This window comes from Dendrobates tinctorius, unplaced genomic scaffold (assembly GCF_039654945.1).
Source record: "Dendrobates tinctorius isolate UK_male_01 unplaced genomic scaffold, ASM3965494v1 ptg000189l, whole genome shotgun sequence".
Taxonomy (NCBI): Eukaryota; Metazoa; Chordata; class Amphibia; order Anura; family Dendrobatidae; genus Dendrobates; species Dendrobates tinctorius.
In genome coordinates, this window is record NW_027361856.1 from 11,114,694 (window position 1) to 11,186,782 (window position 72,089).

The window sequence follows — 72,089 nt, forward strand, 5'->3', positions numbered from 1 at the left end:
CAATTTTTTTTATTTTCCCAAGAGTAACAGGAGAAATTAGATTCCAAAAGTTATTGTGCAATTTGTCCTGAGTACGCTGGTATCATTTTTGGAGAGCCCCTGATGTGCCTAAACAGTGGAAAGCCCCCACAAGTGACCCCATTTTGGAAACTAGACCCCCCAATGAACTTATCTAGATGTGTGGTGAGAACTTTGAATCCCCAAGGGCTTCACAGAAGTTTATAAGCCGTAAAATTAAAAAATCATATTTTTTCCACAAAAATGATCTTTTCACCCCTAATTTTTATTTTCCCAAGGGTAACAAGACCCCAAAAGTCAGTGTGCGATTTTTCCTGAGTACGCTGATACCCCATATGGGGGGTGTTACAGAACCACTCAGCACCCAGAATATGTTGTGCAGTTATATGTATATATAATAGGTTCCATGTGAGATGCATGTCCCTAATGTATCAGCAGTGTCCGCCCTCCCCCCACCTTTCTAATTCCCACAGTAAACATCCGCAGGCTTCGGCCACCTGCGGCTTTTGTAATGCATGTCTGGCCTGACGCCTGTCTATTGGCCGGCCCTCTGTATCTGTGTGATATATTCTGTTTCCTGTGAGTAAAGTGTTGTCAGACTGGAAATACATGGAGAAGCAGTGATCTTTTATATGCGCCCATGTAACCCAGGGATTCCAGCCAGCATCCTTCATTCAGACTCCAGCCAACGCAGAGCGGACCTCCGAAAACACGGGGTGGTACTAAAAGAGGTACCCCAGCTTGGAAGACCCCGTTACACTGGTGGCAGCCAGCGGGATTTGATACCCCTTCCACAGGAGGAAAGGAATGAATGGAAAATAACTACCAGAAGTTAAAGAGGACTACATTAAAAGATCTGGTGGAAGCCCGAGGGTTGATCGCCAGCAACAAAACAAAAGCGGATTTGATAGCAACCATCATGGAACACGACAGTCAAGCGCCCCCCAATGTGAATGTGGAGACCGAATTCCAGAGAGAGATAAAGAGCAGACTGGCGTTCTATGGCCTAAACACTGCAGTAGAGATCATACGAGAGGTGATGGCGGATGTGCGTACTGATCTGAAGGTAAAGATGGCCGAGCGGACCAGGATAGAGCTAGCCAAGATGGAGATGGCAGAGCGGACCAAAGTGGAGCTGGCCAAGATGGAGATGGCAGAGCGGAGAGAGGAGAGCCAGCGAGCAGGGGGAGCTCTGGCCTTCGACCAGGTACCTTCAACAGTAAGCCACAAAAAGATCCAGTATAATGCCTTCCGACAGTTGGGGGAGGCAGAGGAAGACATTGATGGCTTTCTGCAGGACTTTGAGCGGCAGTGTGCCCTTCATCAAGTAAAGCCGGAGGAACGGGTTCAGATTCTGGCCAGCAAGCTGACAGGCCAGGCAGCGGATGCCTATCGCACGGTACCTGATGAGGACTGTATGGACTATGAGCGGATCAAAGAAGTGATCTTGGCCCGGTATGTGTTGACACCAGAGGCCTACCGCCAAAAGTTCAGCGGACTTATAAAACGCGTAACCGATACCCACGCTGAATGGGCCTGTAAATTACGGAGGTCACTGCTACAGTGGGTACAAGGGAGCCAAGCAACCACTAAGGAGGACATCCTCCAGCTCTTCCTGTTAGAACGATTCTTTAATGGACTAAACCCCGAGACACAGGAATGGCTTCGGGACAGGCGGCCAACGACTCTTGAGGAAGCCGCTCGTCTGGCCGATGAACATCATGATGCCAGGAGGCCGCAGTTGTCTGGATCAAAGGTGGTCACTAGGGGCCCGCCCATGGACCTGGAGGGCCCCAAACCACCGAAGATTGTAGGGGGACCAGCTAGAAACCCGGTCTACCACAGTCCCCCTGGGGCGCGATGCCACACCTGCCGTCAGCTGGGCCACCTGCAAAGACAATGTCCCAACCGGACTCAGCATACTCAGTGGCCAAAGGCGGGAACAGCTACCTTCAGCCGGGCTGCTGTACACTGCTACCAAGGCGAAGCTGACCCGGCATTGGGGGCTACAATTAACCAAGGGGTGGAAGAGATGGAGGAAGTGCTGCATGAAGTAGACCCCATGCAGGCAGACCGGGCAGATAATCGACAACAGCATCGACAGGTCGTGTGGGTTAATGGGAAACGTATGCAGGGACTAAGAGATTCCGGGGCAACTTTGACCCTTGTGAAGCCTCATCTCGTCCGGGACCAAGAGAAGACGGACCGGACAGTGGCCGTCCGTGTAGCAGGGGGAGCCATACATCGACTGCCCACTGCCAGGATTCACCTGAACTAGGGAGTCGGGGATGGCCTTGTTGAGGTCGGCTTGATGGAGGATTTGCCTGCAGACGTCTTGCTGGGAAATGACTTGGGGCCCATGTTGTCTGCATTCTCGGTGGCCCCTCTCGCTGAGACATATCCTGTGACCACCCGGAGACAAGCTCAAGCTGCGGAGGCGGAATCAAACTCAGGAGGCCCAGGTAAGACATCCCAGCCCTGCACGTATTCCCGTAGCCAGACACATTTCTTGGGCCACCCCAGATGAATTTAAGAGGGAGTTACTTGAGGATCCTTCATTAGAGGGATATCGTGGGAAGGCACAGGAGGGGAGAGGGGTGCTGGAAGGGGAACAGTTTGTATGGAAGCAGGGACTCCTCTACCGGATCACAGAGCAGCACCACACAGGGACGAGCCCCACTATAAAACGACAGCTGGTAGTTCCCAAGAAGTATAGGCAGGAGTTACTGCGAATCTCTCATGATATACCCTTGGCCGGGCACTTAGGCGTCAGTCGCACCAGGCATCGTCTGACACAAAACTTCTTTTGGCCGGGGGTAACCTATGATGTTCGTCAGTACTGCCAGACCTGTGACAGTTGTCAGCGCATTGGCAAGAGGGGGGATCGATGCAAGGCCAAATTATGCCCCCTCCCCATTGTGGAAGAACCATTTAGCCGAGTAGCGGTCGATCTGATAGGGCCGTTAGCCAAACCCAGTCCGTCCGGGAAAAAGTATATATTGACAGTGGTAGATTATGCCACACGGTATCCAGAGGCGGTTGCGTTACCTAACATACTGGCAGAGACAGTGGCGGCCGCCCTGCTCCAGGTTTTCTCACGGGTTGGATTTCCCCGGGAGATTATCTCGGACCAGGGTACCCAGTTTACAGCAGAGGTGACCAACCAACTGTGGAAGCTGTGCGGCGTAAAGTCCATTAGAAGCGCCCCATACCACCTGCAAACCAATGGGTTGTGTGAACGCTTTAACGGGACATTAAAACAGCTCATTGGGACTTTTACCAGGACCTACAGGGACTGGGAGAAATTCTTGCCACACATCCTGTTTGCCTATCGGGAGGTGCCCCAAGAATCCATGGGGTTCTCCCCGTTCGAGCTGGTATACGGGAGACGGGTAAGGGGACCCCTAGACTTAGTGCTGGAACACTGGGAAGGGGAGGGCCTCATAGAAGGGGTACCTATTGTACCCTATGTGCTGGAATTCAGGGACCGCCTACAGGAGCTGACCCAGGTTGTACGTGAGAACCTGCAGGCGACCCAGCGGTGCCAGCGCGTATGGTACGATCGGAGGGCCAGAGAGCACACCTTGGAAATAGGACAGAAGGTCCTGGTGTTAGAGCCCACTAAGCAGAACAAGTTCCAAGCTGCATGGCAGGGGCCCTACCAGGTAGTGGGGAAAATAGCCGCCACAACCTATAATGTCGCCGATTGTGACGAACCCAGGGTTATCCGCATGTTCCACGTGAATATGCTGAAGCCCTACCGGGAGCGCCCTGAAGAGGTAGTGGCCATCTGTGCACCTGAGGAAGAGGATTTAGCCGGACTTCCCTTGCCGGATGTCTTAGGGGAAAGGACTCAATCTAAAACATTGGACCAGGTACACTTGGGTGAAGACCTAGGCCCCCGGGAGAGACAGCAGGCGGAGGCATTGTTGAGGCTGCGACAGAGGATGTTTTCAGAGAGACCGGGGTACACTCGCCTGGCACAACACAAGGTTGAGATCCAGGATCAGACCCCCCTGCGACAAAACCCCTTCCGCGTCCCTGAGTCTGTACGAGAGGGGATGCGACAAGAGATACAAGAGATGTTGCGTTTAGGGGTCACTGAAGAGTGAGATAATCCCTGGGCATCCCCCGTAGTGTTAGTACCCAAAAAGGATGGGACTACCCGGTTTTGTGTAGACTATTGCAAGCTAAATGAGAAAACGGTGATGGATGCGTATCCCATGCTGCGTGTGGATGAGTTGTAAGACCGGCTGGCGGGTTCAAAGTATTTGACCATCATCAATCTATGCAAAGGCTATTGGCAGATCACCCTGACGCTATTTCCAATTCTGCATTTGTCACCCCGTTCGGCTTATTCCAGTTTTGAGTTATGCCATTCGGGATGAATGCCCCTGCGACCTTCCAGAGGCTGGCTGACCGGCTTCTGGATGGTCGCCAGGACTATGCTTGTGCCTACCTGGACGACATCGCCATCTACAGTGCGACATGGGAAGAGCATCTAAATCACCTAGAGACAGTATTGGACAGGATCCACCTAGCCGGAATCACCCTGAACCCAAACAAGTGTCACGTGGGCAAAGCAGAGGTTCAGTATTTAGGGCATTGGGTGGGAAGTGGGAAACAGCGACCAGAACCAGCCAAGATTGAGGCCATAGCCAAATGGCCCATCCCACGCACTAAAACCCAGGTCATGGCGTTTCTAGGGACAACGGGGTATTACAGGAAATTCGTTCCCAATTACAGCAGCGTAGCCAAGCCCCTCACTGATTTGACCCGTAAGAACCAACCCCGCCAGGTAACCTGGACTTCAGAGTGTGAGGAAGCCTTCCGCCAACTAAAGGACGCCCTCACCAATACCCCTGTATTGGCTGCACCCGATCCAACTAAACGTTTCCTGGTTCACACAGACGCTTCTATGTTTTGATTGGGGGCAGTACTGAGCCAAGTCGGGCCAGACGGCCAAGAACACCCGGTAGCTTACCTGAGTCGGAAACTACTGCCCTGTGAAGTAAGCTATGCGGCCATCGAGAAGGAGTGCCTGGCGGTAGTATGGGCACTCAAGAAGTTACAACCATATTTGTATAGATGACAGTTTTCCCTCCTAACGGACCATAATCCCCTAGTCTGGCTTAATCGGGTTTCCGGAGACAACGCCAGATTGCTGCGGTGGAGTTTAGCCCTACAACCTCTGGACTTCACCATCCACCACAGACCCGGCAAACAAAACGGTAATGCCGATGGACTAAGTCGACAAACGGAACTTGTACCAACCCCATAAACTTCGGTCATCCCCAAACCGATCCGTTGAGGATCAGACTGTGTATGCCGATCGCGTCGCTGAAAAGGGGGAGCCGTGTTACAGAACCACTCAGCACCCAGAATATGTTGTGCAGTTATATGTATATATAATAGGTTCCATGTGAGATGCATGTCCCTAATGTATCAGCAGTGTCTGCCCTCCCCCCACCTTTGTAATTCCCACAGTAAACATCCGCAGGCTCTGGCCACCTGCGGCTTTTGTAATGCATGTCTGGCCTGACGCCTGTCTATTGGCCGGCCCTCTGTATCTGTGTGATATATTCTGTGTCCTGTGAGTAAAGTATTGTCAGACTGGAAATACATGGAGAAGCAGTGATCTTTTATATGCGCCCATGCACTCAGAGGAATTCCAGCCAGCATCCTTCATTCAGACTCCAGCCAACGCAGAGCGGACCTCCGAAAACACGGGGTTGTACTGAAAGAGGTACCCCAGCTTGGAAGACCCCGTTACAGGGGGTAAACCACTGTTTGGGCGCATGGCAGAGCTCAGAAGGGAAGGAGCACCGTTTGACTTTTTCAATGTAAAATTGGCTGGAATTGAGATCGGACGCTTGTCGATTTGGAGAGCCCCTGATGTGCCTGAACAGTTGAAACCCCCCACATGTGACCCCAGTTATGGAAACTAGACCCCCAGGGAACTTGTCTGGATGCGTGGTGAGAACTTTGAACCCCCAGGTGTTTCACTAAAGATTATAACGCCTGAGCAAGAAAATAAAAGAATCATATTTTTTCACAAACATGATCTTTTAGTCCCCAATTTTTTATTTTCCCAAGGGTAACAGGAGAAATTGGACCCAAAAAGTTGTTGTCCAATTTGTCCTGAGTACGATGATACCCTATATGTGGGAGAAAACTACTGTATGGGCACACGTTGGGGCTCGGAAGGGAAGTAGTGATGTTTTGGATTGCAGACTTTGATGGGTCTGCGGACGTCATGTCACGTTTGGAGAGCCCCTGATGTGCCTAAACAGTGGAAACCCCCACAAGTGACCCCATTTTGGAAACTAGACCCCCCAAGGAACTTATCTAGATGTGTGGTGAGAACTTTAAACCCCCAAGTGCTTCACAGAAGTTTATAACGTAAAGCCATAAAAATAAAATATATTTTTTTCCACAAAAATGATATTTTCACCCCTAATTCCCTGGATCCCAAGAGTTATTGTGCCATTTGTCCTGAGTATGCTGATACCCCATATGTGGGGGGAAACCACTGTTTGGTGCAAGGCAGAGCTCAGAAGGGAAGGAGCACCATTGGACTTTTCCAACGCAGAATTGGCTGGAATTGAGATCAGACACCATTTCGCGTTTGTAAAGCCCCTGATCTGCCTAAATAGTGGAAACCTCCCAATTTTATCTCCAACCCTACCCACAACACACCCCTAACCCTAATCCCAACCCTAACGCTAACCACAAACCTAACCCTAACACACCCATAACCATAATCCCAACCCTAAATTTAACTCCAACCCTAACCCTAACTTTAGCCCTAACCATAACTTTAGCCCCAACCCTAACTCTAGCCCCAACCCTATCCCTAACTTTAGCCCCAACCCTAAGTTTAGCACTAAATCTAACCCTAACTTTAGCCCCCACCCTAAGGCTATGTGCACATGTGCGGAACTGCCACGGAAATTTCCACGGCAATTCCGCAACTCCCTGCCGCAGGAAATACGCATGCAGAATTCCCACAAAAAACTAGCGTTTTGCATGTGTAATTAGCTTGCAGAATGCTAGCGTTTTCCAAGTGATCTGTAGCATTGCTTGGAAAACTGATTCGACAGGTTGGTCACACTTGTCATACATAATGTTTGACAAGTGTGACCAACTTTTTATTATTGATGCTGCCTATGCGGCATCAATAGTAAAAAGATATGATGTTAAAAATATTTTTTTTTAAAAAATCGTGATATTCTCACCTTCCGGTGGCCCCCGCAGCCTTCCCAGGCCTCAGCGATGTTCCCAGCAAGTCCCGTTCCCAGCGATGGGCATAGCCACATGCGGAAAGTAATCGGATCAATGCATTCCTATGTGTGCGGAATTCCCGCGATTCCGCAAAAAGAATGAGCATGCTGCGTATTTTTCTGCGATGCGATTCCGACGCGGAAAAATACGCAGCATTAGCACAGCATGTGCGGAATGCCATTGAATTCAATGGGTTGCTTTTTGTATGCGTTTTTGCAGCATTTTCGCTGTGAAAAACGCTTACAATCCGCAACATGTGCACATAGCCTTACCCTAACTTTAGCCCTAACCCTAATGGGAAAATGGAAATACATTTTTTGATGTTATTATTTTTCCCTAACTAAGGGGTTGATAAAGGGGGGTATGATTTACTATTTATAGTGGGATTTTATGTTTGGCAGCTGTCACATGCTAAAAGACGCATTTTATTGCAAAAAAATAGTTTTTGCATCACCAAGTTTTGAGAGCTATAATTTTATCATATTTTGGCCCAGAGTCATGTGAGGTCTTATTTTTTGCAGGACGAATTGACGTTTTTATTGGTACCATTTTCGGGCACATGATGTTTTTGGTTGCTTTACATTAGGATTTTTGGGAGGCAGAATGAACAAAAACCAGCAATTAATGAATTTATTTTGGGGGGGCGTGTATACCGTTCCGCGTGTGGTAAAATTGATAAAGCAGTTTTATTCTTTGGGTTAGTACGATTACAGCGATACCTCATTTATATAATTTTTTTTATGTTTTGGCGCTTTTATACAATAAAAACAATTTTATATAAAAAATAATTATTTTTGCATCGCTTTATTCTGTGAGCTATAACTTTTTTATATTTTTGCTGATGATGCTGTATGGCAGCTCATTTTTTGCGAGACAGGCTGACGTTTTCAGCGGTACAAAGTTTATTTATATGTCTTTTAATCTTTTAATCAAGTGTGTTATTCCACTTTTTGTTCGGCGGTATAAAGCATTTTTTTGCCTTGTTTTTTAAGGGGTTCACTAAAGGGGTTAACTAGATGGACAGTTTTATAGGGCGGGTCGTTACAGACACGGCAATACTAAATATATGTACTTTTATTGTTTTTTATTTACATAAACAAATGTATTTTTGGAACAATATTTATTTTTTTTTCTTTATTTAGGAATTTTTAAAAAATATTTTTACACTTGTTAAATTTTTTTTTAAACTTTTTTACTTTGTCCCGGGGTGGGACAGCACTATATAGTGTCAGATCGCTGATCTGACACCTTGCAGAGCACTGTGTCAGATCAGCGATCTGACAGGCAGTGCAGGAGGCTGCCGGTGCCTGCTCTCAGCAGGCACTGACAAGCCACCTCCCTGCAGGACCCTGCGGCCATCTTGGATCGAGGGGCCTGCAGTAGTGATGGGAAGTTCGGCTCTTTTTGGCGATCCGGCTCATTCGGCTCCGCTCACCATAAAGAGCCGGCTCTTTTGGCTCTTTTAACGGCTCTTTTTTTAATATTAATCCGTTTTCCACAGTCCTCGTTCCAGGTCTTTGCCTGTAAAGTGAGGGCCTCATTCTCCACCTATATAACGATCTAGTGACGCAGTGTAGACTGTTATTCAGCATTGCTGTCTCCTCAGATTGTCAGCTCTTGTGGTCAGGCCCCGGCTCCTCGGTTGCAGACAGTCTTACCATGTATTCCTTTCTAATCTGTGGCGTTTCTTGTACATGTCCTGTCTGGATTAGTAAGTGCTGCAATCTGTGTTGGCGCTGTATAAGGCCGGGGTCACACTGGCGAGGAATACGGCTGAGTGAGAGGCGCAAAAAGCACGCATTAGACACGGACCAATGATTCTCTATGGGGTCCCTCGCACCAGCCGTATATTTCTCATCCGTATTCTACGCTCCGTGCCAATCGCAGCATGCTGGGACTGTCAGCGTACTACGGCCGTAATACGCCAATGCAAGTCTATGGGTGCGCAAAAAATACGGATTACACACGGACCACACATGTGACTTGCGAGAAATACGCACCAGGTGTATTTTAGCAAAGCCGGGAATTTAGTGCGCTATACAGTAAAATCACACTGACAGGTTTAATAAAAAAATGAAAGAATAGATATATACACATAGAATACACATATATATATATATATATGCATTCTATGTGTCTATATCTATTCTTTCGTTTCTGTTAGAAAACCTGTCATAGGGCTCCATTATATGTCCATTTTGCAAGCCTGTGAGAAAATCTCGCCATACGGATGCTTACATGCGCAAAATACGTGACCACACCTTGATTACAGATGACATACAGAGCACTGTTTAGGGGTAATTATTCCGTATTACGCCTGTAAACTACGGACCGTATTTTGCGCAGGTTAGTGTGACTCCGGCCTAACAGTATAATCCGTAAAAGCTATGTTGGAAGCACTGTGCCAACACACACACTCCAGAATATGTTAGCAAAGCCTACTGAATGGTAAAATCAGACACTAAGAGCAGCTGACTGGCCGGGGTGCTCGGTGTCGCACCCTCATTGATCAGACATTGCTGACCTAAGGTCAGCCAGCATTAAAGTCATGGACAACCTCGCAGGTGTACTTATTTGAAGCCTGCAAAATGATTTGGACTAGGGCCAGTTATGTTTCCATATTACACTGAGAAGATCCTTCATGTTCCCCCACTGGCACCTTCCTCCTGACCCCCCTATTACTGCAGTGTGATAAAGTCATGTGCAGTAAGAATAGTTTCATATCGGCCCTGGTGATCTGATAATGAACCAGCGGTAGCCCAGCGGGACCTCTACTCCCCCAGACTAGTCGTCCGCACCTTCATTGCTGCAGTCATTCCCTCTTGGACGCGATTTATTCGCATCCGTGTTTTTTCTGCAAATGGATGCAAACGCATGGAACTGCACCCTGATCAGGATCTGGTTAGAAATGTGAAATTCTGACTTCTGGGGCAGAGGACAGGGGAGAGAGACTGGTGAAAGAAAAAAGAAAATGAGGCTCGGAGCCTGCGCAGTATGAAATCCACATGCAGATTGGGCGCAGGCATCCTGATTCAGGTGCGTCTACATTGACTATCATATGTTTTTGATGACACATATCAGGATGTCTGCAGATTTTTTTTAACACCCAAAATTCGCAACAAGCTGCGTTTTGGGAGAACATGGAAAACCCTGATGCATCCTGATCCTGATGCAAACGCAGGTCCGTGCGTCCCTATGTTAAGTATAGAGATGTGATCTGGATCAGGATTGCTACGCTTCACAACGCACCGTACCACAACGCTAGTGTGAACACAGCCCCACTCGTGCAGCCCCTAACCAGGAGCCCCCATGTTATATACTGTACATGCTCCCAATACATTTTATTATCATTACCACAGTGTAACACAGGGCACAAGCCCTTCTAGTGAGGCAGGAAAGATCCCTGTATGACAGAGCAGCATGCGGACATAGTCTAGATTGTGCCTGCAGTCTGTTCCCATGCAGTGTCATCACTTTCCCATACAGCACATCCCTCGCTTCCGAGCATCAGTGCCGCAACACGGATCCCTGCACACGGACCCGTGTTGTCCTGGATCCGTGCTCCATAGAACTCCATGTTAATTCCAGACGTGTAGCTGCGGATCCGTGCGTCTCCCTGCGCCTGCGTGTTTTTTAGATGACACAAAACTGCAACAAGTTGCGTTTTTGTGCATCTGATAAAATATGCAGACACAGCAATCTGTGGGGAAACAGTGACAACTGGAAGCACACGCAAGTCCCATCCGTCACCACTGAAAATCAATGGAGACGAAAACGGATCCATGTGCAGCCAAAATATGCAAGTGTGAAACCAGCTTAACCCCATAAGGCCATGTGCACATGGTGCGGATTCTGCTGCGGATCAGCAGCGTTTCAGGCTCTGCAGCAGCTTTAGGTGCATTGTACAGTGTCATTGTTTTCAATGGTAAACTGAAAAACGCTGTGCACATGCTGCAGATTTTTCCGCGCGGATTTGCTGCGGGTTCAAATCCACAGCATGTCAATTCTTTGTGCGGAATCAGCTGCGGTTTCAAACCTCCATTGTAGAGGTGTGAAACCGTAGGGCTAATCCGCAGATATTTTTTACCTGCGGATTTTTCTAAATCCGCAGCACCAAAAATTATGTGTGCACATGGCCTAATTATTGGGGCTGGACCTAGATCTCCGTACAGTCTTGCCTGAAATCACTTTATTATATTGCTTACCCTTACCCTACCCTCAGCAAAAACTGCCGCTTCTCCCGGTAGGGTTCCTGTCCTGTGTGACTGTCCTGAATCCTCCTCACTCAGGCTGGTTTCACATTTGCGCTTTATGGCGCAGCGACGACCTGCGCACGGCCGCTGCTAAGCCCCGCCCCCTGCCCGCCCCTTCCGGTCATGCCGCCTACTAGCGCACATGGACGCTTGCGATCTGCGCACCCTATCTTTAGCATAGGGTGCGCAGATTGTGCGCTGGCCGTGCGCTAGCAGGATTTTGCCGTGCGCTGTGCACTTTTGAAGGTGTGCCCGTGTGCGCCGAACGCAGCATGTTGCATTTCGGCGCACAGTGCACCTTCAAAAGTGCGCAGTGCACGGCAAAATCCTGCTAGCGCACGGCCAGCGCACGATCTGCGCACCCTATGCTAAATTTAGGGTGCGCAGATCGCAAGCGTCCATGTGCGCTAGTAGGCGGCAATGACCGAAAGGGGCGGGCAGGGAGCCGGCAGGGGGCGAGGCTTAGCGGCGGCCGTGTGCAGTCTGTCGCTGCACCATAAAGCGCAAATGTGAAACCGGCCTCACTCAGTGCTGCACTGCTGAGTCGGGGGACTTTAACTAATAGCATACATGAGACCAATTTGCTGAGTCACTTGAGTTTAACCCCTCTACAGTCACATGCCATATACTGTATGCCATGCATGCATGTCTTGTCTGAAGCTAGGAGAAGTATATGACTTTCAATATTTCCACTCACTCCAGCACAGACAGCACACATTTCTCTCTGTCTCCTGACAGCTCTCCCTCCTCCCAGATGAGTCACTGCCACTGCCTGGCGCCAGAAAAAGAAAAAAAAAAAAAAAAAAAAAAAGACCCGGCTCGTTCACAGTGCAGAGTCGGCTCATTTCGTTCTCAGTGGGGAGCCGGCTCTTTGAACCGGATCGTTCATGAACGACACATCACTAGCCTGCAGGGAGGAGGCCCTCGGAACAACCCGATCACATCACGTTGTTCTGAGGGTGTCAGGAAGCACGCAGGGAACCCTCTCCCTGTGCGATGCTTCCCTATGCCACTGGAATGCTGCGATCATGTTTGATCGCAGTGTGCCGGGGGTTAAAGTGCCTGGAGCGGACCGTGACTGCTCCTGGAACTTAGTGCCGGGTGTCAGCTGTGATAACCAGCTGACACCCGGCCACAATCAGCCGCACTCCCCCCCCCCCGTGAGCGCGGCTGATCGATGATGACGTACTATCCCGTTCATGGGTATTAAGTCATAGGGCACATCGATGGGATAGTACGTCATATGGCAGAAAGGGGTCAATCAATATTTCTGTCAGTATTTAGTGAACATTTCTGTCAGTATTTGGGTGGTATTTAGTCAGCATTTGGGTGGTGTCAGAAATATGAATAACTCCTAAATTTCTATGTACACTTCCAGAGCTTGTGCTGCCCCTTCCCCATCACGTTTGTGCAATGTCACACTGAGCTTCTCATATGCAGTTCTCTCTCCCCCTGCCTGTGTGTCATTCTATCCCACTCTTTCCCCCCTCCCTTGGGAATGTGGCTTTTGACCAGGTAAATCCGGTTTGTCTGTAGCACATGGATTTGAAAGTTCCTTTGCCTATTCAAACTCGAAAATAATAACCCAGAATATTCACAGAGGCAGGAAACTTATATTTTTGGAACTTGCATAATTAAAGCTATCCATAGGTGGGTTTTGAAGCTTGAGCGGCTGCCAGAAATCGAGAGATGGATTTCTTCCCGCTCGTAGCTTCCAGACATGGCATGTTCGGTCTTAAATGAAAGATAATTTGGTAAGAAAACGTATAATACTCCTGTCGTCACTCTGGGAGCCTTGCAGCCTGTGATATGGCCCACAGAAGTTTTTTTAGTAACTTTCAAAAGGTGAGTACGTTCCCTAGGTCCACCCACCAAGTGAGGTCGGCTAGAAAAGGTATAAATCTAAGAAGCTTGATTAGGAAGTTGTTCAGACCTGGTGAGACAGCTATTTACCATCCATGCTGTGGACTGAATCTTTGTCCTTGCGAACTCCCCTCCTCCACATGGCATGCCAGTAACTGAGATGTGTAAGTTTCATATTTTAATCCCTTTTATTTTTTAACTGTATATACTGTATCTTGTCTCTTGTGTAAAATCTTTTTGTATTTTTGTAAACACTGCCTATATTTTCTGGAGTAAATCTATAAAATGTACTAGTTTTGTTTTCCTTGCTCTATAAACGTACCGCCACAACCCCCACACTAATTACGTTACCCTGTGGGTGGACTCCTGACCCAGTATTGGTTTTAATGTCAAACGAAGAGCTAGTGGCAGCAAAGTGTTCTGGGGGATTTGGGAGACTCTGGCAGTGATGGAACGTGGGTTTATGTGTGTATTTCAGGCCTGAGACTGGGGATATACATACCGCCCTCACTGCAGAGTGCCCAATAGCCAGTACACGACTAGGCAGCCTTTCTGCTGACTACTTATCCTAGGTTTAGTTCCCTGAGTGACCTGAGGTTAAGGGGGCGCCAGAGAGCTGCAAGTTCTTAACCGGAACTGGAAAGTGGGATATACAAATAAATCCCTGACATATTAGTGGGATTGCCAAATAGGATTCCTGACAGGTGGTATTTAGTCAGTATTTGGGAGGTACTTAGTCGATATTTCTGTCAGTACTTGGGAGGGTGGTATTCAATCAGTATTTCCGTGATATTTAGTCAGTATTTTGGTGACATTTAGTCAGTACTTCTGTTGGCATTTATATCAATATTTCAAGTAGTATTTAGTCAGCATTTAATGTGGTATTATTATTTTGGGTGATATTTAGTCAGTATTTCTTACAGTATTTAGTATTTTAGGTGGCATTTAGTCAGTGTTTAGTCAATATTTCGGGAGGTATTTGAGTGGTATTTACTATTTAGCCATTACCTGGCTGTAAGTATTTCTGTCAGTATTTGGGTGTTATTTAGTGAGTATTTCTGTCAATATTTCTGTCAGTATTTAGTCAGTATCTGTCAATATTTCGGAAGCTAGTCAGTATTTCGGGAGATATTTGGGTGGTATGTAGTCAGTACTTGGATGGTATTTAATCAGTATTTCTGTCAGTATTTGGGAGGTATTTATTCAGTATTTCGGTAGGTATCTAGTCAGTATTTCAGAAGCTATTTAGTCTGTATTTTGGTATGTAGTCAGTACTTGGGTGGTATTTAGTCAGTATTTCTGTCAGTTTTAGGGTGGTGTTTTTGCGAATACATAGGTGGTATTTAGTCAGTATATCTTTCAGTATTTTGGTGGTGTTTAGTCAGTACTTGGTTGGTATTTAGTCAGTATTTTGAGGTAGTATTTCCGGCGGCATTTAGTCAATATTTCTGTCAGTATTTTGGGTGGTATTTCGTTGATATTCCTGTCAGAATTTGGGTGATATTTAGACAGTGTCATGAACACCGCACTACACTCGCTCACTGAGCCAGTGCGCATGTCATGAGTACAAAAAAACCGTGCTTAAAGATACCTGTGGAGCAGGGCAGCAGCGGTGACAATGCATGCTTCAAACTATCAGGACCTGAAGCACATGACTGCTGGGGGCGTGGCCTAAGCTCCACAGAGCTAGGAGCTGCAGGGAAACTCCTAGAGAGGTAACTACGGGACAGGTTACCAAGGGGCATAGACAGGGGCGGAAACCAGATGAAGCCGGGGTCAATGCACGAGATAGCAGGACAGTACCAAAGGGTTAGACAGAACGGATAGTCAGGACGTAGCAATAGATCAGAAAACCAGAACGGGCAATAGAAGGTTCAATAGTGGCAAATGGTAGCGGAGTAACAATAGCCAAGCCAGGATGTCAGAACCAGAGAAGACAATAGTACCTAAAACGTGAGACGGAGATCAGAGTGAGGGGACAGGCCGGGTCATACACGGGAAGCAAACAAACAATGCAGAATACTCGCACACCAGGGGTCAGACACACAGCCAGAATAACAGTATAGCTGACAGAGAATGCTAGTCTGGAGTGAGTATAAATACCCCTCCCAGATCCAAAAGTTATCCCTGTGAGAACAGGACATTAACCATGTCCTAACCATGACAGACAGTACTTTAGTGGTATTTAGTCAATATTTTGGGTAATATTTAGTCAGTATTTCTGCTTGTCAGCATTTATATCAATATTTCAAGTCATATTTAGTCAGTATTTATTGTGGTATTATTAGTATTTTGGGTGGTGCTTAGTCAGTATTTCTGACAGTATTTTAGTATTTCGGGTGGTATTTAGTATCTTGGGTGGTATTTAGTTAGTATTTATGTCAGTGTCTATATCAATATTTCAGGTTGTATTTAGTCAGTATTTTGGGTGGTACCTAGTATTTCAAGAGGTATTTAGTCAGTATTTCAGGCGGTATTTATTCAGCATTTCGGGTGTTATTTAGTCTATATTTCTGTCAGTTTCAACATTTTGGGAGGTATTTAGTCAGTATTTTGGAAGGTATTTAGTCAGAATTTCATGCAGCATTTAATCAGTATTTCTGGGGATATTTAGTTAGTATTAAAGGTGGTATTTTGGGTGTTATTTAAGGTGGTATATAGTCAGTATTCTTGGCGCTATTTCTGACAGTATTTTTGGTGATATTTAGTTGGTATTTGTCAGTGTGTTAGTATTTTTATCAATATTTCAGGCTGTAGTTAGTATATTGTGTGGCATTGTACAAATTTTCTGTTGTAGTCAGTATTTAGAGAAGTATTTAGTCAGTATTTCGAGATTAGTAAGTATTTCGGGAGGTATTTAGTCAGTACTTGGGAAGTATTTAGTCATTACTTGGGTGGTATTTAGTCAGTATTACCTCCATGATGAAGCAGTGCGAAACGCGCATCGGGGCATAAGGGATGCCTGGGAAGCACCACCAGCTTGCGGTATGTAGTTATGGCAACAAATGACACATCTGGCTTGTTTATTTAGCGTGTGGTAACGATAGGGAAGACATTAGGGACTGTACATGATTGTCCCACTAACTTCAGTAATATGCCTGGCGGTAGTTGAGAGTTGTTATAGGGGACTACATCACGCTGCATTGCTTATGTCTCTCTTCTTGCCTCTCCCTTTTCTGGGAAAGAAGCAATATCCAATGTTATGCCTTCTATCGCTGTAGTGCCGTGCTCCCATAATTAATGGGTCTCTGTCAATTTGGTCTGGCACCTTCTTTTTAATTGGTTTCAATTGTGCATTTTTGCATAATAAAGATTGGCTTTTAAGATGTACCATTGTGTGGCACCTATTCTTAATTAGAAATTAAGGTTGCCACAAGGTTACATTAGTATTTTGGGTTGTACAGTATTTAATCAATAGTTCTGTCAGTATTTAGTGAATATTTCTGTCAGTATTTGGGTGGTATTTAGTCAGCATTTCGGGAGGTATTTGGGTAGTGTTTAGTCAGCACTTAAGTGGTATTTAGTCAGTATTTGTATTTAGTTAATATTTCTGTAAGTATTTGGGTGGTATTTAGATTAGATTAGATTAGATTAGATTAGATTAGATAAACTTTATTGATCCCGGAGGAAATTACAGTATTACAGCAGCAGAACAAAGATCAAGAACATTACAAGAACAATACACACTTTACAAAATAAGTCTATATGGACAGCAGATGCGGATAGACTGGTACTTGTAACTCACCAATTCCCCCCCATACACTTTGAACTTCATTTAGTCTTGGGATGCTTTACACTTATACATTTGTTAAACATCCCCACAGCTGTCGGAACAAACGATTTTCTATATCTTTCCTTTTTACACATTAGTTGGAGTAGACGCTTGCTGAATGTGCTCTTTTGCTTCGCAAACAGTTCATAGAGCGGGTGTGTATTGTTGCTCATTATAGCCTTGCATTTCTTAGTAATTCTATCCTCTAATACCTCCTCGAAAGTCCTGAGTTGTAGACCCACCGCCGCACTAGCCTTCTTGATAAGTTTATTCAGCTTATTCGCGTCAGCTGTGCGCACACTACTACCCCAGCATATAATTGCATCAAAGATTGCACTCGCCACAATGGATTGGTAGAACATTTCAAGCATTTTGCTACACACATTAAACGACCTTAACTTCCTTAGGAAGTAAAGTCTACTCATCCCTTTCTTGCAAACCTTCTCCATATGGCACCTCCAATCAAGCTTGCTGTCCAGGTGAACCCCCAAATATTTGAAATTCTCCACCATCTCCACATCCTGACCATCAATAGTGATAGGTAAGCAATCCTTCATTTAGTCAGTATTTTGGGAGATATTTAGTCAGTACTTGGGTGGTGTTTAGTCAGTATTGTAGATGGTATTTACAGTACTTAGATGGTATTTAGTCAGTATTTCTGTATTTGGGTGGTGTTTTTGTCCGTACTTAGTGGTATTAAGTCAGTATTTCAGAAGATATTAGTCAGTATTTCAGGAGGTATTTAGTCAGTATTTGGGTGTTACTAAGGCCGGTTTCACATTAGCGCTTTTTAAGCGCACGCACGGCCGGGGGTAGCTCCGCCCCCGAGCCGGCTCTCTGCCCGGCGTGCCCGCCCCTTGCTTGTAGCGCCGCCTACTAGCGGACAGCGGCGCCTGCGATCGGCGCACCCTATCTTTAAAAGTTTGATTTTGGCGCGCACGGCGCACCGTCAAAAGTGCGCAGCGCAGGTCAAAGCGCAACTAGCGCACGGCCTGCGCACGATCTGCGCACCCTATGCTAAAGATAGGGTGCGCCGATCGCAGGCGCCGCTGTCCGCTAGTAGGCGGCGCTACAAGCAAGGGGCGGGCACGCCGGGCAGAGAGCCGGCTCGGGGGCGGAGCTACCCCCGGCCGTGCGTGCGCTTAAAAAGCGCTAATGTGAAACCGGCCTTAGTCAGTATTTTGGGAGGCATTTAGTCAGTATTTCATCAGCATTTCTATCAGTATTTGGGTGGTATTTAGTCAGCATTTCGGGAGGTATTTAGTCAGTATTTTGTGTGGTATTTAGTAAATATTTGGGGGATATTTAGTTTGTATTTCTAGCGGTATAAGTTGACGTTCACATGTTCAGTATTTGGCGAGTACTTACATCAGTATTTGTAAGCGTAAACCAGAAAAGGAACAATCAGAGTTAAAGGGAACCTGTCACCAGTTTGGTGACACAGAAGCTAAAAATATCACCTTATTCAACATCTGTGCTGTATAGCCCCTCCCCCCCTACTCCCGCGCTGTATGGTAATCTTCTTGGTCCCATGGGCGTGGTTCGGGCCTCTCCCCCCGATTGCTGCTCGCCATCCTCCTTCTTTAATTGATGTGGATGACTCCTCCTGCATCATCCACATCGCCGTGCCACATCTCGCGCCTGCGCGGCAAGCTTTGCCCAACACAGAAGTGCGCATGCGCTGCCTATGTATTTCCATCTCATGTAACAAAACTACTTCCATGTGCTGTAAATATGTTTACGTGTGAACGTGGCCTTAGTATTTTGGCCGGGGACTAGTCGCAACGTCAGGCAGAGGTCCCTGCAGTCAGCACGTCTCTGGCTGCCTCCCTAGCTCTGCGGCTGCAGTTACTGCCAGTGGTGATGCTTTGCCTGCCGCGCACCTCAGCGATACCTCACAGCCTCCCCCTCTGGTCTCTAGTGCATCAGTCCGACCTGCAAGCAGCGAGGGAAATATGGCCGGTACCATTCACATAGTGGGGGGCATAGGCAATATTAATCAACGACCTAGCTGAGCCCTCAGAGGATGAGCTGCTCTGTCTGATTAATGATAAGATGGCGAAAGAGGAATGACAGTGAATTCAGTCCCGTGTTCTCCGTCATCGCAGTCTCCCCCTTCTCTTGACAATCGATGGTATTACCCTAGCAGCTTCCGGTGCGCTCTCAGCGTTTCCGGTTTTTGTGCGAGTGAGACACTGAGCCTTGTACTCCTGCGTCCGAAAAGTGAGGGAACAAATTGCGACATCTCGGGTATCGGGTACTGAGGCCTGCACACTGACGGGGCACCGGGGACATGCCCGGTGTGTAGACTGCGGCCCGCCTCCTTCTCTAATGGCCGCGGACCAGGACAAGCTGGAAGGTCTCACACTCCCGGGCCGCAGAGCCAAAGCCGGTGAGACCGGGGGAGCGCCAATGAAGGGGCTGAGGATGGAGGGGAGGGGCTGAGGATTAGGGGGGGAAGGATTAGGAGGGGTGGAGGATGAGGAGGGGCGGAGGATTAAGGGGGTGGAAGATTAAAGGGGGGATGGGTGGGGGTGGAGGATTAAAGGGGGAGGAGGGGCGGAGGATGAGGGGGATGGGTGGAAGCTTAAAGGGGAGGAGGATTAGGGGGAGGGGCGGAGGAGAAGGGAGGGGTGGAGGATTGGGGGTGGGAGGGGCAAAGGATTAGGGGGGCTGAGGATTAAGGGGAGGGGCAAAGGATTAGGGTAAGGGAGGGTCGGAGAATTAAAGGGAGGGGCTGAGGGGGCGGAGGATTAGGGGGAAGGGAGTGCGGAGGATTAGGGGAGGGGCGGAGGATTGGGGGAGGGGTGGAGGATTGGGGGAAAGGAAGGGGGGTGGATTAGGGGGAGGGGCGGAGGATTGGGGGAGGTTTTGGTGGATTAGGGAGAGGCGGATGATTGAGATGAGGGGTGGAGTATTAGGGGTAGGGGGAGTGGTGGATTAGACGCAGTAGGTGCGGAGGATTAGGGTGAGGGGAAGGAGGGGCCTAGGATTAAGTTGAGGGGTGAAGGATTAGGAGGGAGAGGTGGAGGATTATGAGGAGAGGATTATTAGGTGGATGGGTGGTGGAATAGGGGGAGGGGCGGAGGATTAGGGAGAGAAGGATTGGGGAGAGTGGCTGAGTATTAGGGGAGGGGCAGAGGACTAGGGGAGGAGGGTTTGAGGTATAGCGGATGGACAGTGGATTGGGGGAGGAGGAGTGGAGGATGGGGCAGGGGATTGGAAGGGAAGATGCAGTTTTAAGAAGGGAGGAGGATTAGGGGAGGAAAAGGTAAAGTTTAGGAGGGGAGGAGTATTAGGTGGGAGGAGTATTAGGTGGGAGGAGGAGCGAAGGATTAAGAAGTGGCTGAGAATTAAGGGGGATGAGAGGCGAAGTTTTAGGATGGGTGGAGGATTAGGGTAAGAAGGGCTCAAAATTAAAGGGGAGGAGGGGCGAAGGATTGTGGGGAGGGGATTGAGGAAGGGGCGGAGGATGGTCTGAGAATTGGGGAAGGAGAGGTTAAAGATTAGAGGAGGGTCAGAGGATTAGGACAAGGAGGGGCGTAGGATTAGGGGGAGGAACGTCTGAGGATTAGAGGAGCTGTGGTGGATTAGGTGGTAGGAGGGGTGGAGGATTAGAGGAGCGGTTGTAGATTAGGTGGTAGGAGGGGTGGAGTATTAGGGAAGGAAAAGACAGAGTTTTAGGAAAGGTAAAGGATTAGGGGGAGGAGGGCCTGAGGATTGGGGAAGGAGAGACTGAGGATTAGGGGAGGGGTGGTGGATTAGGTGGTAAGTGGCATGGAGGATTAGGGTGGATTGGGGAGGAAAAGACAGGAGGAGGAGTGGAGGATTAGGTGGGAGGAGGGGCTGAGCATTAGTAGAAGGAGGATTAGGGGAGAGGAGGGTCTGAGGTTTAGGAGGAAACGGGTTGGAGGATTAGGGGAAGAGGAGGGGTCGAAGATTAGTGGGGAGGATGGGCTGAGGTTTAGGGGGAAGACGGGGACAGGATTGGGGGAAAAAAGGAGTGGAGGATTGGGGAGGAAAAGGGGCAAAGATTTAGGAAGGGCGGAGGATTAGGGGGAGGAGAGGTGGATGATTAGGGAAGGAAAAAGGGGGCAGCGTTTTAGGAAGGACGGAAGATTAGGAAAGTAAAAGTGGTGGAGTGTTAGGAAGGGCAAAGGATTAGAAGGAGAAGGTGTGGAATTTTAGGAGGGGCTGAGCATTAGGGGGCGGTGCAATGGATTTGAGGGGAGGAGTGGCAGAGGATTAAGTAGGAGGAGGCACAGATTTCTAGGGGGTGAGGCGGGGTGGAGGATTAGGGGGAGGGGTGAAAGATTTGGGGTGGAGGGGGAGGAGAATGTGAGGGGTGGAGGGATGTAGGGGGGAGGAGAATTGGAGGATGTGGTGAGGAGGGGCTGAGGATTTGGTGGGTGTAGTGGAGGATGTGGTGAGGAGGGGCAGAGGATGTGAGGTGTGTAGTGTAGGATGTGGTGAGGAGGGGCAGAGGATATGAGGTGTGGAGTGGAGGATGTGGTGAGGAGGGGCAGAGGATGTGAGGTGTGGAGTGTAGGATGTGGTGAGGAGGGGCAGAGGATATGAGGTGTGGAGTGGAGGATGTGGTGAGGAGGGGCAGAGGATGTGAGGTGTGGAGTGGAGGATGTGGTGAGGAGGGGCAGAGGATATGAGGTGTGGAGTGGAGGATGTGGTGAGGAGGGGCAGAGGATGTGAGGTGTGGAGTGTAGGATGTGGTGAGGAGGGGCAGAGGATATGAGGTGTAGAGTGGAGGATGTGGTGAGGAGGGGCAGAGGATGTGAGGTGTGGAGTGTAGGATGTGGTGAGGAGGGGCAGAGGATATGAGGTGTGGAGTGGAGGATGTGGTGAGGAGGGGCAGAGGATGTGGGACTTTAGATGAGAAGCTGTGATGTGTGGAGGAGGAGAGAGGCAGAGAGAACAGGGGACGTGTGTGCAGTAGGATAGTTTGCGTAGGAGGAAAAATAATGTCAGGTGCTGTTGCTGTGCACACAAGTGAAAGTATTCGGCCCCCTGGAACTTTTCAACCTTTTCCTACATGTCATGCTTCAAACATAAAGATACCAAATGTAAATTTTCGGTGAAGAATCGACAACAAGTGGGACACAATTGTGAAATTCAACGAAATTTATTGGTTATTTTACATTTTTGTGGATATTCAAAAACTGAAAAGTGGGGCGTGCAATATTATTCGGCCCCTTTAACTTAATGCTTTGTTGTGCCACCTTTTGATGCAATTACAGCTGCAAGTCGCTTGGGGTATGTCTCTATCAGTTTTGTACAGTTGTGGCCATAAGTATTGACACCCCTACAATTCTGTCAGATAATACTCAGTTTCTTCCTGAAAATGATTGCAAACACATTCTTTGGTATTATTATCTTCATTTAATTTATCCTAAATGAAAAAACACAATTAAGAGAATGAAGCAAAAAGCAAAACATTGATCATTTCACACAAAACTCCAAAAATGGGCCATACAAAAGTATTGGCACCCTCAGCCTAATACTTGGTTGCACAACCTTTAGCAAAAATAACTGCGACCAATCGCTTCCGGTAAACATCAATGAGTTTCTTACAATGCTCTGCTGGAATTTTAGACCATTCTTCTTTGGCAAACTGATCCAGGTCCCTGATATTTGAAGGGTGCCTTCTCCAAACTGCCATTTTTAGATCTCTCCACAGGTGTTCTATGGGATTCAGGTCTGGACTCATTGCTGGCCACCTTAGAAGTCTCCAGTGCTTTCTCTCAAACCATTTTGTAGTGCTTTTTGAAGTGTGTTTTGGGTCATTGTCCTGCTGGAAGACCCATGACCTCTGAGGGAGACCCAGCTTTCTCACACTGGGCCCTACTTTATGGTGAAAAATTTGTTGGTAGTCTTCAGACTTCATAATGCACACGGTCAAGCAGTCCAGTGCCAGAGGCAGCAAAGCAACCCCAAAACATCAGGGAACCTCTGCCATGTTTTACTGTAGGCCGTGTTCTTTTCTTTGAATGCCTCTTTTTTTCTCCTGTAAACTCTATGTTGATGCCTTTGCCCAAAAAGCTCTACTTTTGTCTCATCTGACCAGAGAACATTCTTCCAAAACGTTTTAGGCTTTGTCAGGCAAGTTTTGGCAAACTACGGCCTGGCTTTTTTATGTCTCGGGGTAAGAAGTGGGGTCTTCCTGGGTCTCTTACCATACAGTCCCTTTTCATTCAGACGCCAACGGATAGTACGGGTTGACACTGTTGTACCCTCGGACTGCAGGGCAGCTTGAACTTGTTTGGATGTTAGTCGAGGTTCTTTATCCAACATCCGCACAATCTTGCGTTGAAATCTCTTGTCAATTTTTCTTTTCCGTCCACATCTAGGGAGGTTAGCCACAGTGCCATGGGCTTTAAACTTCTTGATGACACTGCGCACGGTAGACACAGGAACATTCAGGTCTTTGGAGATGGACTTGTAGCCTTGAGATTGCTCATGCTTCCTCACAATTTGGTTTCTCAAGTCCTCAGACAGTTCTTTGGTCTTCTTTCTTTTCTCCATGCTCAATGTGGTACACACAAGGACACAGGACAGAGGTTGAGTCAACTTTAATCCATGTCAACTGGCTGCAAGTGTGATTTAGTTATTGCCAACACCTGTTAGGTGCCACAGGTAAGTTATAGGTGCTGTTAATTACACAAATTAGAGAAGCATCACATGATTTTTCGAACAGTGCCAATACTTTTGTCCACCCTCTTTTTTATGTTTGGTGTGGATTTATATCCAATTTGGCTTTAGGACAATTCTTTTTGTGTTTTTTCATTTAAGACAAATTAAATGAAGATAATAATACCAAAGAATTTGTGTTTGCAATCATTTTCAGGAAGAAACTGAGTATTATCTGACAGAATTGCAGGGGTGTCCATACTTTTGGCCACAACTGTACATCGAAAGACTGAAATTCTTGCCCATTCTTCCTTGGCAAACAGCTCGAGCTCAGTGAGGTTTGATGGAGATCGTTTGTGAACAGCAGTTTTCAGCTCTTTCCACAGATTCTCGATTGGATTCAGGTCTGGACTTTGACTTGGCCATTCTAACACCTGGATACGTTTATTCGTGAACCATTCCATTGTAGATTTTGCTTTATGTTTGGGATCATTGTCTTGTTGGAAGACAAATCTCCGTCCCAGTCTCAAGTTATTTGCAGACTCCAACAGGTTTTCTTCAAGAATGGTCCTGTATTTGGCTCTATCCATCTTCCCATCTATGTTAACCATCTTCCCTGTCCCTGCTGATGAAAAGCAGGCCCAAACCATGATGCTGCCACCACCATGTTTGACAGTGAGGATGGTGTGTTCAGGATGATGAGCTGTGTTGCCTTTACGCCAACATATCGTTTGGCATTGTTGCCACAAAGTTCGATTTTGGTTTCATCTGACCAGAGCACCTTCTTCCACATGTTTGGTGTGTCTCCCAGATGGCTTATTGCAAACTTTAAACTACACTTTTTATGGATATCTTTGAGAAATGGCTTTCTTCTTGCCACTCTTCCAATAAGGCCATAATTGTGCAATGTACAACTTATTGTTGTCCTATGGACAGACTTTCCCACCTCAGCTGTAGATCTGTTCAGTTCATCCAGAGTGATCATGGCCCTCTTGGCTGCATCTCTGATAAGTCTTCTCCTTGTTTGAGATGAAAGTTTACAGGTAGATTTGCAGTGGTATGATACTCCTTCCATTTCAATATGATCGCTTGCACAGTGCTCCTTGGGATGTTTAAAGTTTTGGAAATCATTTTGTATCCAAATCCGACTTTAAACTTCTCCACAACAGTATCATGGACCTGCCTGTTGTGTTCCTTGGTCTTCATGATGCTCTCTGTGCTTCAAACAGATCCTTGAGACTATCACAGAGCAGATGCATTTATATTGAGACTTGATTACACACAGGAGGATTATATTTATAATCATTAGTCATTTAGGACAACATTGGATCATTCAGAGATCCACAATGAACTTTTGGAGTGAGTTTGCTGCACTGAAAGTAAAGGGGCCGAATAATATTCCACTTTTTAGTTTTTGACTTTCCACAAAAATTTAAAATAACCAATAAATTTCGTTCAACTTCACAATTGTGTTCCACTTGTTGTTGATTCTTCACCAAAAATGTACATTTGGTATCTTTATGTTTGAAGCATGATATGTGGGAAAAGGTTGAAAAGTTCCAGGGAGCCGAATACTTTCGCAAGGCACTGTATATGTAAATGGAACACATTAGCTCTCTAGTGCCCCTGAAAGACCCCCATGGATAGCGCTTGAGTACCAGCTGGGGGTGCGGCTGTTGGAGGCTGCATCTTTTTGCCCCTCTTTATGGCCTCCACCATTCAGTTGCCTTTTACCAGAACTCCATTGATGTTTGCCATGATGGAGACAAATGAGCAGCCGGGACCCTTTCTAATGAACAGTTGGCCTGTCAGCCATTTGTGTGGTGGTTCCTCCATAGGTCCAGTAGCTTGGAATCATTATGGGATATTTCAGCCCTGCTTCTACATTGGAAGTTGACATCACATCTTCAGATTCTTGCTAAAATTCTGGCAGTTGAGACGTCATCTGCGCTACTTACCTGATGTGGGATGAGTGGCACATGAATACCCCTGTAGCTTTGTTCTATATCTTTGGGATGGAAGCTCTGCGGGCTGTTTCTCATATAATAATGTCCTGGCACATGATTATGATCTCGTTGATCTTTTGTGTTTTTCAGGCATGCAAATGAAGAGCCCAGAGAAGAAACGCCGCAAGTCAAACACTCAGGTATGGAGAACAGGGGATTGGGAAGAAACACAGCGGAGTGTAGAGGAACAGAGAGTTAAGGGACATTCACTGTTGGCCACTTTCCGAAGGTTGAGGCCCTTCACTGTCTGTAGGCTAGTCTCTGTCTCCCAGCACTAAACCCCCCCCAATCCAGTTGCCCTGGGTGCTGGTGGTCTCCATTGTCCAACCCTCTACATCTATCACATCATTAGCAGCATCTTCCGTAATTTTCAGGGACCTTAGTCCTTTCTATGTGATACTAGGAGAGATGATGATACATGGGGTGTGATACTTGGGAGATGATGGTGCACAGGGCATGTGATACTGAGGAGATGATGGTACACAGGGTGTGTGATACTGGAGGAGAGGATGATACATGGGGTGTGTGATACTGGACGAGATGATACATGGGCTTTGTGACACTGAAGGACATGATGATACACGGGGTGTGTGATACTGGGGAGAAGATGATACATGGAGTGTGTGATACTGGGGAGGTGCTGGTGCAGAGGGTGTGCGATACTGGAGGAGATGATGATACACAAGGTTTGTGATACTGGAGGAGTTGATGGTACATGGGGTGTGTGATACTGGGGAGAAGATGGTACACGGGGTGTGTGATACTGGAGGAGATGATACACGAGGTGTGTGTGATACTGGAGGAGATGATACACGAGGTGTGTGTGATACTAGAGGAGATGATGATACACGAGGTGTATGATACTAGAGGAGATGATGATGGTACATGGGGTGTGTGATATTTGAGGAGGTAATGCTGATACATGGGATGTGTGATACTGGAGGAGATGATATACAGGGTGTGTGATACTGGAAGAGATGATGATACCTGGTTGTGACAATGGAGGAGATATTGATGATACACGGGGTGTGTGATACTGGAGGAGATGATGATGATACACGCGGTTTGTGATACCGGAGGAGATGATGATACACAGAGTGTGTGATACTGGAGGAGATGATGATAATACACGGTGTAATACCGGAGGAGATGATAATACACAGGATGTGTGATACTGGAGAATATCATGATACACGGAGTGTGTGATACAGGAGAAGATGATGACTCACAGGGTGTGTGATACTGGAGAAGATGATAATACATGGGGTGTGTGATACTGGAGGAGATTATGATACACGGTGTTTGCGATACTGGAGGAGCTAATACACAGGATGTGTGATACTGGAGGAGATGATGGTACACAGGGTGTGTGATGCTGGGGAGATGATGATACACAGGGTGTGTGATACTGGAGGAGATGATGGTATTCGGTGTGATACTGAGGAGATGATACACAAGGTGTATTATACTGGAGGAAATGATGGTACACAGGGTGTGACACTGAAAGAGATGATGATACACTGGGTGTGTGATACTGGATGAGATAATGGTACACAGGGTGTGTGATACTGGAGGAGATGACGATATATGGGATGTGTGATATTGGAAGAGATGAAACACGGGATGTGTGATATTCGAGGAGATGATGATACACAGGATGTATGATACTGGAGTAGATGATGATGCACAGGGTTTGTGATACTGGAGGAAATGATGATACACAGGGTGTGATACTGGCGGAGATGATGATACATGGGGTGTGTGATACTGGGGAGATGATGATACCTGGTTGTGATAATGGAGGAGATGATGATACAAAAGGTATTTGATACTGGAGGAGATGATGATACACGGCGTGTGTGATACTGGAGGAGATGATGATACACAGTGTGCTTGATACTGGAGGAGATGATGATACACAGGGTGTGATACTGGAGGAGATGATGATACACAGGGTATGTGATACTGGGGAGATGATAGTACACAAGGTGTGATACTGGAGGAGATGATGGTACACAGGGTGTGTGATACTGAAGGAGATGATGGTACACAGAGTGTGATACTGGGGAGATAATGATACATGGGGTGTGTGATACTGGAGGAGTTGAGGATACCTGGTTGTGATACTGGAGGAGAAGATGATGATGCACGGGGTGTGTGACACTGGAAGAGATGATGATACACAGGGTGTGTGATACTGGAGGAGATAATACACGGGGTGTGTGATACTGGAGGAGATGATGATACACAGGGTGTGTGATACTGGAGGAGTTGATACACGGGGTTATACTGGAGGAGATAATTATACATGGTTGTGATACTGGAGGAGATGGTACATGGTTGTGATACTGGGGAAGATGATGATACAGATGATGTTGTTACAGGGTGTGATACTGGAGCAGATATGGGGTGTGATGCTGTTGTGTTTGGAACGTGTTGTGCTTGGTATCGGCTTCGTCCCCATATCATGACATATCAGGTGATGTGGAGGGAGAGGGTTGAAGCCTTCTTTTTTCTGTTAGTACATGATGTCCTCTAGGTGGCGCTCTCCTTTCTGTCCTGGTTGTGGTCGGTGAATGTGACTTTCTCATGCCGTCACCTGCTCAGTGTTTCTTTTTGTCTTCCGCAGGGACCCGCGTACTCTCACCTTTCGGAGTTTGCCCCTCCGCCCACCCCAATGGTCGATCACCTGGTGGCATCTAATCCTTTTGAAGATGACTTTGGGGCTCCGAAGGTCACTGCTGCCCCCTCTCCCTTCATGAACAACCCTGTGCCGTTTGGAAACTTCCGCATGCAGGGGGGTATGCCACACCAAGTACCCCCTGGTTATCCTGGGGGGCCGCAGCCTATGAGACGTCAGCCCCCGCCCTTCCCTCCCAGCCAGATGGGCCCTGGATTTGGGATGCCACAGAATCCTAATTATGTGCAACCGGGAAACATGAACTTTTCCAATCAGCCTTTCAGTCAGGGCATGGGACAGAGCTTCAGCCCCCCAGCCGGGCAGATGATACAGGGGCCAGTAGGAGGGTTTGGCCCTATGATGTCGCCCACAATGGGACAGCCACCTCGAGGGGACATGGGCCCTGTCCCTGTACTAAACTCACCTGGTGGCCCTCCATTCTCTCAGCGCTTTGGTTCTCCTGGACACCCGTTTGGACAAGCCTCCATGCAGAGACCCAGCCTTCCTCCTAACAGCAGCCCCTTTGCTGGGGCAGATCAGACCTTCCCGCCTGGCGTAGAGGAGCATAGCAAAAATGTAAACCCCCCAAGCAACAGCTTCAGCCAGGAGCAGCATGTTGGATCGCCATCTGCTATTAATGGCAACCAGCAAAACTTTACCCCAAACAGCGCCCCCCGGGGGAACAGCAGCACTCCCGAAGTCAACAACATTCCCCCACCAAGCAAACCCACCGGCAACTCTGGCCACCAGCCACCCCCTGGCTTGGTGTATCCATGCGGAGCCTGCCGGAACGAGGTGAACGATGATCAGGATGCCATATTGTGCGAGGCGTCCTGTCAGAAGTGGTTTCATCGGGAGTGTACGGGAATGACCGAAAGCGCCTACAGTCTGCTGACCCGCGAGTCGTCTGCCGTCTGGGCCTGCGACTATTGTCTGAAAACCAAGGACATCCAGTCTGTGTACATACGAGAACCTATGGGCCAGCTGGTGGCCGCCAATGATGGCTAACAGCCCCCGCTACTGACTCATGGACCCCATTCTCTGAGTGGAGATAGTTGTGGTTTTATTCTCTACAGGTCAATGAGAGGCGCTCAAATTGTGTGTGCGTCCAGAACCCCCGAAAGTGCTGATCAGGGGGCAAAGTGTGCAGCTACATGAGGCGTTAGGGGAAGTGCTGATGGCAGGAGGCCCTCAGACCAGCACTTGTGGGGGCGTCTGGGTTGCTCCTTAGTACAGATATGCCGTTGTCATAGCTTTGTGTGGCCTCCGGGGTGGCGCTGTGTGAGTCTACCCTGTGCATGGGCTGCTCTGTTATCTGTCATTCTACCTCATTGTAATAAGATACTACAGAAGATGCACGAGACCTGCGCTGATCGGCCTCTTCTGTACCTGGGCGGCACCACCGCCACTCTGCCGTCATATCATATGCACTTAATAAATCCACTGCCCGTGGTTTCCTCGAATTTGTCAGCCAGGAATAGTTGTCATAGGGACAGCTGCATCTTCTAGCACTGATTGCTCCTCCGCGTAATCATGGAAAGGTCTCTGGCTGCAGCTTCACTATAGAGAAGTGGCACACAGTGACCTCCATATGAAACAACATCCTGGGAGGGATTAGATCTTGTCTGCTGGGAGTTGTAGGTATGCGACAGTTGGAGAGTCGTATGTTGGAAAGCTCTGCAGGGGCTGTGTACAGTACTCACTGGCCCATATTGTGCAGTGCAGAGCTCGGAACATGAAGTTTTGGGTCAGTAGTGGTGGTCTTAGGACCCTCCGTCAGGTGTACTGGAAATCTAGGTGCAGATGTCACCCCATAACGCAGGGACGGGGAACGGTTTTCTGCCAAAGCCCAGTTGGATATTTATATCGTTTTTCGTGGCTCGCACAAAATTATCAACTTGAAATTTATCCTGCGAAATTTGGTCAAACAATTTCTCCTGCCCTAATGTGAGGAAGCAGCTGCTTCTCTTTGGTGCGGCTGTGATGTTAGGTGGGATAGATGATGATGCTACTCACAGCTGCTTTTCCAGTTATGTGTTGTTTTGGAGCTCAGTCGACTTTTTGTGATGAATTTTGAAAAATTGCAGCAGTAAGGTCTGAACACACATGTAGATTACACTGCAGATCTCACTGGGAAATCAATTCTCACATTACATTTATATGCTGCAAGCAGTGTGGGTCTGCTGTATATGCATCACATAGGAGACGCTGACACAGCTGTATATACATCACATAGGAGACACCGGGACTGTCTTCTGTACATCATGCAGGAGGCGCAGGGAGTGTCATACATCACATAGGAGACTCCGGGACTGCTGTCTGTACATCATGTAGGAGACGCCGGGACTGTCATCTATACATCATGTAGGAGACACAGAGTCTTCCATAGACATCACAAAGAAGACACCGGAACTGCTGGCTATACATCATATAAGAGACACCGGGACTGCGCTTTATATATCACAAAGCAGATACTGACACAGCTGTATGTACATCATGTAGGAAATGCTGGGACTGCTGTCTATAGGAAAAATAGAAGTGGATCCAGCTCACTCACAGGGCTTATTTAAAAATCAGCAACATTTATTGTATTATCCTTTAAAAATTGAAGATTACAAACGGACATCTTGGATGACTCAGGTAACCAGTGTTCAAGAGCTGTGTTGCTCAAAACGCATATGACCTTATTACACACCACCTCCTGTCATTGCTGTGTCATCTGAGATGTCCATTTGTAATCTTCAGTTTTTAAGGGATAATCCAATAAATGTTTGCTGTTTTTTTAAAATGAGCCCTGTGAGTGAGCTGGATCCACTTCTATTTTTCCTATTGCTTTGGACACTTTGCAGCAGTGAGGATGCCGTGCTTCTTCTTGTGCCTGGAATTACATCTCGGGTGAGCTGAAATTTTCTCATTTTTTCATTTGTGACTGCTGTCTATACATCACATAGAATAATAATAATCTTGTCATGTTCCAGACTGGGTTTTCCCTGTCTCTCCTTTTCCCGGTCTGGTCATTCAGGGGTTAAATTTTCTCTGCCTCGTTCTGGTGTTAGGTCGGCTATTTCTCTGCGCTGCTTCCTGCAAGCAGTGTCAGTTATATTTCCTGCCTATGGCTTGTGTAGCTGACTCTGGAAAACCCCTGGTTTGTCCTGCTGTGCTTAGCTGACTTTGTTTGAGTCTGTGTGCTCCGGTCCTGCCTGTCCCGTCTCTGTGTGTCCTTGTGTGTTTGGATTCCCCGGTATCCGACTCTGACCTGCCGCCTGTCTCTTGCTTCTGGCATTTCTGCTTCTGACCGGTACTGACCTTTTTGGCGCTCCTCTGACTGTTTGGTATTTCCCTTAGTACTGCGCTACTCTCTGGTATCAACCCGGCTTGTTTTACTATTCTGCTGCCACCTGGTGGTAGCCTCGCTCCAGTGCTGTGGGTCTGCTTTGTGCAGTATTTCAGTCTTCCCTCCACTCTGCTCCCATCTTGTGGAGTTTGCATTTACCTGCAGAGCTGCAGCGTGACAAATCTCTTTATTTATATAGCGCCAACATAATCTGCAGCGCTTTACAGTTTGCACACATTATTGCTGTCCCGATGAGGCTCACAATCTAAATTACCTATTAGTATGTTTTTGGCAGACACTGACACAGCTGCATACATCAATCACATACGAGACGTTGGGACTGTTGTCTATATATCACAAAGCAGACACTGACACAGCTGTAGATACATTATGTAGAAGATGCCGGGATTGTCGTGTATATATCATGTTGGAGACACAGAGACTGCCATAGACATCACAAAGAAGACACTGGAACTGCCGGCTATACATCACGTAGGAAACGCCGGGACTGCTGGTTATATATCACAAAGCAGACACTGACACAGCTGTATGTACATCATGTAGGAGACCCTGAGACTGCTGTCTATACATCACAAAGAAGACACTGACACAGCTGCATATACATCAGTCACGTATGAGAAGCTGGGACTACGGTCTATATATCACAAAGCAGACACCGACACAGCTGTATATACATCACGTAGGAGACGCCGGGACTGCCGTCTATACATCACGGAGGAAACTTCAGGACTGCCGTCTATACATCACGTATTAGACGCCAGGCCTGTCGTCTATACATCTTGTAGGAGACACAGAGACTGCCATAGCCAACACAAGATGCCGGAACTGCCGTCTATACATCACGTAGGAGACATCGAGACTTCCTGATACATCACAAAGAAGACGCAAGGACTGCTATGTGTACATCACAAATGAAACACTGACACAGCCGTCTATACATCACGTAGGTGACGCTGGGACTGCCGTCTGTATATCACGTAGTAGACACCGGGACTGCCTTGTATACACATGAGAGACTGTATACATCACATTGGAGACATAAAGACTGCCATATATACATCACTAAGAAACACTGATGTGGAGACACGAGGGTCAGTGGGTACTCTGGTCCGGTTGTCTTTAGTGAGACCGCAGGGACTGGGGCTCATCCCACTGAACGCCCATACTCCTCTATGGGCAGAACACTACTTTGATACCACACTCTGATAAGAATTTATTGGATCACCAACAGTTGTAAGCATATCTCTAAAGGCTCCGTTACACACAATGATATTGTGAACGATATCGTTGCAACGTCACCAGTTTGGTGACGTTGCAGCGATGTCGAAACGACGTTGCGTGTGACATGTAGCAACGACCAGTTGGCTGATCGTTAATCGTTGCCTAATGGTCTGGGCCATAATTCTATCGTTGGTCTCCCGCTGAGAAGCACACAACGATCAGCGACGCTGGGAGCTGGTATCCAAGGTAAACAGCGGGTAACTAAGAGCCGCGCGGTTCTTAGTTACCCGCTGTTTACCCTGGATACCAGCTTGCTTGCTGGTCCAGATAGCTGGTGAGTCTATGTCCCAGCGATCCCATCCACGTCGGATCGTTGGTGGGATCGCTGGGACATTGAAGCGTGTAACGGGGCCCTAAGGCTGTTTTCACGTTAAGGAAAGCTGCTGAGAGGATACTGCCCCATTTTGTACGCGCAGTGATTCCTCATGTGTTCATTGAATCCCCGCATCTTAGACTGTGTTATTTATCTTGCGGAGACTGAGCATCTCCGCAAGATAGACATGCTGCGGTGTATAAAGACGCGCCGCATGTACATATACATGGGTGTGCCACCTGCGTGTTTGCACGCATAGTGGAGATTGGATTTCATAAAATCCCCTCCACTGTGCTGTAACATCTGGACGCTGCAAATTCGCAGCATTTCCTGAACGTGGAAACATACCCTAATTCCCAGAAAGTACACAAGATGGTACAAATGACAAGAGTCTCACCCTTCCGCTACAATTACACAATTGTCTGATAAGTGATGGAAGAGACTGGCTGCTTCCACTAATAGGCCAGTATTTGGGAAACTTAACAGTGAGTGTATGGTATATACACCTCTGATTCCAGTGCATGGAATGAATATATACAGTGGGTACAGAAAGTATTCAGACCCCTTAAATTTTTCACTCTTTGTTTCAGTGCAGCCATTTGGTAAATTCAAAGAAGTTCATTTTTTTCCTCATTAATGTACACTCTGCACCCCATCTTGTTGGAAAAAAAACAAATGTAGACATTTTGCAAATTTATTAAAAAAGACAAACTGAAATATCACATGGTCTTAAGTATTTAGACCCTTTGCTCAGTATTGAGTAGAAGCACCCTTTTGAGCTAGTACAGCCATTAGTCTTATTGGGAATGATGCAACAAGTTTTTCACACCTTGATTTGGGGATCCTCTGCCATTCTTCCTTGCAGATCCTCTCCAGTTCCGTCAGTTTGGAAGGTGAACGTTGGTGGACAGCCATTTTCAGGTCCTCCAGAGATGCTCACTTGTGTTTAGGTCAGGGCTCTGGCTGGGCCAATCAAGAATGGTCACAGAGTTGTTCCGAAGCCACTCCTTTGTTATTTTAACTGTGTGTCACACAGTATTATTGGGTTATTGTCTTGGAAGGTGATCCTTTGGCCAAGTCTGAGGTCCAGAGCACTCTGGAAGAGATTTTCATCCTGGATATCTCTGCTTGGTCGCATTCATGTTTCCTTCAACGGCAACCAGTAGTCCTGTCCCTGCAGCTGAAAAACACCCTCATAGCATGAGGCTGCCACCACCATGTTTCATTGTTGGGATTGTAATGGGCAGGTGATGAGCAGTACCTGGTTTTCTCCACACATACCACTTAGAATTATCACCAAAAATGTCTATCTTTGTCTCCTCAGAGCAGAGAATTTTATTTCTCATAGTCTGGGAGTCCTTCATGCATTTTATCAAGCTACGTGGGCTTTCATATGTCTTGCACTGAGGAGAGGCTTCCGTCGGGCCACTCTGCCATAAAGGCCCAACTGGTGGAGGGCTGCAGTGATAGATGACTTTGTGGAACTTTCTCCAATCTCCTTACTGCATCTCTGGAGCTCAGCCACAGTGATCTTGGGGTTCTTTACCTCTCACCAAGGCTCTTCTCCTACGATTGCTCAGTTTGGCTGGATGGCCAGGTCTAGGAAGACTTCTGGTGGTCCCAAACTTCTTCCATTTAAGGGTTAGGCTGTGTTCACATTACGTTAGGCAGTCCATTAGACGGACTGCGTTACACTGCGGTATAACGCAGTCCGTTAGCGCTGCCATTCAGCCCCATTTTCGGGCGCATCGCGACATGCCGTAAAGCGGCACGCGTTCACGAAGTGCCATCATTAACTGACGGAGCCTCAGATGCGGGCTGCAGCGTCTGAGGCTCCGTTACCACTAGCGCAGATGAATCATCTGTGCTAGCACAGATGATTCATCTGCGCTAGCGGGTATAGCATAATGCGATCGCGTTATGCTATACCGTTAACGCAGCCCGTCAACGCTATGCGTTGAAAGGGCTGCTTAACGTAATGTGAAACCAGCCTTATGGAGGCTACTGTGCTCTTGGGAACCTTGAGTACTGCAGAAATTCTTTTGTAACCTTGGCCTTGCCACAATTCTGTGTCTGAGCTCCTTGGCCAGTTCCTTTGACTTCATGATTCTCATTTGGTCTGACATGCACTGTGAGGTCTTATATATAGACAGGTGTGTGCCTTTTCAGCAGGGCTGTGGCGTCAAACCTCCAACTCCTCAGTTTCCATGACTACTACTCCCTCATACATGGCTCATGTTTAAATTTAAGTGATAAATTTACTGTAGTAAAATGGTAACATCAGGCTTTTAATCATTATTAAGATACAAAAATCAAACCATTTAGATAGAACATAAAATATACTTATTGGAATACAACTTTAGAACAAAAAAACTTGCATATTTACAATTTATTATACACTATGCAGTAAGTGGAAAAAAAACAGTTTTCAACAAAAACGTACTGAATAACATTTGTGCAGTCTATGAATTTGCTTTGAGAAATAGTATCGCCTCCATCAGATCCTCCTTCATAAATGACCTCAAATCTGGCCTAATAATTTTAAGGCCAGAGAACAACCTCTCTACAGTTACTTGGGTCGGTGGCAAAGCAGTAACCACATGGGCAACATCTCTAACAATTTCAGGGTATAAAGGAATTGCCTCGTGCACAGTCAGTTTTGATGAACGATTGAGCTCTTCTACTTTGAAAGTAAGTGAAAAGTGTTGCTGAAATATGGTCACTTTTCTATGGGAGTGGAATCTTCTTCATGCCTGCTCCATGTCGTCCAAATACTTGTCGAAATCAAACTCCTCATCTGATGAGGATGAATAAACGGCAGCAGCTGCACTGGCAGGACCCGAGTCCTCTTGCTCTTGGCCATCCTGTAGCCGACTCACCCTAACTGCTGCCTCAATCAGAGCTTCTTTTCCTTTAATAACTTGTTGATCATCCTGCAATATACGATGACTTGGGTCCACATAAACAGCTGCCAGAAGAATTTTATTTTCCAATAGCAGTGTCTCCATTTCCTTGAAGCAGCAATGCCATCTGCAATTAAACCTCCTCTTTGGGACAGGCAAAATAGCAAGTTCTTCCACTCCCTTATAAAAATGCCAGAAGTTAAATCCTCAGCTTGTAACTTTTTAGTCACTGTAAATGGGCGATGAAGCAATTCCTTCAGTTCAGCCACCTGTGTCCATTGACCTTCATGTAGTGTTACCTGAGGGTTGACAAATATCTATAAGAAACGGTTTTAGTTCAGGCAATCGCTCAATCATTAAATAGGTGCTGCCCCGCTGAGTGGCTTGATCCACAATTGCCCCTTTTCCAGCACGTCTCTTCAAGATGGAATCAATTTTAGGGGTTCTGGCAGCAATATCCAATTTTCTCACTTTGCTAATCAGAGTTCCAGCATGTCCCTCCTGCAGACTATCTCTTATAGCCAGCTGCAGCTATTGCACAACACAGCGCATGTGATGAATAGGAAAGGTGTGACGCAGCTTCAACAAGATCATCTAATTGTGAAGAATAATTTTGCTGTTTTTCTGTAGTAATATCTGTTTTTCCCACTATTATAGGAACAGGACTGTGGCCTTCCATCTCCAACATACTGAATGTGAAATATTCTAGCTGCGGTTCACCTTCATTATTTTCATTCATCAGTGTAATTGTACTTATCATGTTTGAAGCATTATCATTTACAATAGCAAGAACCTTTTCTTTATTGAGTTCATGATGTTGCAGAGCATTTTCCACTAATGTCTGGAGAAACTGGCTGCTGTGATGAGCTTTAGTATCTTTTACTGCCAGCATCTTAGTGACAATTTCTTTGTTGTCAAAAACATATCGAACGTTGATAACAAAATAGTACACTCTGTGACGTGTGCAGGCATCCATTTTAAGAAACACAAAGTGTCTCTTGAGTCTTTTTAAGATCTTCCTTTTGTTTAAGGGCTTCTTCAATCACTAATTTTCTAATACTTTCTCTTTCCAGAGAAACACCAAGTTTGTGGGCGATTTCTCCATTAAGAGCTGTAAAAGCTGGTCATGCATATAATGATAATGGTACACCTTCCTTCACAACAAGCTGGATGAGCTGTCTTTTAAACATCTGTCATTGTTACAGTAACTTTGTCACTTACAAAATATCTTGTAACTGATGTTGGAAACTCTTTCCTCCTCCTTTGCCTGGCGGGAAGTGCTGGTTTCTTGGTGCTGCTGTGATCTTTTTCAATCACTGCTTTGTAAACTTCTGGGTGGCAGCGTTGTAAATGTCTTTTTAGATTGGAATCTCTTGAAGAAGCATTTTTATCACTGCCTGAGTATGCAATGATTTTGGCACCACAGCATTTGTTTTCATCTGGGTCACTTATACACTGACACATAAAATGTATTTTATCTTGAGTCACTGTGAAATGCTGAAATACAGCTGACTTCATAAGATGCTTCTTAGACATTTAGCAATTATGCAAATTTGCTCTCAAAATAATTTTTTCCTGTAAAAAAATAAAGCATATTGTAATTCATAAAACACCAAAAAAGACTAGGTTAGATAAAAACACCTAAACGCAGGCAGGGATGCTTACCTGCCAAGACCACAGAACAAATGCACTAAACAAGGTGCAGAGGAACCAATGAGATGGCACAGGTGCAAAATTACCTGATGGGGCAGCCAGCCTCCAATCAGGACATGGTCGCCTGGTATACAGTAATAATGCACAAAAAATAGAATCTGTATGTGGCAGTGTTCACACAGAAAATGCAAAGCGTCCGGCTGAACCTATTCGTGACGCCCATACTATTAGATCAGGCGGGCCAGCCAGTGCTAACAAAAATGCATACTGTGTGAACAGAGGCCACAGTTTACAGAGCCATCTGGACCCAGCTGCACCCTGAAAAAAAAAAAGACGGGGGGGGGGGGGAAAGGCGCAGAGCGGTAAGGTAAGTATCGGCGAGGGGGGGCAACAGCTGACAGTCCACACTTGTTAGAGCATTGCTCACAATCCCAATAATTCCTGGCAGCAGCAATAGGAAACATTCACCACCATGTCACATCCATATGAGCCAGGGGTCATGATAATCCAGAGACCGACGACCCTGCAGGTATGACGCCTCCTTCACTGCCACTGTGCAATACTGCACACTGCTGCGGTGTGAACGCTCCTCTCACTAACAGTTGCAGTCACCGCTTCTCCCCAATATTACAGCATGAGGTTGGGTTGTCTGGCTCCTGCAGACTGTCCCCGCATCCCCTCTCCTGCAGCTGTGGATGACTCTGAGATGGGGGGTTGAGGAGTCTGCACAACTCAGTCCTATTGTCTGTGTATCTAATCCTATCCTGTGTGATACTATCTGCTGAGCCGTGTATCTAATCCTCTCCTGTGCTACTGTCTGCTGAGCCGTGTATTTAATCCTCTCCTGTGTGATACTGACTGCTGAGCTGTGTATCTAATCCTGTATGATACTGTCTGCTGAGCCATGTATCTAATCCTGTCCTGTGTGATACTGTGCTGAGCCGTGTATCTAATACTCCTGTGTGATACTATGCTGAGCCGTGTATCTAATCCTATCCTGTGTGATACTGACTGCCGAGCTGTGTATTTAATCCTATCCTGTGTGATACCGTCTGCTGAGCCATGTATCTAATCCTCTCCTGTATGATACTGTCTGCTGAGCTGTGTATCTAATCCTCTCCTGTGTGATACTGACTGCTGAGCTGTGTATCTAATCCTGTATGATACTGTCTGCTGAGCCATGTATCTAATCCTCTCCTGTGTGATACTGTCTGCTGAGCCATGTATCTAATCCTGTCCTGTGTGATACTGTGCTGAGCCGTGTATCTAATACTCCTGTGTGATACTATGCTGAGCCGTGTATCCAATCCTATCCTGTGTGATACTGTGCTGAGCTGTGTATCTAATCTCATCCTGTGTGATACTGTGCTGAGCCGTGTATCTAATCCTATCCTGTGTGATACTGTGCTGAGCCGTGTATCTAATCCTATCCTGTGTGATACTGTCTGCTGAGCTGTGTATCTAATCCTATCCTGTGTGATAGTCTGCTGAGCCGTGTATCTAATCCTCTCCTGGGTGCTACTGACTGCTGAGCCATGTATCTAATACTCTCCTGTGTGATACTGTCTGCTGAGCCGTGTATCTAATCCTATCCTGTGTGATACTGTGCTGAGCCGTGTATCTAATCCTATCCTGTGTGATACTGTCTGCTGAGCTGTGTATCTAATCCTATCCTGTGTGATAGTCTGCTGAGCCGTGTATCTAATCCTCTCCTGGGTGCTACTGACTGCTGAGCCATGTATCTAATACTCTCCTGTGTGATACTGTCTGCTGAGCCGTGTATCTAATACTCCTGTGTGATACTGTGCTGAGCCGTGTATCTAATCCTATCCTGTGTGATACTGTGCTGAGCCGTGTATCTAATCCTATCCTGTGTGATACAGTCTGCTGAGCCATATGTCTAATCCTGTGTGATACTCTGCTGAGCTGTGTATCTAATCCTCTCCTGTGTGATACTGTCTGCTGAGCCGTGTATCTAATCCTCTCCTGTGTGATACTGACTGCTGAGCCATGTATCTAATCCTATCCTGTGTGATACTGACTGCTGAGCCGTGTATCTAATCCTATCCTGTGTGATACTGTCTGATGAGCTGTGTATCTAATCCTGTCCTGTATGATACTGTCTGCTGAGCCGTGTATCTAATCCTATCCTGTGTGATACTGTCTGATGAGCTGTGTATCTAATCCTGTCCTGTATGATACTGTCTGCTGAGCCGTGTATCTAATCCTGTCCTGTGTGATACTGTGTGGTGAGCCGTGTATCTAAACCTCTCGTGTGATACTGTCTGATGAGGCGTGTATCTAATCCTATCCTGTGTGATACTGGATACTCTGCTGAGCCATGTATCTAATCCTATCCTGTGTGATACTGTCTGCTGAGCCATGTATCTAATCCTCTCCTGTGTGATACTGTCTGCTGAGCCGTGTATCTAATCCTATCCTGTGTGATACTGTGTGCTGAGCCGTGTATCTAATCCCATCCTGTGCTGAGCCGTGTATCTAATCCCATCCTGTGTGATACTGTGTGCTGAGCCGTGTATCTAATCCCATCCTGTGCTGAGCCGTGTATCTAATCCTATCCTGTGTGATACTGTGCTGAGCTGTGTATCTAATCCCATCCTGTGTGATACTGTGCTGAGCCGTGTATCTAATCCTATCCTGTGTGATACTGTGCTGAGCCATGCATCTAATACTCTTCTGTGTGATACTGAGCTGAGCCGTGTATCTAATACTCCTGTGTGATACTGTGCTGAGCCGTGTATCTAATCCTATCCTGTGTGATACTGTCTGCTGAGCTGTGTATCTAATCCCATCCTGTGTGATACTGTGCTGAGCCGTGTATCTAATCCTATCCTGTGTGATACTGTCTGCTGAGCCGTGTATCTAATCCTCTCCTATGCACTCCTCTCCCAACTGCATATCTCTTCCCATGGGTCACTCTCCCTCCTATGCACGCCTCTCTCCTCTGCATGTCTCTCTCCCCATGTGTCTCTCCCCCTCCTTATGTACTCCTCTCCCCCCCTGCATGTCTTTCACCATTGCCCACACAGCTCAGTGAGTATGATAACAGGCGCTGCGGGAGTCAAGCTGTCACATGTCAGTGTCTCCCCACAGCTGTGACTGTCACCCACGGGGACGGTACTGTCGGTCACAGCGCTGCGGGATCATGGTGGCAGATGTCAGCATGATTTTGCAGCTGAGTGTGACCTGAAGAGGTGACCTGCGGTAAAAAAGCAGGCAGGGACCGATGAGACTACTAGTATCATCTGACAGCGCCTGTGCTCACAGTTATAAAAAAAAAGTTACATTACATACAAATTCACATAAAAATAAAAAAAACATTACTCTCACAGCAGCGCAGTGATACACACTGCAGGGGCGATCACCTCCTATCAGTATCACCGGCTGTCTTTGAGAGCAATCATATCATTGATGTGACTGCTCTCAAAGTGATCAGCATCGTCGTGGGACATTATGGATCTTCTCGTCGGACAGATGAGGAATAATTGTGGTTTATTATTTTATATTTGTTGCAAGAGACGAGGGAGTCGGGGATAAGGCGTTCGGTAAGTATGGTTTAATTAAAATTAATAAAGGACTTTATTCTGGATGTGTCTTTATTTACCATACAACTATAGGATCAGTAATGGATAAGTGTCTTATAGAAGTATCTCCATTACTAAGTCGTGGGCTTGATGTCACCGGACACTACAAAGGTAACATCAACGCCACAAATATGAACCCCACCTGTCACCGCTACAGGGCAAGTGGGAAGGGGCGGGCAAAGTGCCAGAAAAGGCACATCTAAAATATGCGCTATTTCTGGGGCAACTGAGAACTGATGTTTTAAGCCTGGGGAGGCCAGTATCCATGGCCCCTTACTAGGCTATTAATATCAGCCCGCAGCTGTCTGCATCGCCTATGCTGGTTATTATATGGGGACCCCAAGTAATTTTATTTTATGAGTCCCCCGTTTTAATAACCAGTAAAGGGTGTGCACGAGCGTGTGAGTGTCAGCGTGTGATCGTGAGCACACTCCCCCCATAGACTAGCACACTGCTCTCCTAAAATACTGTGCTGCAGTCACCTTGCTCCCTCCACCATGTATCTCCTGTGACCCCCCCATTGACGAGCACACTGCTCTCCTGAAATACACTGTGCTCCTCTCACCCTGCTCCTTCCACCATATAGCTCCATCTGTAACCCCCCATAGACCAGCACACTGCTCTCGTGAAGTACTCTGTGCTCCTCTCACCCTACTCCCACCATATATCTCCCTCTGTGACCTCCCATAGACATGCTTAGCATGTCATTCTCCGCAAGGAGAAATGATACTTCTTGGATATCGGTCAGACGCCTCCCTCACAGCCAAACCAGATCTCCCACTTTGCACTGATGAGGGGCAGTACCCCGAAACACAGTGTCTGCAAATGGAGATTCTGGCTTGGCTTTTATCCTAAGTCATGTAACTAGGCTCGTTAAAGGGTCAACATTGACTTTTAGGATTGCTACCTCCAATAGGTGGCACTAGAGTTCTAGTCCTCTTCCTCTCTGAAGAGACAATTTGCATAACTCCCATAGACAAGCACACTGCACTCCTCAAATACTCTGTGCTGCTGTCACCCTGCTCCTTCCACCATATATCTCCCTCTGTGACCCCCCCATAGACCAGCACACTGCTCTCCTGAAATACTCTGTGCTCCTGTCACCCTGCTCCTTCCATATATTGCCATCTGTGACTCCAATATAGAGCACTACACTGCTCTCCTAAAATACTTTGTGCTCCTGTCACCCTGCTCCTTCCAGCATATACAGTTGTGGCCAAAAGTATTGACACCCCTGCAATTTTGTCAGATAATACTCAGTTTCTTCCTGAAGTACTCTGAGCTCGTCACCCTGCTCCTTCCACCATATATCTCCATCTGTGACCCCCCATAGACCAGCACACTGCTCTCCTGAAGTACTCTGTGCTCCTCTCACCCTACTCCTTCCACCATATATCTCCCTCTGTGACCTCCCATAGACAAGCATACTGCACTCCTCAAATACTCTGTGCTGCTGTCACCCTGCTCCTTCCACCATATATCTCCGTGATCCCCATAGACCAGCACCCTGCACTCCTCAAATACTCTGTGCTGCTGTCACCCTGCTCCTTCCACCATATATCTCCCTCTGTGACCCCCCCATAGACCAGCACACTGCTCTCCTGAAATACTCTGTGCTGCTGTCACCCTGCTCCTTCCCCCATATATTTCCATCTGTGACTCCACTATAGAGCAGCACACTGCTCTCCTAAAATACCCTGTGCCCTTTCACCCTGCTCCTTCCAGCATATACAGTTGTGGCCAAAAGTATTGACACCCCTGCAATTTTGTCAGATAATACTCAGTTTCTTCCTGAAAATGATTGCAAACACAAATTCTTTGGTATTATTATCTTCATTTAATTTGTCTTAAATGAAAAAACAAAAAGAATTGTGATGCTTCTCTAATTTGTGTAATTAACAGCACCTGTAACTTACCTGTGGCACCTAACAGGTGTTGGCAGTAACTAAATCACACTTGCAGCCAGTTGACATGGATTAAAGTTGACTCAACCTCTGTCCTGTGTGTGATATACAATGTCTGCAAAATATGTTTTTCTGTTGGAACTTTCTAGAAAATCCCGCACTCTATGACAATGCAGGCTGTCAGCACATGCAGCACCTTCCCCCCTCCTCTTTTCGCCCATGGCTCACTCACACACTGACCAGTGCCCCCCTGCCTGGGCTAGCTCTGAAACCTTAAACCAACTTCCTCTCGAAGAGCAGGGGGAAGGGATCCCTTTGTTCGGAAAAACACAGGCTGTATGCCGGTACTGTATATGGGAAACATAAAAATAAGTCATATTACGAAAACCATACACAGCAGAGATATAACAATCATATTTTTGTGATCTGCGCGATCCCGGCGTCCTTACGGCACCTGTGGCGTAGTTCTCAGACTTACAGAACCTGAAATATGGGTTCCTTCTAAACGGCGGGTCAGAACTACTGCATATTTGGTCTGGAATTATTGTACTCCACAAACCACAAACAATGATGCCATATATATGTCTGTGCGGGCTTCCCCCACTAAGTTATGATTATTATAAGTTTTAGTAAGATTTCTACCTATAGAGTAAGAGAGGTGGGCACTCTCCAGACTGCCCCTTTTGGTGATGTCACACACCCGGGCTATAAGGTACCCCTCCCGTACAGGGAGGTCAGAAGAGCTCCAATCCTTGTGCTGAGCAGAACCCAGATGAGCGGAGACGTGCAGCTCCGCCTCCACCCCCCTTAAAGCCACATGGGATGCCTAACAACAATTGACTAAATGTGAGTGTACCTTCTTCTTTCATCCACTTTGCTTTATACTTGTCTAATGTACATATTTTATGTCTCAATTTTATAGCAACTTTTATCTGTAATCACTGCCCTACTTTTTCGGGGAATAAATGATATAATTATTTAGCTCTGTCTCCATGCTCTAAGACTTGAACTATACGCCTTTGTTAGATAATCGCTACTAATTCAAGGGGTTTGCCACGGACCCTCTTAATTTAACACTGTGAATTAAGTAACCGTGACTGGTGGCAGCGCGTTGTGTACGGCTATTGCGGCTTGCTGGCAGTACAGAAGGGTCTTATATTGCTGAATAAGGGGCTGCGGCCACAGCATTGATAATTCCCTTACTGCAGAAGCCTAATTGCCGGTTCACAACAGGCAGCCCGTCCGGCGACTAATTATCCTAGGTGCAGTTCCCTGACTGACCTGAGGGTAAGGGGGGCGCCGGAGAGCTGCGAGTTCCAAAGTGGAACTGAGAAAGTGGGATATACATAAATCCCCGCAGTACTTGGAAGATTGATAGCAGTGGCGGGGCATCCAAATTAAACTCCCCCTGCGGCAAATTGTAGAGCGAGATTAGCTTGCTGGATATTTTTGTCACATGGTGCCAGTGGTGGGATAACTAAGATAAGCCCCAACTGTGCCTGTGATAGCCGTGTGCCGGCATTGTGTCTCGTCCCTCCGTCCGCTGATACACCAGTGTCAGTGGTGGGACTGTGACATAGTGGTGACACAGGGTCCGCTGTCCGTCGCGTTTTGATGGCAGCGGGACCCCCGTCAGTCGCCCGTATTTGGACGAACAGCGGTGGGCTGTTCGTCACACTGTGTCCTTGTGTGTACCACATTGAGCATGGAGAAAAGAAAGAAGACCAAAGAACTGTCTGAGGACTTGAGAAACCAAATTGTGAGGAAGCATGAGCAATCTCAAGGCTACAAGTCCATCTCCAATGACCTGAATGTTCCTGTGTCTACCGTGCGCAGTGTCATCAAGAAGTTTAAAGCCCATGGCACTGTGGCTAATCTCCCTAGATGTGGACGGAAAAGAAAAATTGACAAGAGATTTCAACGCAAGATTGTGCGGATGTTGGATAAAGAACCTCGACTAACATCCAAACAAGTTCAAGCTGCCCTGCAGTCCCAGGGTACAACAGTGTCAACCCGTACTATCCGTCGGCATCTGAATGAAAAGGGACTGTATCGTAGGAGACCCAGGAAGACCCTACTTCTTACCCCGAGACATAAGAAAGCCAGGCTGGAGTTTGCCAAAACTTACCTGAAAAAGCCTAAAACATTTTGGAAGAATGTTCTCTGGTCAGATGAGACAAAAGTAGAGCTTTTTGGGCAAAGGCATCAACATAGAGTTTACAGGAGAAAAAAAGAGGCATTCAAAGAAAAGAACACGGTCCATACAGTCAAACATGGCGGAGGTTCCCTGATGTTTTGGGGTTGCTTTGCTGCCTCTGGCACTGGACTGCTTGACCGTGTGCATGGCATTATGAAGTCTGAAGACTACCAACAAATTTTGCAGCATAATGTAGGGCCCAGTGTGAGAAAGCTGGGTCTCCCTCAGAGGTCTTGGGTCTTCCAGCAGGACAATGACCCAAAACACACTTCAAAAAGCACTAGAAAATGGTTTGAGAGAAAGCACTGGAGACTTCTAAGGTGGCCAGCAATGAGTCCAGACCTGAATCCCATAGAACACCTGTGGAGAGATCTAAAAATGGCAGTTTGGAGAAGGCACCCTTCAAATATCAGGGACCTGGAGCAGTTTGCCAAAGAAGAATGGTCTAAAATTCCAGCAGAGCATTGTAAGAAATCATTGATGGTTACCGGAAGCGGTTGGTTGCAGTTATTTTGGCTAAAGGTTATGCAACCAAGTATTAGGCAAAGGGTGCCAATACTTTTGTCTGGCCCATTTTTGGAGTTGTGTGTGAAATGATCATTGTTTTGCTTTTTACTTCATTCTCTTTTGTGCTTTCTCATCCAAGACAAACCAAATGAAGACAGCAACACCAAGGAATCCATGCCCGCAATCACCCCCAGGAAGAAACCGAGCACCATCCGACAGAACCCCCGGCCACAACTGCATGCTTAAATTCGGATGATATTCCAGAATAGCCCTCATGTTTGGTAGTATTCCCCCAAAGAGTCCAGCGATTCAAAAAAAAAACTCTGCATATTTTGTTCAAATAGCTTTCATTAGGAAATTCATCTGAAGCCTGATTATCGTCTAGTGACAGTGCTAATAATAGGTACTCCGGAAGCCGCCCTAGAATTCTCTTGAGCCATATTAATTCCATCCACTTGGACCTTGCAATTAAGAAAACTCTCTGAAGAAACAGCAAAGCGAAGAAACTTCGTCAGAGTCCGCATAGTCAGAAGTGTAATTTTTCAAATTATCAAGAGTCTGACCCTTCGATAGATAGTTCATCTCTGCAACAATCTGATTCTTCCCCAGTTTCAGAGGATGCATCTGATATAGGTGATTGACCAATTTGTTCCTTCTCCCCTTTAGGGATGTATGTAGAAGAAGGTTTTTGATGTACAGTCATGGCCAAAAGTTTAGAGAATGACAAAAATATTAATTTTTACAAAGTCTACTGCTTCATTTTTTCTAATGGCAATTTGCATATACTCCAGAATGTTATAAAGAGTGATCAGCTTAACAGCAATTACTTGCAAAGTCAATATTTGCCTAGAAAATTAACTTTATCCCCCAAAACACATTTCAACATCATTGCAACCCTGCCTTAAAAGGACCAGCTAACATTGTTTCAGTGATTGCTCCATTAACACAGGTGTGGGTGTTGATGAGGACAGGGCTGGAGATCAATCTGTCATGATTAAGTAAGAATGACACCACTGGACACTTTAAAAGGAGGCTGGTGCTTGGCATCATTGTTTCTCTTCTGTTAACCATGGTTATCTCTAAAGAAACACGTGCAGTCATCATTGCACTGCACAAAAATGGCCTAACAGGGAAGAGTATCGCAGCTAGAAAGATTGCACCTCAGTCAACAATCTATCGCATCATCAAGAACTTCAAGGAGAGAGGTTCCCTTGTTGCCAAAAAGGCTCCAGGGTGCCCAAGAAAGACCAGCAAGCGCCAGGACCGTCTCTTAAAAGTGTTTCAGCTACGGGATCGGGCTACCAGCAGTGCAGAGCTTGCTCAGGAATGGCAGCAGGCAGGTGTGAGTGCATCTGCACGCACTGTGAGGCGGAGACTCTTGGAGCAAGGCCTGGTCTCAAGGAGGGCACCAAAGAAGCCACTTCTCTCCAGAAAAAACATCATGGACAGACTGATATTCTGCAAGAGGTACAGGGAGTGGACTGCTGAGGACTGGGGTAAAGTCTTTTTCTCTGATGAATCCCCTTTTTGATTGTTTGGGACATCTGGAAAACGGCTTATTCGGAGAAGACCAGGTGAGCGCTACCACCAGTCTTGTCTCATGCCAACTGTCAAGCATCCTGAAACCATTCATGTGTGGGGTTGCTTCTCAGCCAAGGGAATGGGCTCTCTCTCAGTCTTGCCTAAAAACACAGCCATGAATAAAGAATGGTACCAGAATGTACTCCAAGAGCAACTTCTCCCAACCGTCCAAGAGCAGTTTGGCGATCAACAATGCCTTTTTCAACATGATGGAGCACCTTGCCATAAAGCAAAGGTGATAACTAAATGGCTCAGGGAACAAAACATAGAGATTTTGGGACCATGGCCTGGAAACTCCCCAGATCTTAATCCCATTGAGTACTTGTGGTCAATTATCAAGAGACGGGTGGACAAACAAAAACCTTCTAATTCAGACAAAATAAAAGCATTGATTTTGCAAGAATGGACTGCTATCAGCCAGGATTTGGTCCAGAAGTTGATAGAGAGCATGCCAGGGAGAATTGCTGAGGTCCTGAAGAAGAAGGGTCAACACTGCAAATATTGACTTGCTGCATTAACTCATTCTAACTGTCAATATAACCTTTTGTTACTCATAATATGATTGCAATTATATTTCTGTATGTGATAAAAACATCTGACAAACACACATAAAAACCAGAGGGCAGCAGATCATGTGAAAATATAATATTTGTGTCATTCTCTAAATTTTTGGCCATGACTGTAGGTTTTCGAAAAAGTTTTTAATCAATCGATTGTTTTTCTGAAACACTTCTTTCCAACAGCTCTTATGGCATGTAACCGGAGCAAGCTCATGATTGCCAGCATTTGATTTTAAGGAGTTGTCATCCATAATATGGTCACAAGTTTCCCCCTTATTTGAGGAAACTAAAGCTGGTCTCTCCTGTGCCACATCAGATAAAGTTGTAGAGCTTTTTATTTGTATCCCTCCACAAGCACTGGAAGAGCCCGCAAATGAATTATCACCTCCTTTACTTTGAAGAGCAGGAATTATACTAAATCCAGTAGAAGGCTGCACCCCATTATGATCTGGTAGCGGTTTCTTACCTCCTCATCTGGCGGTTGAGAATAGCTCTCAAACAGTTATTCTCCTTATTAGGGTTAATAATGTTAGAAAAGTTCTCCTCCAATACCCCAGGGCTCGGATGAACCTGAGGTTGTAGTATCTCCTTATTAGTATTAGGAAATCCTCCCATCCTGCCTTGCCACTGCAGAGATTTTTCCTCCACTACCGACTCTTTTACCAGCGAATGGGTGACATCTATGCCTGCCATGGCTGGCACAAACTCAGCCGCCTTATATCTTAGATTACTATTAAGATACCGGCTGGAGGATTGTAATCCTATGAGTCCATATGGCGGCACATCAGGAGCATCATTACTAGTCTCCCCCCCGCAGCACCCACAGCAACCCCCTGACTTATCTTCAGCTCTTCATTAACAGAAGCCGGAGCCGCGCTGCACCCAGAGGAGCCTTCCGCAGATGTCCAACAATGCGACCGGTCCCCAGATGAAGCCAGGGGAACTGTTGAAGTGCATTGTGCACGAAACGGCTGTCGTCCGTCTTTTTGCATTTCTCCCGTGCCATTGCCTATGCTTTATTAATATGAAATAAAGAGAATCATTTCAAGAGAACGGTGAGTGCCATTCTGCTGTCTTTTTCTACTATGATATTCATGTTTTTTCTTCACATGGATAGAGCACCCGTTCAGCAAGGGTTACAGGTGTCACACTGATAGCGGTTATAAGTGGCTTTGCCGGTATTTCTTTCTCAGGGACAGTGCCGGATGTTTCTTTTTTTAGTACCGATGATAGTCCTTGCTGTGTCAGCTGAAGGGAGATGGACCGGCGGGTCTACGCTGCGTCGGATCCAAAAATGCACCGCCGTCACTCTCCAGCAGCTGCGCGGCCGTGACTCCCGCCTCCAAGTCCAGGCTTCTCTTCGGATCATTAACAGCTGACGCTGGGGCCGCTCTCAGCACCGGGAACTCCACCGCTGACGTCTGACATGTCAGCCGGACTCCAGACGAACCCGCCTTCACTCCCATACCGCAAGAATCAGCCGCTTGAATTGGAGGTTTACCATGTTTACCTCCGACATGGTGAAGGCCTGTGTGGAAGGCCCTCCTGGAATTTCCCTGTTTAGTCCGAGGATTTTCTTCAGATGGAGCTGCATTTTTCTTCTTATACCTTTTCCTGGACATGTTCTTTTAAATCCAAAAGTTCCACGAATAAGCAATCTTAAAGTAGCTTAAATTAGGGGAGATGCAGGAGGGCCTGAAAAGCAGGTCCACTCCCTTCCCCTGCAAACCACACCCCCCTTGAATTTTCTCCAAAAGTAATCTGTGACCTCCATAGACCAGCACACTGCTCTCCAGAAATACTCTGTGCTGCTGTCATCCTCCTCCCCCCATATATCTCTCTCTGTGACCCCCTATAGACCAGCACAATGCTCTCCTGAAATACTCTGTGCTGCTGTCACCCTGCTTCTTCCACCATATAGCTCCCTCTGTGACCCCCCATAGACCAGCACACTGCTCTCCTGAAATACTCTGTGCTGATGTCACCCTGCTCCTTCCACCATGTATCTCTGTGACCTCCATACACCAGCACACTGCTCTCCTGAAATACTCTGTGCTGCTATCACCCAGCTCCTTCCACCATATATCTCCCTCTGTGACCCCCTCCCATAGTCCAGCACACTGCTCTCCTGAAATACTCTGTGCTTCTCTCACCGTGTTCCTTCCCTCGTATATCTCTCTCTGTGACCCCCCCATAGACCAGCACACTGCTCTCCTGAAATACTCTGTGCTGCTGTCACCCTGCTCCTTCCATATATCTCTGTGACTTCCCACAGACCAGCACACTGCACTCCTGAAATACTCAGTGCTGCTGTCACCCTGCTCCTTCCCCCATATATTTCCATCTGTGACCCCCCATAGACCAGCACACTCCTCTCCTGAAATAATCTGTGCTCCTTTCACCCTGCTCCTTCTACCATGTATCTCCCTCTGTGTCCCTCCATAGACCAGCACACTGCACTCCTGAAATACTCTGAGCTGCTGTCACCCTGCTCCTTCCCCCATTTATCTCCCTCTGTGACCTCCCATAGACCAGCACACTGCTCTCCTGAAATACTCTGTGCTGCTGTCACCCTACTCCTTCCACCATATATCTCCCTCTGTGTCCCCCCATAGACCAGCACTCTGCTGTCCTGAAATACTCTGTGCTCCTGTCACCCTGCTCCTTCCGCCATATGTTCCCATTTGTGACCTCCCATAGACCAGCACACTGCACTCCTAAAATACTATGTGCTCCTGTCACCCTGCTCCTTCCACCATGTGTATCTCTCTTTGTGAGCCCCCATAGACCAGCACACTGCTCTCCTGAAATACTCTGTGCTTCTCTCACCGTGTTCCTTCCCTCATACATCTCTCTCTGTGACCTCCATAGACCATCACACTGCTCTCCTGAAATACTCTGCTGCTGTCACCCTGCTCCTTCCATATATCTGTGTGACCCCCCCATAGACCAGAACACTGCACTCCTGAAATACTCTGTGCTGCTGACACCCTGCTCCTTCCACAATATATCTCCTTCTGTGACCCCCCCATAGACCAGCACACTGCTCTCCTGAAATCCTCTGTGCTGCTGTCACCCTGCTCCTTCCCCCAGTTCCCTCTGTGACCTCCCATCACTCCTAACTACTTTTTACTGACTTCCTGAAGCACTAAATTGGTTTTGTAACCTCATTGAGCTTTGAACTTCATAGCCAGGTGTATCAAATCATGAGAAAAGGTATTTAAAGTGGCCACTTGCAAGTAGTTCTCCTATTTGATTCTCCTATGAAGAGTGGCATCATGGGCTCCTCAAAACAACTCTCAAATGATCTGAAAACAAAGATTATTCAACATAGCTTTTCAGGGGAAGGATACAAAAAGTTATCTCAGAGATTTAACCTGTCAGTTTCCACTGTGAGGAACATAGTAAGGAAATGGAAGAACACAGGTACAGTTCTTGTTAAGCCCAGAAGTGGCAGGCCAAGAAAAATATCAGAAAGGCAGAGAAGAAGAATGGTGAGAACAGTCAAGGACAATCCACAGACCACCTCCAAAGACCTGCAGCATCATCTTGCTGCAGATGGTGTCACTGTGCATCGGTCAACAATACAGCGCATGCATAACGCCTTTTTGTATGACCAAACAACTCAATCTTTGTTTCATCAGTTCACAGGACCTTCTTCCAAAATGTAACTGGCTTGTCCAAATGTGCTTTTGCATACCTCAGGCGACTCTGTTTGTGGCGTGCTTGCAGAAACGGCTTCTTTCACATCACTCTCCCATATAGCTTCTCCTTGTGCAAAGTGCGCTGTATTGTTGACCGATGCACAGTGACACCATCTGCAGCAAGATGATGCTGCAGGTCTTTGGAGGTGGTCTGTGGATTGTCCTTGACTGTTCTCACCATTCTTCTTCTCTGCCTTTCTGATATTTTTCTTGGCCTGCCACTTCTGGGCTTAACAAGAACTGTACCTGTGTTCTTCCATTTCCTTACTATGTTCCTCACAGTGGAAACTGACAGGTTAAATCTCTGAGACAACTTTTTGTATCCTTCCCCTGAAAAGCTATGTTGAATAATCTTTGTTTTCAGATCATTTGAGAGTTGTTTTGAGGAGCCCATGATGCCACTCTTCATAGGAGAATCAAATAGGAGAACTACTTGCAAGTGGCCACTTTAAATACCTTTTCTCATGATTTGATACACCTGGCTATGAAGTTCAAAGCTCAATGAGGTTACAAAACCAATTTAGTGCTTCAGGAAGTCAGTAAAAAGTAGTTAGGAGTGTTCAAATCAAGAAAATGGTAAGGGTGCCCATACTTTTGCACCGGTCAAATTTTGTTTAAATGCAGATTGCACATTTTCTGTTAGTACAATAAACCTCATTTGAATCCAGAAATATAACTGAGTCCATCAGTTATTAGATATATGAAACTGAAATACCTGTTGCAAAAACCAAAATTGTTATAAAGAAAAAAGGTTAACATTAATAGGGGTGCCCAAACTTTTACATATGACTGTACTCACATGGCCTTTTACTATAGGCGTTATCAGACACACCCCTGGGTGGATTTGTAGGTAACCAGAACCCGCCCATCTCTCTAGTTACCTGAAGACTTCTCCCTTATACTTAGAAACAACACCTCAGCAATGATATTGCTGATCACACATACACAAGTCTCCATCTGAAAGCCACCCACTTTGAGATACATAACTATCCTTCAGGATTCTGCCACTCATCCGTTCTCCTGGGACATCCGCACAGTGCCCCCTAGTGGACACAGTGGTCATTACACCACATACCCCGCCCCTCTGTTCAAACTTGCGGGGTTGAACACACAATCTTACACCAGGATCTCGATATCGGGCACTCATTACACCTTGCCCCTTAGGTCGAGAGATCCATCTCCCTCTGTCGACCGGCCTCATTTCTACGTTAGGCCTCCCCATCCCCCAGCGGTCAAAATATTGGTCATTGTCTTTGACCCTCGAGTTGCAGTCTGCGTCATCAGACACTGTTTAGTCACCACCCTCCTAGAGTGCGCTTCGTCACCTGACCGTTCTCCCACTGACCGGCTCTCCCGGTTGGTGCGGTCATCAGTCTTAATTGGTCCTACTGTCTGGCCTGAGTCTGACCCATTCAGCGTCTCACAGGAACTGCGGTCTCTCAGCCTCGCACGGCCCGTCGAACTGCCACTTGCTGACATTCTTCGGCCACCTGCCATGTCACTACTTGGAGGAACCCTTCGGGTCCTTACATCTTGGGTTGGAGGCGGCCGCCACCTGGTATTCCATACTTCTTTATTATTTCGCTGACGGTCCAGCCTCAACTGCTCAATTTCTTGCAGATACCCCACTCGATACTCCACGAGCATCCAAAGTCTCTCAGGCTCTCCATGGAGCCAACCACGATGATGGGAATTCTACCCACTTCACTGGATACCGGGTCTTCATTATCAGGAGGGATCCTCACCCTCACCACACCAGAGATATTCACGAGGTCTTGCATCACCTTCCCGGATCTTCCAATGATTCTCCCAATCAGAGCCCTGGGTACCGGAACCACATCTTTCCGCAAACCCCTCCGATCCATAGCCTCCCTGGCTAACTCCAGGCATCGAGCAGCCTTCACATTACTCCGTCTGACCAGCTGTTTGGCGTGGAGACATTGTAGATGCATCTCTCTCAGGACAGCTACCCGGCTTGCTGCATCTTCCCTGGCCAATACTATCACCAACTGCCAAGTCTCAGGTGCCCAGTGCACCTTACACGCCCCGACCGCCTCTTTGAAAGCTTCATGCACACCTTCCTCAGCACAGGCTTCTTGCATGTCTTCGGGTACCTCGATTACAGATTTGAAGGTCGTGGTCTTGCTCTCATCCTGGACAGAAAACTGGCTTTACCACGGACACTTCCCTCACTACAGTTAACCCGACCGGGTGACTGTCTTCTTCCATTCGTTGCTCACCAACTTCTCAAGATTTTATCTCTTCACGACCCTTTGCCAAGATGGATACTGGCCGTTCTGTCCTGTTATCACTCGCGCTCACCCGCGGTAAGGCTTCGGCCAACTTCCTATCCTGCCGAAGATCTCTTACAGTTTCTTTGAGTTCTTCCACCTCTTCCCTAAGGTTCTTGTTCACACTTTGCCAGGTGGACAGGTGACCTCTGAGCTCCAAGACTTCTTTCTCGAGCTCCTTGACCCTGTGCTCGGCCGTTTGTCTCAGGACTCTTTCTCGTTTAACATGTTCATCCACCTCTTCTCTGAGGGCCTTATTCAGTCCTTGCCACGTTACCATGTGACCTTTGATCTCAGAGACTTCTTTCTCTAGCTCCTCTAGTCTGTGCTCCCTGTCTCTCTCAGAGCCACAGTCACCCCCAGAGTCTGAGTCACCCCGACCTGCCGAGCAATCCTTGCAGTTACCCATTAACCGTGCGAACACTCCAGCCGTTTTATCAACCAGGTCAATGTCAGTCCGGTCACGAGATGTCAGGTCCGTCCGTTGGGCCGACGTACCCCTTTTCCTGGTCACTTCTACCTCTGACCTCTCCACGTCAGGAGCCGTCACCGTCTTCGTATTGGTTAGCCCAACAGTAGGAACGTCTCCACCCTCCAGGAATACCGTCACCATCTTGGTTAGCCCAACAGTAGGAACGTCTCCACCCTCCAGGGATATGTCATCAAACCTGACAAAGTCCCGGCCCCACTCCAAGGCATACACTAAGTCTGGTGGTGTACTGCCACCTTGGCACTCACTGCCTCCATTCCCCTCAAACATTATTCTGTCTACCGCATATTTCACTGTGACCCCATGTGCACAGCGAACCTGGACCCTTTTCTCGGTCAGACAGAAAGTGAGAGGAGTTCCTACCAGAGTCACCTGACTCTTTGAGTCCAACCGTCCCGAGATTCTTTCCCGATGCAGCATCACGATACACACTTGCGGCTAGTCATCACCCGGAAAGAATATCCCACATTCTGGAAATGACATACATGAACACTGCAGTTTCCCAGACATACCCACTGAGCCAACCAGGGCTGCCACTTCTTCAAACTCGTCCCCTTTCTGGACGACCACCCCAATTTGGGTTACCGCCTCCTTCTGAGACTCCACCCCTTTTTGGGTTACCACCCCAATTTGGGACTCCACCCCCTTTTGGGACTTTACTTCTTTTTTGGTTACCACCCCAATTTGGGACTCCACCCCCTTTTAGGCTACCACCCCGATTTGGGTCACCGCCCCCTTTTGGGACTCCACCCCCTTTCGGGATCTCCCCATGTCCGTTATACCAGTCTACTCAGACCACAGTTCACACCACACAGTTTATGTCTCTTACGATACCGGACAAGTCCTTGCTGGCACCACCACAGCTCCTGCTGTCACCGATCACCAGCACCACCGGCTGCTGTTCACACACACAGCGGCTGGAGTCACTGCAGCTCCTGCTGCGCCATCTTCGTGGACCCGCCGATCCACCGGAAGCCGCTTGTCACCTTCGTGACCCCACTGAGCAACATCAAGCCGCTAGTCACCATCTTGACTCCCACTGAGCCACCGCAGGCTGAGTCGAGAAAAAAGAAGAAAAAACACATCACAAAAAACTCAAAAACTCACGTGTCCTGTGTGCTATTCAGGACGCTCCTGTCTCCACCTGAGACCGTCCAACACACAGGGCGCACCGGGTGCGATTCAGGGAGCGACCCTCCTTCCAGGGTCTCCCCACACACCGGCCTCACCAGGTCCAGGGGCTCGGCGGGTGCTCTTCAGGACATCTGTCTCTGCCTGAGACTGCCCAACACTCGCGCCTCACCAGGTCCAAGGTCACACCGCGTGCTCCTGGGATCCGACTCTTCCCCCAGGGCTGACCCTCCAGTACCTTTCCTCACTGAACCCTCCAGGTACACTGTCTTCCTCACTGACCCAGGTCAGTACCACACGAACACCTGTCCGATACCTGTGTCGGCCACACGGATCACCGTTTTACTCACTGACCCAGGTCAGTACCACACGAACACCAGTCCGTTTCTCCTGTGTTGCCCACACAGGTCCTCGGGTACCTCTTCTCCGCAGAGGCACCCTAGCAATCACCAGTCTCTTTCTCCTGGGGAAGCAGCTGCACTGTGCTCACCGATCCAGACAGTGCCTTACTCACTTGGCCGCCCCACGGTTTCCAGAACCAAAGCCGGACAGTGGCTTCCCCACTTGCAGGCCGTCACAGACTCTGCTCACACGTGGCCGGTCAGCAGCACATCACACGGCTTCCACAACCGTCAGCCCTCCTGGCTCAGCGTTGCTCTTTGCCACCGGATTTTGCAGTCCTTATCCGTTGCTTCCAGCAACAAGGCTACACCACTGCCCATAGCCTTCTCCACCAATTGTGAGGTAGCGCTGTCATTCAAGGTTGGGGGACACTCGCTTGGCAGCAAATAAATCACATCCAGTACGGGTTTTCCATAAAACCATATCAGTCCGTGAGGTTTATTATTCAGCATAAACCAAAGGAAGCACCACAAAGTTCATATCAGCATAGCGTCCATTATATAGGCTATTCAGCCTCATCATTATCCCACCCGTCAGGGTTCCTTATGCGGCTTCACCATCGCATACGTTAGTTCCCTCCGGGGAGCTCTCAGGCACACATCGCCAATGCTCACACAGCCACTCCACAGGCTGTTAGCCAGGAGATCCTTCTCCTCATGGGACCTTCCAAACTGGACTAATTAGGTCCCAGCAATCACACCAGGTGACCTACCCTGGCCACCATATATGGTCTGTAGCCACGCACACCGGGTCACATGGCTATGACCTCATCACAGGTCCTTCACATAGCCTTTTACTATAGGCGTTATCAGACACACCCCTGGGTGGATTTGTAGGTAACCAGAACCCACCCATCTCTCTAGTTACCTGAAGACTTCTCCCTTATACTTAGAAACAACACCTCAGCAATGATATTGCTGATCACACATACACAAGTCTCCATCTCAAAGCCACCCACTTTGAGATACATAACTATCCTTCAGGATTCTGCCACTCATCCGTTCTCCTGGGACATCCACGCAGCGCCCCCTAGTGGACACAGTGGACACAGTGGTCATTACACCACACTGCATACAGTATAATGGGCCCCATATATTACTGCATACAGTATAACGGGCCCCATATATTACTGCATACAGTATAATGGGCCCCCTATATTGCTTCATACAGTATAATGGGCTGTTAGGTAGTGCTGTCATTTAAGTAGGGGATCACTCGCTTGGCAGCCACAAAATCAGATCCGGCACAGGTTTTCAATAAACCAGTATAGTCCATGCGGTTTATTAAACATCATAAACCATGACCAGCAATATATACACGGCATAGCGTCCATGACAGAGCTTCACTCTGTTAGCAATGTCCAATACGCAGGCTTTTCAGCCTCACAGATATATCTCACCCCATCAGGGTTCTCTCATGGCTGCTTCTCCATACTACAGACATTCATTCCCTCCAGGGAACTCCCAGGCACTTGCAGCCATTAGTCACAGCGTCCACACGTGCAGTCAGGCAAGAAGCCCCATCTCAGCAGGACCTTCCACACTGGACCAACCGGGTCCAAGCATTCACCCCATGTGACCTACCCTGGCCACATTATATTGTCCATAGCCACGCCCACCGGGTCACATGACTATGACCTCATCACAGGTCCTTCACACACATACACTTTACAATAGCGTTATTAAACACACCCCCTGGGTGGGTTTGTAGGTAACTAGTCCCTGACACATTAAATCAGCACCTCAGCAGTATCACTGCTGATTAACACACACATAAATCTCCATCTCAGGGCCACCCACCTTGAGATACATAACAGTCATTCAGTATCTTGCCATTCATCCACTCTCCTGGGACATCCATACAGCGCCCCCTAGTGGACACAGTGGTCACTACATCACAAGGCCCCATATATTACTGCATACAGTATAATGGCATAGTATTATCAAGGAAAAATAACCCATTAATAAATAGTAAAACAAATACACTTATATATATAAATTACCAACCAATGGGATATAATTTATACAGACCTAGAGGACAATCGCAAAGAAATGTATAAAATATATAGAAAAAACAGCGAAAAAAGGAAGTCCAATACAGATTTAGCAAATTTGTAAACAATTTTATTCAAGTATATCAGGATAATCAAAAAAGGGGGAAGTGAGACAATGATGACCATAAAAGGTACATGGGCAAAAACAATAGGGCACACAATGGTGTCAGGACATGGGAATATACATAGTATTACAAGTATATCATACAAAATTAGAACATGCATCATAATCCCAAATGTAGAAAATGTTAGTAACCAGTCATAATGACCCCTAATCCGGGCTAGACAGCACTAACATAGGCTGTGGAACCAGCCACCACTCATGGTAAGTGCTAACAACAAGTTAAACACAAAATATACACACAACGTCATATTACCTTCAAACTGGTCAGTAAAGTGAGTCCACCCAAGTGTGCCCTCCCCAACGCACGTTTCGGCTAGATGGCCTTCATCAAGGGGTATGAGGAGAAGTGAGAAACAGGAAATATTTAAAAGGAAAGCCCACCAATGAGAGACTAGCTGCAGGACACATGATAGAACAAGCCAATGAAATGACACATTTGGCCTCCTCCCATAAAGATGGCTGCTGTCGTCAAGGAGATATGGGATACTATTTCCCCCAAAAAAAAAAAAAATAAAAAAGAAATATATATATTGTAGAATGTAATCACCATAACGCATAAAACACTACAGCCTCATGAAAATGGCCAAAAGTAAACAAAAATAATATTAAAAACAAAGCAACATGTACACAAAAAATGGTCAAACAAGTTCAAGCCGTTAAAGATGATTTAAAGAAATGGAGCAAAGCTGATGGCCTCATTTAGTCCTTTTGGTTGAACCGTATCGAGTGCCCAGATCCAACGCGTTTCACGTTGTGATAGTCTTTTTGTGAGATTACCCCTCTAATGCCAGGTTTAATAATGTCAATACCTCTGACACGAAGGAGTGAACTATCACAATTATGTTTAAGTTTAAAATGCCTGGGTATTGTCCTGAGTGTGGATGGGTCCTCACAGTCGGCTGCCGCCTGTATCCCCCAAGACGTGTTCACGGACACGCGTTTTTAATTGGCGAGTGGTCATTCCAATGTATATTAGATTACAAGGACATACGGCAAAGTATATCACATAACGTGATGTACAGGTGATGTAATTCCTGATGTCGTATGTCCGAGTTCCTGAAGAGTTGTAAAACGCATTGATACAATCAACATTGGGGCAGGCGACACACCGGCCGCAGGGAGCACATCCACACCCAGGACGACCAGCATCCAAAAAGGTGGTTTTCGGTTCAGATTGATAATGACTGTGAACAAGATGGTCACGAAGATTCCTGGACCTCCTTATAGTAATACTAGGCACAGGAGGAAGAAGCTGATTCAGGACAGGATCAGTCTGAAGAATAGACCAAGCACGTCTAAGACAGCCTTTCATACTGGCAAATTGTGCATGATAGTTAGTAATGAATCTTATTTTGTTATCCGATTTAGCCACTTTTTTCTTAAATAAGAGGGACTGACGTGTGGACCATTTTGCACGATTCAATGCCCTCTTAATAGCACGCCCACTGTATCCTCTCTCGCGGAACCTGTCCGAGAGGTCCTTGGCCGGTAAATCAAGCTCACTTTCAGTGGAACAGATCCTACGAAGACGCAGGAACTGTCCGACCGGTATAGAGTCAATCATTGCTTTGGGATGGGAAGATGTAGCATGCAACAACATATTTGAAGATGTCTCCTTCCTAAATATGCCAGTTTGTAAATTGTTATCCATATCCCTCCAAATGGTGACATCAAGAAAGCTAATCCTGTCAGCATCCTGTTGGTATGTAATATGGATATTTTTATCATTCGAGTTGATCCCTGCCATGAAACCACACAACTGAGAAGTGTTCCCCTGCCAGATCAAGAAAATGTTGTCGATGTACCGCACCCAAAACGGGATGCGGTCCATCGACAGACACTGATCAGACAGGGGGAGGTCCCTCTCCCATAGCCCCAGGAACAGGTTGGCATACGCAGGGGCAAAAGATGCCCCCATAACCGTGCCCTGGAGCTGCAGGTAGAAGGACCCCATGAATGTAAAAAAGTTGTGCGTCAGGGAGAACTCAAGGAGTTCAAGGATTAAACAATTAATCTCCACTGGTAGATTAGACATATTGAGGAAGTATCTAGTTGCTGCCAGCCCATCCAAATGCCTGATGCTGGTGTACAGAGATTCAACATCACCTGTTATGATTGAGTCACCGTAGGAGGCAAAAACAGAAATGCTAGCTAAGTCCAGAAAACCAGAGAAGTTGGCAGCTATCGGATTGCAGACCCCTGAACCTATCAACACAACTAGCAGTAGCCGTGGGGGGTTCCTACGATGCCCTAGACCCCTCGATCACAGCCGGAGAATTAAATAGGCCTAAAGAAAGAAAGGGGAAATCTAAACTGCCCCAGAGCAGACCCCAAAGCAATAGGCACCCCCCAACATATAATGACGGTGAAGCAAGATGAAAATACTAACACAGACAGATAGACTGAGCAAAGAGGGGCCCAAGCTAACTACATAGGAAAGGACAGGAAGGCTGCTGTCTGCAATCCGTGAAAAACCCTATGAAAATAAGAGCCAACAAACTGACAGTGAAAAAGGCCCTGAAGACGCTAGGCTTCAAAAAACTATGTCAGCACTCAGGAATATACTGAAGACAGAGCTACAGGCAAAAGGAGATTCAGCTCACCCCAGCAGGGGATGGCAGAATACAGAAAAGCAAGGAAAACAAAAAACAAAACAAAAAGGCTAACAGCCAAAACAGAAAACTTAGCTTTAGGAGCAGGAATCAGACTGGTGTCCTAGGAGTCCACAGAGAAATCACCCGCAGGGTAGAAGGGCGTCGGCAGCCTTATATCCAGTCTGTGACTCCACTCAGCCAGTCATCCTCATTTGACTCAGGTGCCTGATAATCAGGCTCATTACCTTCCTTCACCAGAATAGGGAGTTCACCTGAATCCAGTGACGAAGGGGAAAATGAACTCACAACAGTACCTCCCCCTTGAGGAGGGGTCACCGAACCCTCAACCACGCCACCAGGGCGATCAGGGTGAGCCCGATGAAATGCACGCACCAATCTTTTGGCATGAATATCAGAGGCAGAGACCCAGGAATTATCCTCCCGACCATAACCCTTCCACTTAACCAAATACTGGAGTCTCCGTCTAGCCAGACGGGAATCCAGTATTTTCTCTACCTCATATTCCATGTTACCTTCAACCAATACAGGGTCTGGAGGTGCCACCCCAGGAACAACTGGTTCAACAAACCTCTTCAACAAGGACTTATGGAACACATTATGGATTTTAAATGTGACAGGAAGAGCCAAACGAAAAGAGACCGGATTAATAATCTCCAAAATCTTGTAAGGTCCAATAAATCTAGACTTAAACTTAGGAGAAGCCACCTTCATAGCAATATTTTTTTATGATAACCACACCATATCACCAACCTCAAACTGGGGACCAATGGTCCTATGTCGGTTGGAAAACCGCTGGGCCTTTTCCTGGGAGAGAGATAACTTATCCACCACTTGGTCCCAGATCTGGTGCATTCTCTCCACCACAGTGTCAACACCTGGGCAGGCAGAGGGCTCCACCTGCCCTGAAGAAAATCGAGGATGAAACCCAAAGTTACAAAAAAAAGGTGACATCAAAGTGGCAGAACTAGCTCTATTATTTAAAGCAAATTCGGCCAAAGGCAAAAATGAAACCCAATCATCCTGATCAGCGGAAATAAAACATCTCAAATACGACTCCAAGGTCTGGTTTGTTCTCTCTGTCTGCCCATTGGTCTGAGGGTGAAAGGCAGAGGAGAAGGACAACTGAATTCCCAGCTTGGAACAGAAAGTCCTCCAAAATCTAGACACAAACTGAACTCCTCTGTCAGATACAATGTTCTCAGGAATCCCGTGTAAGCGAACCACCTGTTGCAAAAACAGGGGCACCAACTCAGAGGAAGATGGCAACTTAGGGAGTGGTACAAGATGAACCATCTTAGAGAACCTATCACAAATCACCCAAATAACAGTCATTCTTTGAGAGACCGGCATATCAGAGATGAAATCCATTGAAATATGGGTCCATGGCCTCCTGGGGACCGGCAAAGGCATCAAAACCCACTAGAACGAGAACAAGATTTAGACCGGGAGCAAGTCCCACAGGACTGCACAAAATTCCTGACATCATGAGACAAGGTGGGCCACCAAAAAGAGCGACTCACCAGATCTCTAGTACCAAAAATACCTGGATGACCAGCCAATGCAGAGCAATGAATTTCAGACATCACTCTCTTCTTCCACTGGTCAGGAACATACAACTTTCCACTGGGACAACGCTCAGGTTTGTCCTCCTAGAACTCTTGCAGAGCAAGTCTCAAATCGGGCGAGATGGCAGAAAGAACTACCCCTTCGCCTAAGATGGTAGCAGGCTTGGTTACCACAGGAGAATCAGCAAAGAAACTCCTAGAGAGGGCGTCTGCCTTTACATTCTTAGTTCCAGGAAGAAAAGAGACCACAAAATCAAAACGTGTAAAAAACAAGGCCCACCTAGCCTGTCTAGGGTTCAAGCGTTTAGCCGACTCTAGGTAAATCAAATTCTTGTGGTCAGTGAGGACCACAACTTGATGTTTAGCTCCCTCCAACCAATGTCTCCACTCCTCCCCATTTCATGGCCAACAGTTTCCGATTCCCCACATCATAGTTACGTTCAGATGGAGAGAACTTTCGGGAAAAGAAAGCACAGGGATTCATTTTAGATGTTACAGGATCCTTTTGGGACAAAACAGCTCCTGCACCAATCTCAGAAGCATCCACCTCTACCTGGAACGGGAGTGAGACATCAGGTTGCCGCAAAACCGGGGCGGAGGTAAATCTTCGCTTCAGCTCCTGAAAGGAAGCAACAGCCTCAGGAGACCAATTCAACACATCAGCACCCTTCTTAGTCAGATCAGTCAATGGCTTGGCAATACTAGAAAATTTTGCTATAAATTTCCGATAAAAATTAGCAAAACCCAAAAACTTCTGGAGGGCCTTCAAAGAAGTGGGCTGAACCCAATCATAAATGGCCTGTACCTTGGCCAGGTCCATTTCAATAGTTGACGGAGACAAAATAAATCCCAAAAATGAAATCCTCTGTACTCCAAAAAGGCATTTCGATCCTTTGACATACAGGGAATTCTCCCTCAAGATCCGGAACACAGTCCGAATTTGTTCCACATGAGAATCCCAATCCTTGGAGAAGATCAAAATATCATCCAGGTAAATAATCAAAAATTTATCGTCAAAGTCTCGGAAAATATCGTTCATGAAGCACTGGAAGACAGAAGGGGCATTAGTGAGCCCAAAAGGCATCACCAGGTACTCAAAATGTCCCTCCGGAGTATTAAACGCCGTCTTCCATTCATCTCCCTGCTTAATGCGGATAAGATTATACGCCCCCCTGAGGTCAAGCTTGGTAAACTAGCAAGCACCTCTAACTCTAGAGAATAGATCCGAAATCAGGGGTAACGGATACTGATATTTAATAGTAATTTTATTGAGGGCACGATAATCAATACAAGGCCTTAAAGAACCATCCTTTTTGGCTACAAAAAAAAAAACGGCACCTAAGGGTGAAGAGGATGGTCTAATATGACCCTTCTCCAACGCCTCCTTAATATAGGACCGCATAGCCTCGTGCTCGGGTACAGATAAATTGAAGAGCTGACCCTTGGGAAATTTACACCCCGGGCTTAGTTCAATTGCACAGTCATAACTCCTATGAGGAGGCAAGGACGCAGACTCATTCTTACTAAATACATCATAAAAGTCCGCCAAATAGTCAGGAACATCATGCGACTGAGGAGAGGTGGAAAAAACCGGAGCCTCACTAAAGGCACACCGACAACCTCAACTCACCACAGACACAGATTTCCAATCCAAAACTGGATTATGAATTTGCAACCAGGGAAACCCCAGAACAACGGCATCATGCAGACCATGCAATACCAAAAATCTGCAATTTTCTTGATGGTCTGGGGTGACCCGCATGACCACCTGGGTCCAAAACTGAGGTTTATTTTTCGCCAAAGGTGTAGCATCAATCCCCCTCAAAGGGATAGGCGTCTGCAGAGGTGTCATTGGAAATCCACAACGTTTAGCAAAATCCAAGTCCATTAGGTTTAGTGCTGCTCCCGAATCCACAAAAGCCTTGGCGGAAAATGTGGACAGGGAGCAGATCAGAGTAATTGCCAGAAGAAACTTAGGCTGAACACCACCAACAGAAAACGTGTGTGCAAAGCGTTTCTCTCGTTTAGGACAAACAGAAATAATATGCGAGGCATCTCCACAGAAAAAACACAGCTTATTACGCCTTCTGAACTCCTGACGTTGCGCCTTAGACAATACTCTATCACATTGCATAGGTTCAGACGTCTGTTCAACCGGTGGCAACACCTCTCGTGCAATCCTGCGTTCGCGTAAACGCCGATCAACCTGAATGGCTAATGACATAGAATCGTCCAGACCAGAGGGAACAGGAAATCCCACCATAGTATCTTTTACGGCTTCTGACAAACCCTTCCGAAAGAGAGCAGCCAAGGCATTATCATTCCAGGTAGTAAGGACCGCCCACTTTCGGAACTTTTGACAGTACAACTCTGCAGAATCTCGACCCTGGTTCAATGCCAACAGGGTCTTTTCAGCCTGATCAATAGCATTAGGTTCGTCATACAACAACCCCAAAGCTTGAAAGAATGCGTTCACATTAGTCAGAATAGGATCATCTGGTTTCAAAGAAAACGCCCAATCCTGGGGATCGCCACGCAGCAAAGAGATGACAATTTTAACCTGCTGCGCGGAGCTCCCTGACGAGTTAGGCATCAAGGCAAAAAATAATTTACAATTATTTTTGAAACTCAAAAATTTAGATCGATCCCCAAAAAATACATCAGGTGTAGGGATCTTTGGTTCAACAGCATGCGAACGAGCAAGGTAGGAGGAAATTCCCCGCACTTCCGCAGCGAGCTGCTCCACATGATCAGACTATTGCTTTATCTCCATTGAGAGAAAAAATTCCCCCTACGGCCTCAGAGATATAGAGGAAAGAATATACACACCCTTTTTTTTTTTTTAAACACATTTCTTTCCTGCAATTGAGTACCCTAGGATCTGCGGTATGGCGGGTGATTCTGTTATGATTGAGTCACCGTAGGAGGCAAAAACAGAAATGCTAGCTAAGTCCAGAAAACCAGAGAAGTTGGCAGCTATCGGATTGCAGACCCCTGAACCTATCAACACAACTAGCAGTAGCCGTGGGGGGTTCCTACGATGCCTTAGACCCCTCGATCACAGCCGGAGAATTAAATAGGCCTAAAGAAAGAAAGGGGAAATCTAAACTGCCCCAGAGCAGACCCCAAAGCAATAGGCACCCCCCAACATATAATGACGGTGAAGCAAGATGAAAATACTAACACAGACAGATAGACTGAGCAAAGAGGGGCCCAAGCTAACTACATAGGAAAGGACAGGAAGGCTGCTGTCTGCAATCCGTGAAAAACCCTATGAAAATAAGAGCCAACAAACTGACAGTGAAAAAGGCCCTGAAGACGCTAGGCTTCAAAAAACTATGTCAGCACTCAGGAATATACTGAAGACAGAGCTACAGGCAAAAGGAGATTCAGCTCACCCCAGCAGGGGATGGCAGAATACAGAAAAGCAAGGAAAACAAAAAACAAAACAAAAAGGCTAACAGCCAAAACAGAAAACTTAGCTTTAGGAGCAGGAATCAGACTGGTGTCCTAGGAGTCCACAGAGAAATCACCCGCAGGGCAGAAGGGCGTCGGCAGCCTTATATCCAGTCTGTGACTCCACTCAGCCAGTCATCCTCATTTGACTCAGGTGCCTGATAATCAGGCTCATTACCTTCCTTCACCAGAATAGGGAGTTCACCAGAATCCAGTGACGAAGGGGAAAATGAACTCACAACAATCACCTGTCACCAGCATCATATCTGTGCCAATGTGAAGGCCATCAATACGTCTTAGAAACTCCCCTGTGTCCAAGATAAAAGAGGGTAAACTCTCAACTAGAGGCTGCAATTTAGACTCTATCCAGCGGTTAACTTTTTTCAAGAAGTTACCGGCCCCTGAAATGATAGGGCGTCCCGGAGGGGCCTCAAGGTTCTTGTGTACCTTGGGTAGCAGGTAAAAAGTAGAGATAGTAGGTTCTTGCACCTGCAAAGCCAGCGCTAGATCTTTAGTAATGACACCATTTTGTACAGCTGAATTCAAAATATTTGTCAGCTGTACGACAAAGGAGGAGAGGGGATTAAATGTCAAACGCTTATAACAAGCCTTATTGTTCAATTGCCTAAAGGCTTCTTGTTCGTATAGGGATCTAGGCCATATGACAACGTTTCCCCCTTTGTCCGCTGGCTTAAAAACGATGTCAGGAAGTCCCTTCAGGATGTCCAACCTATTACGTTCGTCACGAGTAAGATTATCTCTACCCCTCCCCTTGGGGATGGCCAAGAAATCCCTCGTTACAACCTGCACAAATGGGTCAACTGCTGTGCAGGTTGTGAGAGGAGGAAATTTCTTAGATTTGATTCTAATGGATGCGGGGATCTTACCTCCCTCTCCGCATTCATGCTCTACAGACAGATCCTCAAGGTCCCGAAGTGCTAGTTGCTCCTCTTCTGTAGGAAATAAATTTTGCAAGCAAGGATCAAAAAAATGTTTTTTGAATATTAAAGACCTGGCAAACAGATGTAAATCTTTGATTGCCACAAAGGTGTTAAAATTAGATTTAGGAGAAAACGTAAAACCCCTATGCAATAACGACAGGTCTGAGTCAGTTAATTGATAGGAACTCAAGTTAATTACCTTATGTTTATTTTTCTTCCGTTCTGGTGATTTAAATTGCATCCTCTTGTAGGGGTGAAAGTTCACATCTCTCACTCTTTTAGGCCTAGGCCCAGACCTTGTCGTTATAGATGAGGTGGACCAATCAGACGAGTCACTGATTAACAGACGAAGACTTTATATATATGTGTTTATATTTATTTCACAAATAAGTGTGATGTTGTGCTATATTTCTGGATTATGCATTATGGTTACTATTGTGAGATATAGCTATTGTATAGAGATGTGACTTTATATATTTATATTCTTATATATATTTTTGTCTTTATTCCATTAATCCCCCCTTTTTTGGCATTAATATATTTTGGATTTATTTAAGTATTTCCCATTTTCCATTTTTATAATTTTGTTTACATATCTACCTTTCATTTATATCCCCTTTCAGTTTTTCAGCCTCTTTATACCAGAGGCCATATCACTTGAATCTCCTCTTTTCTGACCGGGTCCCCGGAGAGTCTCATGTCCTGCCTGTACGCATGCGCCGTGCTGCTTCCTACACTCCGGGTGGCCTTTGGCATCGGGTTTTGACTTGTGGGCGGTCACCTTGTGACGCCGCGGGTCATGTGATGCCAACGCTGCCCATAGTCATGGTTGCCGCCGACGCGCCTGCGTCACCATGGGCGGACGTGACGCACTCTGAGTCATTGGGCGCTTGTTCCTATGCGCCCCTTATGCGCTTTCATGATCGCCATTTCCTGGACGCTGGTTGTCCGTCGCCGGGGGAACGGTCGCAGGCCTTTGACGTCACCAGCTGTGGCTGGCTTCCGGCGACTTGCGTCCTCTGCTATTTTGGCCACGCCCACGGTTTTTGTGCAGGATGGTGCGGATTGTCAGGCGATATGTGTCCCTGACAACTATTATGTATATGACTCTGAAGATGGCGGTGACCTGGTACAGGATTAGATTATGTGCATATATAGATAAAGTTTCTTTTGCGATTTTGATCATTATTCTTATCCTGGTCTATCTGTATGAGTGGACCTTATAAACATTTGTCTTGAGTGATCTTTTTGGTCAATGGCCATTTTCATGAGGCTGTAGTGTTTTATGCGTTATGGTGATTACATTCTACAATATATATATTTCTTTTTTATTTATTTATTTATTTATTTTTTGGGAAATAGTATCCCATATCTCCTTGACGACAGCAGCCATCTTTATGGGAGGAGGCCAAATGTGTCATTTCATTGGCTTGTTCTATCATGTGTCCTGCAGCTAGTCTCTCATTGGTGGGCTTTCCTTTTAAATATTTCCTGTTTCTCACTTCTCCTCATACCCCTTGATGAAGGCCATCTAGCCGAAACGTGCGTTGGGGAGGGCACACTTGGGTGGACTCACTTTACTGACCAGTCTGAAGGTAATATGACGTTGTGTGTATATTTTGTGTTTAACTTGTTGTTAGCACTTACCATGAGTGGTGGCTGGTTCCACAGCCTATGTTAGTGCTGTCTAGCCCGGATTAGGGGTCATTATGACTGGTTACTAACATTTTCTACATTTGGGATTATGATGCATGTTCTAATTTTGTATGATATACTTGTAATACTATGTATATTCTCATGTCCTGACACCATTGTGTGCCCTATTGTTTTTGCCCATGTACCTTTTATGGTCATCATTGTCTCACTTCCCCCCTTTTTTGATTATCCTGATATACTTGAATAAAATTGTTTACAAATTTGCTAAATCTGTATTGGACTTCCTTTTTTCGCTGTTTTTTCTATATATTTTATACAGTATAATGGGCCCCATATATTACTGCATACAGCAAAATGGGCCCTATATATTACTGCATACAGCATAATGGGCCCTATATATTACTGCATACAGCATAATGGGCCCCATATATTACTGCATACAGTATAATGGGCCCCATTTATTACTGCATACAGTATAATTGGCCCCATATATTACTGCATACAGTATAATGGACTCCATATATTACTTCATACAGTATAATGGGCACCATATATTACTGCATACAGTATAATGGACCCCATATATTACTGCATACAGTATAATGGGCCCCATATATTACTGCATACAGTATAATGGGCCCCATTTATTACTGCGTACAGTATAATTGGCCCCATATATTACTGCATACAGTATAATGGACTCCATATATTACTTCATACAGTATAATGGGCATCATATATTACTGTATACAGTATAATGGGCCCCATATATTACTTCATACAGTATAATGGGCACCATATATTACTGCATACAGTATAATGGGCACCATATATTACTTCACACAGTATAATGGGCCCCATATATTACTTCATACAGTATAATGTGCCCATATATTACTGCATACAGTATAATGGGCCCATATATTACTGCATACAGCATAATGGGCCCCATATATTGCTGCATATAGTATAATGGGCCCCATATATTACTTCATACACTATAATGGGCCCCATATATTACTTCATACAGTATAATGGGCCCCATATATTACTGCATACATTATAATGGGCCCCATATATTACTTCATACAGTATAATGGGCCCCATATATTACTTCATACAGTATAATGGGCCCCATATATTACTGCATACAGTATAATTGGCCCCATATATTACTGCATACAGTATAATGGACCCCATATATTACTTCATACAGTATAATGGGCCCCATATATTACTGCATACAGTATAATGGGCCCATATATTACTGCATACAGCATAATGGGCCCCATATATTACTGCATACAGTATAATGGACCCCATATATTAATGCATACAGCATAATGGGCCCCATATATTGCTGCATACAGTATAATGGGCACTATATATTACTTCATACAGTATAATGGGCCCCATATATTACTTCATACAGTGTAATGGGCCCCATATATTACTGCATACAGAATAATAGGCACCATATATTACTGCATAAAGCATAATGGGCCCCATATATTGCTGCATACAGTATAATGGGCCCCATATATTACTGCATACAGTATAATGGGCACCATATATTACTGCATACAGTATAATGGGCCCCATATATTACTTCATACAGTATAATGGGCCCCATATATTACTGCATACAGAATAATGAGCCCCATATAATTCTCCCCATACCCCGGTGCTCTGGTCTCCTCAGTGTATTCTAATCCTCCACACTCCTTGGCACAGGGACATCATTAACTCTACGTATATTCTGTCATGTGAGATCAAGCTCCTGCGATGTGATCATCCCATGTGGACATCTGAAGGATGGGCTATACTGCTGTATGGCGATAAAAAGGTTACATTAGTCTGAAAATGCTTCTTGCAGTCATGGTTTGGCTTTTTTTTTCACTTATTCCTGTGGTTGAGCATGCTCACCATCCCATATGTGTGCTGTAAGACATGTATGTCTAAGGGTCCCGTTTTACATAGCGACGCACCAACGATCCCGACAACGATACAACCTGGTTGGGATTGCTGGTACGTCGCTACATAGTCACTAGTAAGATGCCAAACAGGAAGATCTCTTCAATGACGCACCAGCGATCCCGACAACGATGCGACCTGGTAAGGATCACTGGTGCATTGTCACACAGCAGCTATTCTGACGACTCACGCCTGGGTCCCTGAGTTTTGCGTTGCAAATGAGGTCGCTCGTCGGCGTCGAACACAGTGATGCGCGCTGGCCAGTGGGACGCCGACGATGGAGAAAATGGCACAGGACATTCGAGCGATATCCAGAGGGGGGCCAGTCGCCGCTATGTGTCACATGTAACGAGATCACAGATGAGATTTTTGTTGCGTCACAAAATCGGTGACACATCAGCAATCTCGCAATGTGAGACGGGGCCTTAACACATGATGACCTATTCTAATCCTCTTCACTGTACAGATGGAGGTCCAAAGGGCTGCGAGCTGCACATCAGCTCCTATTCAAATCAATGGAAATTGGGCTGCAGTTCTTGGCTTTGCCATTACACAGTAAACGGAGATAATTAGTGAGGGAGAGGGTGCAGAATCTCCACCAATCTGATAACAGTGATGTATCTTAGGAGCCCATGCAAGACAGCGGTTGGCAGAACAATAGTTGGGTAGGCAGCTTTCTCTCCCAACTCCATCATTCACTGTGTTCACTATGAGAGAGACACTGTCAGACTACACTAGCACTGGCCCAGAACAAGAAAATCATCATCTAGCTTAAAAAAAAAAAAAAAATCAATCACATGTTCGAGAAGAGTCAGGAGGCCTCCATACACATTAAACTGTTGGCAGGTTCTGGCCAATGTTAGTCTAATGTGTACGAGGGCTTTAAGAATAGGTCATCAATATCAAACCTGAAAAAAAAAACATTTATTCATACAGATGGCATCTAAAATCATTGTACCCAATTAGATGGAAACACTCGTGAAATTTGTGGGGCTGTTTTTCGAAGAGTCTGAGTTAGGGCTTATTCGCAACACTGTATTAGGTGGCGTAAATTGAACTAGACTTGCACATTCAAGTCTACGGGTCCATGGAAATCATCGGACTGATTTCTGCAGACACAAAATGTAGATGATGGGAGAAATTTTACTCTCCTCACATCTGAGAGAATCGGATCACACTATGCTAAAATTCGGATCAGACTCTGATCAGTGGCATTAATATATTCGGTCCAATTCTCACGAATGAGAGACTCTACGGTTGTGTGACCCTTGCCTTAAATATAAGCATGTAGAAGGATAAGTGTAAAGGCC

At 46.5% G+C, this 72,089-nt stretch overlaps 1 protein-coding gene across 2 annotated transcripts; it reads left to right on the forward strand.

Moving 5' to 3' along the window:
• The first annotated feature begins 12,727 nt into the window (after window positions 1-12,727).
• Window positions 12,728-29,970, forward strand: PYGO2 (pygopus family PHD finger 2). Of its 2 annotated transcripts, none has more exons than XM_073552388.1 (3): window positions 12,728-13,582; window positions 25,929-25,978; window positions 28,468-29,970. In XM_073552388.1, exons 1-3 carry the CDS (start codon window positions 13,564-13,566, stop codon window positions 29,524-29,526), a joined length of 1,128 nt encoding a protein of 375 aa, XP_073408489.1. In that variant the 5' UTR covers window positions 12,728-13,563; the 3' UTR covers window positions 29,527-29,970. The 2 variants fall into 2 exon arrangements, with proteins under 2 accessions (XP_073408489.1, XP_073408488.1); XM_073552387.1 differs by lacking the exon at window positions 12,728-13,582 and adding an exon at window positions 19,279-19,582.
• Window positions 29,971-72,089: the final 42,119 nt, after the last annotated feature.

What these genes read in the sequence shown, in the direction of transcription:
- PYGO2 (XM_073552387.1), top strand. Translation starts at nt 19,522, where the DNA reads ATGGCCGCGGACCAGGACAAGCTGGAAGGTCTCACACTCCCGGGCCGC. An exon ending in GGGCCGCAGAGCCAAAGCCG is followed by an intron (nt 19,583 to 25,928) that starts GTGAGACCGGGG and finishes TGTGTTTTTCAG; the next exon opens with GCATGCAAATGAAGAGCCCA. An exon ending in GCCGCAAGTCAAACACTCAG is followed by an intron (nt 25,979 to 28,467) that starts GTATGGAGAACA and finishes TGTCTTCCGCAG; the next exon opens with GGACCCGCGTACTCTCACCT.